The sequence below is a fragment of the Gymnogyps californianus genome, chromosome 1, assembly GCF_018139145.2.
Source record: "Gymnogyps californianus isolate 813 chromosome 1, ASM1813914v2, whole genome shotgun sequence".
In the NCBI taxonomy this organism is placed as follows: Eukaryota; Metazoa; Chordata; class Aves; order Accipitriformes; family Cathartidae; genus Gymnogyps; species Gymnogyps californianus.
The window spans coordinates 218,804,472-218,864,370 of NC_059471.1; the positions used below are offsets into that span (position 1 = coordinate 218,804,472).

Genomic DNA, 59,899 nt, shown 5'->3' on the forward strand with positions numbered 1-59,899 from the left:
CGGGAAGAGCCGGCGGGCGGGGGGCGTGGGCGGGGGCAGTGCTAGCCCCCAGCGCACCCCCGCGTGGGGCACCCCACAGCCGCGCAGGCGGGCCCCGTGCTCCCACGGCCGGGCCGTGTCAGCGGGACACCCCGAGAGCAGAGCAGGACTCCTCACCCGGGGGTCCCGGCCCAGCCCCACGGCCCAGCCCCACGGCCCAGCCCCACGGCCCAGCCCCACGGCCCAGCCCCACGGCCCCCCCACGGCCCAGCCCCACGGCCCTACCTCAACTGTCCCACAGCCACAGCCAAGACCCATGGCCCAGCCCTGAGCCCACAGCAAAGCACTGGGGCCGGCCCACCCTGCTGACCCCAGGGCAAGGTACCAGAACTGCCCCAGCCCTGCTAGCCTCGCCAGGGGTACCGGGCTGCCCTTCCCAGGGCTGTCCCAGCTGCACGGCCCTGGCAGGGAGCAGAGGAGCCCCAGCCCCATGCTGCTCGGGGCAGCCAGGCTCCCCCAGCCCAGCCCGGGTGCCGTTACCTGGCACAGGCCCGCGTGCTCCTGCACAGGCTGCTCTAGCTGCTGGCGCCTGCAGAGCTCGAGCCTACAGGAAACCCATGGCCGCCAGCTCAGCCCCTTTCCTGCCAGGAAGGGGACACCCCTGGCCCCCGCCAGGCTACCGCCCCCCTCTGCGCCCTGCATCCTGCTGCAGCAAGGCTGAGGCAGCGGCCCGGGACGCACAGACGTCCTGGGTCAGGGCCTGGCCACGGGGTCCCGCGTGCACACACATGGCTGCATGTGCATGTGTTTGGGGTGCTGCGGGGTGCTGTGCATCACAGGGAGTCTGTGGCATGCACAGCTCTGGGGTCTGTGCGCATCCGTGGGGGTCAGGATGTGCCTCCGCATCCTATCTGGGGAGCCAGGAAACACCTTGCCAGAGCAGAGATTCTCCCTTCCTGTGGGAGCACCGCAGGCCGGGAGGAAACCCTGCCGCGAGGCCGAGAGAGGAGCGCCGGCAGCGCTGCCCGCAGCAGTGCTGGATGGATAGATGGACAGACAGACGGACAGACGGCGCCCTGGCCTGGGGCGCTTGCTGGGGCACACAGTCTGCCCTGGCCAGGCGTGGGTGGGATGAGCTTGGGCAGGGCCAGAGCAGCCGAGGCACGGTGCAGGGCCGAGCCAGTGAGCACGGGCGCAGGTCACAGCGGTGCATTACTCCACAGCAGCACCCTTGGCGTGGCTGTGGCGGGAAGGAGGGACCCTGCCCTGCCCAGCTGCATCTGCGCACCCAGTGGGGAGACTCCCTCCCACCCCGCTGCCCTCCCTGGCGTGCCCCCATAACCCCTCCGCCTGCCCAGCCTGGCATGCCCCCATACCCCCTCTGGCTGCCTCGCCTGGCGTGCCCCTGGCCCCTGCTCCGCTTGGTAGTCTCCACGCACGCAGCAGCAGCATGCAGCCGCAGTGCAGCGCGTGAACACGTGCCTGAGTGGGCTCGGCTGGAAGGAGGTCAGGCGCAACTTCAACGGCCTGACTGAGCCGCACAGGGACCCACGCCCGGCAGCTGCAGGGCCCCATGTGCCAGCTCTCCTGAATGCCATGTCCCCCTCCAGGAACAGGCTGCTGCCTCATCCCAGGCAGCAGCTCTGTCCTGCCCGACAATTGTCCCACCTTTGGGCAGTGGGAGTCACCCTGCAGCAGTCACACCTGGCTCAGGGGAGCCGCAGGAGGGATGGCCCCATCCAGCCAGCTGCAGGACCTCGTGAGGCTCTTCTCCCCATCCATGGGACAGCTTTCGAGCATCCCCTGGGACCTGCTCTGGCCATAGCTCCTACGCATCCCTCCTCCACTCTCCAAGGGTAGCTGCAGCCACCAAGGGATGTCTTCCTGCTACTTTCCAAGTCAGTGTTGCCGCCTCAGAGGCTTGGAAATAGCGTCCATGCTTGCTCTGCGCCTTTGGCCTGGTTTTGATCATGAGCTGTTTAGTTGTGATTATTTGGGTATTTTTTAGCTCATGGAGGCAAACTTCCCGGATTTCCTTCACGAGCCTGGAGAGCCGAGAACGCACTGTTCCCATAAAGCTGACACGTTCCCCCAGTCCCATGACTCCGAGTGTTTTCTGAGTACTGCAGCGCTCACACCAGCAGTTCAGAGCTGGTGCTGTGATAATGTTTGCAGCCCCACAGTGTTAGGAACAAGTCCCAGCCGCACAGGAGGGAAAAAGGTCCTGGGGTCATAGGAACGGGACCAGACCCTCGACACAGGAGTGGGATGGGTACTGGGCTCACAGCCCTAAGAACCCCTCCTAGGCAAAACAACACATGAACAGGTCCTGGCGGAGGTCAAGCAAGCAGATCCTGACTGCACAGCACAGGGAGCAATTAAACTGCGAGTGACGGGCCTCGGTGGGGGGGGGGGGGCAGAACCTCTTCCTTCTGGCCAGCAGCCCCCAGGGAGGGCAGAGTGGGAGACCGTTCCCAGGTGTCCCTGAGCTGTGGTGGGGCAGCCCACTCCTTCGCTCCGTCGCATCACAGCCCAGGCACAGGGCAGGTCGATACGAGCAGCACCTGACATATTGAATGCGACAGCTCCCCTTGAGACCAACCAAGTGTGAAATAGAGCCGGTATGAGCTGGGAGAAGAGACAGTGCTCAGGGGAGAACAGCCAAAAGTATGCTCAGCTTAGGGGATCTCTGCAGCAGTCAGCACGTGTGGTGCGGACAATGACGAACCCCATGCCAATGTCTGTACATGCGACTAACCCACAACATGCACACAGCTGAAGGAGGTGAGCACCTCCAAGCCAGGGAAAGCCCAAGGAATGGGAAGCCATCCCTCCTTCTGCCCCTTAGGGAAGTCCCAGCGCAGTCCTGTGGAGTGGACCTATGTTTGTGTCTATGCAGACATGAGAAGCTTATGACCACAACCCTGAACGACCACAGGCCGTGCCGGTCCTGGCTGAGCCTCAGCCTCCGAAGAGATACATAGGTATGATACCATGTGTGCAAGCACATTAGGCAGGTCAGTCTGTTGGCGTGCAGTCCGGGAGGTTGAACCAGCACACAGACAGGCTCTGGCTCAGGGAAGAGGGAGTCCCAAATGGGGGGCTCTGCAATGGGGCCGGTCGACGGTGGTGCACACACTCCTGGGGGATATGGGCACACCAGCCCCAGGGAGCAGGCAGCAGGCTCAACAGGGCTGTGGGGGTCCCCACCTGGGGTTGGCACGGAGCAGGAACTGCACACAAGTGCTGTTCCTTGGAGCACGGGGCCCCAGTGTGCAGAACGGAGCTTGCCGCCTGCGTTGCTTTCTCCAAAGGTCAGAGAACAAGTGCAATGTAAATGCTGGCGAGTGGGAAGCAGCAGGAAGCCGTGTCTCCCAGACAGGAGTGCAGAGCCAGGCGGAGGCAGGGCCCATCTGGTCCCTCCAGTCTGGCAGCCAGGCGGATAGCAGACACCACGCAGGGGACCCAGGGGAGGCAGGGGAAGGGGGCAGACATGGAGGGCAGCCGGAGCTGCCCAGCTCTGGCAGAGTTTGCTCCCAGGCATGCCAGGGCACCCCACAGTGCAGGGCTGGGAAACCAAGTCCAGCAAAGGAGCCAAAGAGACTCCGCAGGCACGCATCCTCTGGGTGGTGACATACACCCCATGAGGAAGGAGCTCGGATGATGACCATGGAAAGGCCAGAGGACCAGAGAGCCAGGCGGACCTCGGGGGCTGTGGCGGGGATCCAGGTGGCTCAGCTTCCTGCCCGCTGTTGAGCAGACACGGCTGCTGTGGCTTCACATGGGGATGCTACGCAATGCCCAAGGTACAGGTCTCACTGCAGGGAAGCAGAGGCAGGTGGTATCTCTGAATCTCACACTCGGTGCATGAGCTGTGCTGCATCTGGAGCAGGGAACTGCCCTCCCCACATCCAGACTTCTGTAAGTGCACTTTGCTGAGATCCTGCAGGCCCTGACAGGGGCAAGTAACAGGGCAGCAGGGCGCAGCATCAGAGGGACAGTTCAGCTCCCCCTCTTCCTTTGAGCCTCCCTACTTCACACTTGCTCTTCCCATCACTAATTGGCCCAAGGCACAGCATGGGATGGCAGGGAGGTGGGAGGCTGGCTGAAGCCCCCTCTGTTGTTGCCCTTTGGAGGGAGGGACGCGGCAGCAGAGGCTGCTCCCACGCTCCAGTGCACTGCACAGTGAAAGAGATCTGCACACAAACGCAGAGGGGCTGGGCTGGAGCCCGCTGGGGTCAGAGCTGGGCTGGCAGTTGCCGCGGGGCCGGCAGCGTGCCCAGCACTCCTGGCGGCACAGAGGGGATCGTGCCTGGCCACGCCAGCTCCTTCAGCCTGCATCCAAGTCCAGTCTCCAGGAAGGCCAGGACATGGGCAGGGAACTTCTTGGGCAGCTCTGGAAGAGGCTTTCGCTCTGGCATTGGTTAGAGTGAAAACACAGCTGTGGATGCCCCATCCCTGGAAGTGTTCAAGACTAGGTTGGATGGGGCTTTGAGCAACCTGGTCTAGTGAAAGATGTCCCTGCCCATGGCAGGGGGGTTGGACTACATGATCTTTAAAGGTCCTTTCCAACCCAAATCATTCTACGGTTCTGTGTGCCAGCAAAATGCCTCTCTCACCGTATAGTGACACCACTTCTCCCGAGGCACTCTGAGTGCTTAGGGACTGGCTCCAAGGAGAGGAGCAATTGGCTCCAGCTGAGCACAGGCAAGGACAGGGCTAATGCTTTGGGCAGAGTGTGCCAACAAGCCTGTGCACTGGATGGCACTCCAGCTGCAAGTGCACCCCTGCTCTCTGCAGCCCTTAGTGAAGGTGATTCCTGCTGAACTCAGTGCTCAGAGCTTTGTTAGAGTCACGCTGCTGAAACCTCTGGCTGGAGATGATGCATCACCCACCACCTGTGACGATACAAAAACATCGCAGCGTGGCTCCTCAGCAGCACTGGCTACCTCAAGAAAAACCTCAGGGCTCTGCTGGGCTCCAAGTCCCACAGACTGGCGAGCCAAGTTCAAGGTCTGGGTCCTTATCTGCAGGGTGCACCACAGCCCTGTCCAGCACAAGGAGCCTGAAGCTCTGGGCTAAGGCCATGACTGACCGCGTTGCTCTCTGGGCACAGCAACACTGTCCCCAGCCAGAGTGAGCCATGTCGGTTTAGGGACAGCTTGCTGAGAGCTCGCCAGGCCCTCCCTCCTAGCCTCACTGCCTCCTGCTCCAAGCACCACTGCTCCTCGCTGGGCCACCTCTGCAACCATGGGTACAGAGCAGCCCAGACACCGACAGAAGGCATACAGCATTTATCCCCACATTGCCCTTCCCAAGGTAAGTGCCCAGCAGCTGCGCTTGCCCACCAGTACTGCTGGTGCACGTGCAATAGTTGCATTTGGGATCTGCTTGGACCCAGCATCTCTGGGCTGCGTTCTGCCTCTGCACTGAGTCCTACCTGGCTGCTCACAGAATAAACTGGATATTTTCCAGGACTCCTTCTCTGTGCCATGTCCCATATGCTGGATGCCATGCTGTCCTCTTCACGGCCATTCCTGGATGTTTGGTACAAAGCTGGTGGTGCAAGAACAGCTCTAAAAGGTGGACAAATGCAGGACGAGGTCTTGTGTTTTCCAACTCTTGATGATAGCAGAAGGTGCAGCTGTCTCTTTTCCCTGAGCTCATGGTGTAGGAGCAGCTGCTGTGGGACTCTGAAATGTCAGATCTTCCTAGCTGACACAGATAAGCCTTGGGCTCTGCCAGCAGCAGCCTCTGAGCGTGCCGTTAAGGGCACCCCATGCTCACCCCTCTGCTACCTGCAGCAGAGGCTTTGATGAGTGCATGTATCCCACTGTGCATCTGCCTGATTCGGGCTGTAATCTACCTGGGCAGACAGCACAGGCATATGGTGAGGGGGAGTGAGGTGGCAGTCCTAGGCCACTGGCTGCAGCCCATGCTTTCTCAAAAACTATGTCATGCAGCACTACTGCGTCGTAGTCGCATATAAGGCATCTCGTATCTTACCACATCTCCTGCCCTCGCCACTTGTGCTGTGCTGGGAGGCAGCTCCAGAACATCACCACCTACAGCCTACGCACAGCTTTCGGCAGTATTATCCTGCTCTGGAAACCTCCCGTGCTGAGGTTTGGACACAGTCCCTGTAGTCCTGCTGCTGAAGAGTCTCTGGCTAACACTTGTTAGTGAAAATGCCTCTTCTGTACCAATGATGTCCTGTGTTACCAGCTCCTTCTCTAGCCCATCCTGCTGCATGGCAAACACCTTGTCTCTTGGGCACCTGACTGTGTCGCAGTGGGCTGCTCTCAGCACCCACCTGTTGAATGTGAAGTCTTGGCATGTGCCTCAGATAACCCTCAACACAAGACAAATGTTATTGCAAGAGTTAAGAATGCTTTTACTAGGATGCAACCATCAACAATGCTGTGCCTAGGATCAGGCAGGTAGGTGATATAAAGAGCTTTACTTACAGCTCCCTGTGCTGTAAGGCAGAGTTCTCTCTCTCCCTCTAACCAGATCACACCCATCAGGATGCTGATACAGCCTTTGGCCACAGTCCTTACTCCAAACCTCCACCCCAGCTTTTGTTTTCCTGTAGAGGAGTTTGCTTTGGTGCTACGGACACCTTGGCGTACTGAACTCTCCCTTGGCCTCTTTTCCAATTCACACTTTGACTCTTTCTCTGAATGCCAATCTTTGTGCTTCTCCCAAGAATTGCAGACCACCTTACCTAGTGTGCAGAAATGCTGCAGGCCCCTGAGCACGGCAACGTGCAGCTGTCTTGTGCCCAGAGTTTATGTGGAGCCTCTCAGCTTCCCTGCTGCTTCACAAAGTACAGTTAACCTCCCATGGTAGAAGACTTTATTCCACCCCACTGAGCATGGCCCAGCCCTTTACGTGCTCAGCCTGCTGAGCCTATTTTTCATATAAACATATTTTCAAAGTATTCTCTCTACCAGCTTGCAAAGAACCCCAAATGCAAGTCCTGACCAGCCTCACACCAAGAAACAACCGTATCTCCTCTGGGGTGGCATCACGAGCACCAAGGCATACAATTTGTGTACTCCCAGCATTCACAAAGCCAAACTCTTGAAGTCCCCACTGGGAAAACAGATGCTGGTCTCCCAGATCATACCAGCCAGCTTCTCTGCCTACAGACTGGGGCCACGTGAAACTGAGCCCTGTCTACACACCGCCTGCAGCTGGCAGCACCCACTCCATCTGGTGCAGACCAGCGAGGCTGGGCTGAGGCAGAGCTTAGCCTGAACGAAGTACAGACACCTGGTACCTGCCCGTGGTCCTTCTGCGGGTGGCTCCAAGCCCTCTTGGTTGCTCCTGATCCTGAGGCTGGATGTGCCACTGTGCCGTGTATGGGCAGCGAGGCACACTGACCTTCTGCAGCCAGACCACCAGCCAGCCTAAGCACCATCTGCACTTGACCCTGCATCATATTCGAAAAGTCATGGCAGTCAGGCAAAGTCCTCAGTGACTGGAAAAAAAGGAAACATCATGCCCGTTTTTAAAAAGGGTAAAAAGGAGGACCCTGGGAACTACTGACCAGTCAGCCTCACCTCTGTGCCTGGTAAAATCATGGAGCAGATCCTCCTGGAAGACATGTTGAAACGTACAGAAGACAGGGAGGTGATTAGGGACAGCCAACATGGCTTCACCAAGGGCAAATCATGCCTGATGAATCTAGTGGCCTTCTACGATGGAGCAACTGCATCAGTGGACAAGGGAAGAGCTACGGATGTCATCTACCTAGACTTCTGTAAGGCCGTTGATGTGGTCCCTCACAACATTCTTGCCGCTAAATTGGAGAGATATGGGTTTGACGGATGGACTGTCAGATGGATCAGGAATTGTCTGGATGGCTGCATCCAAAGAGTTACAGTCAATGGCCAGCAGGTTGAGGGAGGTGATTCTCCTCCTCTACTCCACTCTCTTGAGACCCCACCTGAAGTACTGCATCCAACTCTGGTATCCCCAATACAAGAAAGACATGGACCTGTTAGAGCAGGTCCAGAGGAGGCCACAGAAATGATCATGGGGCTGGAACACCTCTCCCGTGAAGAAAGGCTGAGAGAGTTGGGGTTGTTCAGTCTGGAGAAGAGAAGGCTCTGGGCAGACCTTATTGCAGCCTTTCAATATATAAAGGGGGCTTGTAAGAAAGATGGAGAAAGACTTTTTACCAAGTGCTGTAGTGACAGGAGAAGGGGCAACAGTTTTAAACTGAAAGAGGGTAGTTTTAGATTGGAAGAAATGGAATTGGAAGAAATGTTTTACACTGAAGGTGGTGAGACACTGGCACAGGTTGCCCAGAGAAGTTGTAGATGCCCCATCCCTGGAAGTGTTCAAGTTCAGGTTGGACGGGGCTTTGAGCAACCTGACCTAGGGGAAGATGTCCCTGCCCATGGCAGGGGGGTTGGACTAAATGATCTTTAAAGGTCTCTTCCAACCCAAACCATTCTGTGATTTTATGATTCTCTGATTTTATGACCAGCCTCCTCCAGCCCAGCCCTGCTCCAGACAGGCTGGCACGCTCTGCACCCAGCCCAGCTGCCCTGAGGTGGCCAGGAGCTGTGTCCAGATGGGAGACATGCTGCAGCCCCTCAGTCTAGAAAGCGGACATGACTGCAGGAAGAGGTGTCAGGCTAGCTCAGTGTGATCTTGCTTTGGTGAGCATGCGCCCTGGTTTCTGTACACCTCCATGGCCTCTGGTTTTTTTCCTATGTGGCTTGTTGCAAGGCATTGCTCTCTGTCATGGTCACCCTAGGAAGTCTGCTGCCTCCTGAAAGCCCTCTCCCCTTGCTGAGGGGTGCAGCAGCACCAGGCCAGCAAGGCCCAGGCACTTTGACCTTCATCCCCTCCCTGCAGGCCCCACTGCACAGGCTGGAGTGGCCACAGTCCCCATGGGGGGTACCCATTCCTGCACCTGACCAGGCCACCCTCTGCTGAAGGGTGTTGCTCAGGGGCTGGCATTTGATTGCATCCCCACTTGTGTCCGCAGTCAGGTCCTGGGCAGAGCCTCGCTGGAGTAGGTTGTCCTGGCTCTGGCAGCTCTGGGCTGGAGGCCACTATGTCCTGCCAGATCCCCAGAAGAGCCTATGTCAGCCTTGGGGAAGGGGAAGGGGAAAGGGAGCCTAGCAGCACCTGGCTACACACGCTGCAGTGGTCTGGCCTCCCCAGAGAATTAATTTCTGCAGGGAGCGTGTGGCACGGGCCCTTCTGGACATTTAGTTAACCAAGTCTCACAGGGGCCAGCATCTGTCCTGGATATTGTCTGAGATGCCATTGTGCATGCTTGGTCCTGTTTGAGCACCACGAATTCCCTGGGCTCTTCTCACAGCAGCATCCCCCACCAGCGCTGCAGGGTGGGTGAGCCATCCTCCACATGCCATGCCACAGTCCCTGTGGGGAGCTACCCTGTCCCCCACATGCCATGCCATGGGCCTCTTCCAGCCCAACATCACCGAGCTAGCAAATCCTCCTGAGGACAGGCTTGCAAATGGAAACCATCTGCCCTTGGAAGGGGGAGCTTGTAGGGAGACAACTGAGCTGGGTAGAGCGAGATGTTCAGGGCAGGACTGGCTTGCGGTGGAGAGATGAGGAGGCTGGCAGAGGAGGATGGTGTCAGACCTGGATGTGTTGGACACTCCCTGCCCTGCGACAGGAATGAGCGCTTGCTGCCTGCCTCCCGGAGGTTCTGCTGGCAGCACCTGCCCCTTCCTGCTGCTTAATCACCATTCTCTATGATAATGAGGCGACAGCTACTTAAGGGAAACACGCCTGCTAATTAAGCTCTTAATTTGGTGACACTGCACATTTCCAGAGGCTGCCTCTCTGCCTGCCTGCCTGCAAGGACATCCCGTCCTGGCCCAGCCATGGCACAGCCATGTGCCCTTGTGCCCTGGCCCTGCTAGAGCCACAGGCCCCCACTGCCCCAAGCTCTTGCCACAGAGGGTGGTGAAAAGCAGCCACTTCCACACCCCCCCACCTCAGCCATCATGATGCTGGAGAGCAGGATGCACTGTCTGCAGAGCAAGGACACGCAGGGCTGCATGCATGCACGCACAGGGAGGGAGGGCTCATCTGCGCTGTGCACACACGCAGGCAGTGCTCACTGCAGGCAGCGTTGACTGTGGGCAGCACTCACCATGGGCCACACACATGCCTGGGCAGTGCTCACCGCAGGCAGTACACACTCACATGGATGGTGCTCACTGCCAGCTGTGCACGCACACAGGCAGTGCTCACCACATGCCACATGCAATTGTGGACACTGCTCGTTTGGACAGTGTGTCTTTTCACTGTTCACTCTGGTACATGTGTCGCTGGTTCATGTGACGTCTTGCTCTGCTTGGCAAGGACTGGCTGATGTCTCCAGTATGTGTCACATTAGCCTCAGGGCTGTGGTGGCTGGGGCCAGGTAAGGGAAGAGCTGGCTGGCCAGCAGAGAGTGGATCAGTGCCACAACATACCGTGAGGGCTGCCTGCGAGTGGTGAGAAGAGGCAGCAGCTTCGGACCCACTGCAGCTAGGCCATCACTTTACGGCAGGTCTGTGGGAATGATAGGAGCGCTGAGGTCTACGGGCTGAGCTGGTGGGGGTCTCTGCCCCCTCGGATGGCGGGGTTAACAGATGCAGGCAGTGGTGGTTCATTGCACCCCACGAGGGTTTTGCACAGGCAGCACTCTCAGCCTGTCCCTCTTGGCTCTCAGGAAGGAGTACTTTGGATGGCACAGGCACAGATCGTGGCAGAGGTTTCTACGCCCAGGTCCTTGTTCTGTCACACTCAGCCACGGCAGAAGAGCCTGCTGCTCCCTTTGGGTCCATGAAACTGAATGCAGTGAGGCTGGGGAGGCACCATCTCTGCCACCTGGCGCTGATGGTACCAGGAGATATTTCTGCAGGGACTGGCTTTGGCCAGGATAACCATGGTTTGTCACCTCCGTGCTGCACCAAAGCACTCTGCCTCACTGGTGCAGGCTGGAAGAGACCAGCAGGTAGAGAAGGGGCTGCATGTGAGGCAGCAGCTTTGCCAACCAAGGGACCAGGAGCATCTCCCTTGGGTGCCCACCTGCATGTCAGCACAGCACAGCATGGCATGGCCTGGTGTGTCCATGCTGCACAGGCATCCCACAGCCGTCATGGGGGACACTGGGCTCAGGGAATGGTGCCCTGCCACCGCATCCTCTGGGAGCACACAGGGCCAAGTGGGTCACGGCTGCTGCCCGGAGTACAGGCAGCTGGGGACCTCACAGCAGAACAGGAGTCACTGCATGATGGGGGACAATTTCCCAGCCACAGCTGGGCTGTGAGGTACGAGAGTCCCTGCTGGGGTGGCAGGTCATGGACTACAGGCGTGCTGTCTGGCAGCATGTGTGGGGCCTCTGGAGCAGGGGCCGTTGGTAACTCCACTCATGTCCTGACAGGACGAGGGTCGTTGCCCCTCCCCACAGCAGAGGCCGGCCCCGGAGAGGGATGGGACCTGCTGCATAAAGCTGACAGCAGCCTCTCCCCTCCCGACAGCGTGCTAATTAGTGAGGTGCTAAGGCCTGAATATTATTCATTGCTGTGATTACACATTCAGATAAGCACGAGTCGTGCAGTTATTGCCATGTGATTACAGCTCACTCTGGGATTAATCAGGTATCTCTCTCCCTCAAAAACCCTGGAAGTCAGTCGCAGCAATCTGCAGGAGTAGCCAGTGGGTGGGGAGAGAGCTGCCAGGATGGAGACAGAGATGGACAGGGGTGCGGATAGGTGTAGGGACCATGCTGGTGACGGGGATGGGAACAGCGATCAGGATGGGGACAAGGATGGTGCTGGGGTGGGGATGGCGATGGGACTGGGAATCGGTCTTGGGCTGGGGACAGGGATAAAGATGGTAATTTTGGAAAGGGCAGGTGAGTGGGACAGGCAGGGAGATAAATCAGGGGAGGCCAAGCACAGTTTGGCTGCAGGGTGTGATATCACAGGGGCACATTAACACAGCAGGCTGCTATGAGACCACAGCAGGGTTTGCTCAGCGTGCTAGTGCTCAGTTCAGGGCACAGCTCTGTAGCTCTGGGGCTCCCAGAGCAGGGCAGGCACCTTTCCTGGACGCGGAGGAGCCCTTCTGAGCCAGCAGAGAGTGACCCTCTGCAGACCGCACCAGAGAGAGCAGTTTTCCCACAGCCAAGGGAGGAGCATGCCGTGGGTGCTCAGGACATGCTTGGAGGCAGCTGCCTGGAGCGGGGCGGGGGCTGCATCTCACCCATGCGAGCACTTGGGAAGTGACGTACCTGGGCACACCAGTGCTGCGGACACGAGAGGCAGGATCCTCGGCATCCCTCCCCGGGGGCCAGAGGACCCTGCCTACTGGGGTGCGCTGCCAAGGGGCAGCAGGGCACAAGGCAGGCAGCTAGGAAGCAGGCATGGCTCATGCCAGAAGACAAGCAGTTGCCCCAGACCCTGCTGGCGCAAAGGCACTGCCTTGCATCTGTAGGCCTGTCCGGGGAGGATGTAGCTGCTGCAGTCATAAGCGCAGGGCATGAAATGCCCCAGGAACCAAAGGTTTTCTGGGCTGTGGGGCAAGGGCCACAGCTGTCTACCTCAGGGTAACAGCCACGGAGAGAATGTGTGCAAGGGAGGTGCTCAGTTTCCCCAAGAAACGGAGACTGCAAAAAAGGGGCAACATGCCACAGCATTGCTGAACATGATGTAACTGCCCAAGATCTGCTTGGACTGAGTTCCAGGGACAGCGTGCACACCAGAGTCTCCTGTACATACATCAGATTGCATCTGGGCACAGTGTTCCCCTCCTCACCATCTCTGGTGTAGGCACATCCTGGCATGCTCACATGGATACCAAGTACAAAAGAGACGCAGACGGGGCACGCTGCCAAGCCTGCCTGCCCGGCTTCCTAATCCAGCAGTGCTGGGCAATCATGCCTCTCCCAGTCTCTGCCACAACTAAAGCTCTACATGGCACCTGCTTCCAGTAAGACATAGGCAGACCCATGGCACCACCAGGCAGAGCAGCCAGTGAGCACAACCCTGTGCCACGGGACCATCCTGGGCACAGGCTGTGGCATACAAACCCATGAAACAATCAGGAACACTATCCTAATGCACAGCACTCACAGATGGAGCCGGACCCTGAGCCCAAGGCACCAGGAGTGCACACTGTGCACTCATACCAGCCCAACCCTGGCATCATGACACAGTGACAATGTTACGATACCCAGAAAGCATGCACTACCACAGCCAGCTCACACCAGTCTTCCTTGTCCCCATCCCCATAAACTGGTTCCTCAGGAACTACTCCGGTAACTTCAAGGTCTCATGCTTGTCTCACGTACAATCTGTTACATGGGCCAAAAGCCTGGTTGTGATAACTCTTGTCAACATCCTTGTCCTCAAGGACAACCAACCTCATGGACTGTGCCCCGGGGAGCCTCACAGGAGCAAGTCGCACAGGGCAGCACTTTGAAGCACACCTGCCGTCACCTTTGGCACCAAGGGCATCTGTTCAGCAATAAAGCTTATAGGCAAGGCTGTCCCAGGGCAGTTGTGCCCATTCCTCTGGGAGCTGAGGTCACTCCACAGTACATTGCTGCCTGCTCCAGGCACAAGCACATCTATAAACTGCCTATGCAGTAATGTGCACAGAAGGGCAGGAACATGAGGAGAAAAACAGACCCTGGAAAAGTCACACACCGCTGCACTGCAGAGAGAGCCACCCCCACGGCAGGCACAAGGGCACGAGCTGCACACAGTGGTCCTGACACCCAGCTCCTGGCCAGTGGGTCTCAGTCACCACAGAGGGTGGCATGGGACCAGTGCTGAGCGAAGGGAGAGGCTTGGACATGGAAGCTAGTCTGTTGAGCACCTCATGGACTGTGCCCCAGGGAGCCTCACAGGAGCAAGTCGCACAGGACGGCACTTTGAAGTATACTCCAGCTGCACACTTGCTCTTGCTGTTTTCGTACCTGCTTGTTCCTAAACAATACATAAACAGTCACTTTCTTCTTCTGGCTACCAGTCTTTCACCGAGTGACGGGGTAAATCAGGCTGCAGCCACTGGCTGTGGAGATCTGTCTCCGCAGAACACTGACCAGGGTGAAGGGATACCTGCCACCCGTCACGGGACGGCAGCCAGCGCACACGCGGGAAGCCCCACAGCCGCTGATCTGCATTGCAGCTAGTACCCACGCGCTGAGCACAGCAAAGCAGCCCTGGTGCCCCACAGCCCCCACGCCACCGCACACGCCAGTCCCAGCACAGAGGCGGACCACCCCACCACAGCCACTCTCATCCCACACCGTCCGTCGTGGGCATGGCTCAGTGTGGGAGATGCAGGACTTCTGCTGTGGTCGCAGCTATTCCTTGCCCATCCAGGATGGCTGAGCAAGATTAAATCCCCAGCCCTCTGATTCTGCTCATTGTGGGGCTCTGAGACTGCAGCACTGGGTATGCTGGGCTGCTCCTGCAGGTCTGGGAAACAACGGGAGAGCAAAGAGGATCTTAGGGCTCAGCAGCAGCAGATGCCTGCAGCTGAGGCCCATGGAGGAAGAGGGACTTTGCACCTCAGAAGGAAAAGACTTGCATGCATGGGGCTGGTTCCCATTGCAGTTCAGCGTGCAGATGAGAAATGTGGGTCTTTCACACCTCAGACACTTCTTGCATGGGGCCATGTTCTCAGGAACTGAATCATCTGGACAGAACTACTGAAACTGCTCCCAAACAAAGGCCTTGGGGTTCAGCTTTTCTGCAAAAGAGGGCAGAGGCCCCAGGAACCAGAACAAGCCCCATGGTGACTGAAAGCCTTTGCAGCACCACTAGCTAGCACATGCAAACTTACTGAACTGCGCACACAACTACAGTGCAGGGGGAAATGTGCACCTAAACAGGGAGAGGAGTGTCTGGAGAGCAGCCCTGCAGAAAGGGACCTGGGGGTGCTGGTCAGCAGCAGCTCAACAGGAGTCAGCAGTGTGCCCTGGCAGCCAGGAGGGCAAACCGCATCCTGGGGGCATCAAACACAGCATGACCAGCCGGTCAAGAGAGGCGATTACCCCGCTGTAGTCAGCGTTGGTGCGGCCTCACCTTGAACACTGTGTGCAGTTCTGGGCCCCACCATTTGAGAAGGATGGGAAGGTCCTGGAATGCATCCAGAGGAGGGCAACAAAGCTGGTGAAGGGCCGCAAGGCATGTCCTGTGAGGAGCGGCCAAGGACTTTGGGCTTGTCTGGTTTGGAGAGAGGGAGGCTGAGGGGCGACCTCATTGCTCTCTGCAGCGTCCTGAGGAGGGGACGTGGAGAGGGAGGTGCTGAGCTCTTCTCCCTGGGATCCAGGGACAGGACGCGTGGGAATGGTTCAAAGCTGTGCCAGGGGAGGTTCAGACTTGACATTAGGAAGCATTTCTTTACCGAGAGGGTGGTCAAACCCTGGAAGAGCCCTTCCTGGAGAGGTGGTCGATGCCCCAAGCCTGTCAGTGTTTAAGAGGCATTTGGACAATGCACTTAATAACATGCTTTAACTTTCGGTCAGCCCTGAAGTGTTCAGGCAGTTGGACTAGATGATCATTGTGGGTCCCTTCCAACTGAAATACTCTGTTCTGTTCTGTTCTGTTCTGTTCTATTCTATTCTATTCTATTCCATTTTGTTCTGTTCTACCTGCACACGGGGCAGCGCAGCCACGTGGTTCTGGGGGGAGAGGGCTGCGGGAGAGGGCAGGGGGTGCCAGATGAAGGCTGTCCTGCTCTGCCTGCCCCTGCTGGGTCTGTGCTCTTCACCAGTCCCCTGTGGCCTGTCCCTGCCACCCCACAGTTCATCTCCCAGTGCTCTCAGGGATACATGGCTCATGGCGTTGCTCTCCTGGCTCCTGTCTGTGCTGGCTGCAGCCCTTGGGGAGGCAGCAGTGGGGACAGCAGGGACGGAGGCAGGCCCTGCAGTCACATCCGAGCGTCCAGAGGTCTTGATGCAGCCTCTGTGGTGTGACAGCCACGGTGGGGCTGCCTAGTCAGGAGCCAACTGGTGGGCTCCAAACCAGCTCAGCAGCTGTGGGCAGACACTCAGTGCGGGACGGCATCGTGGGCCGAGGACAGGGTGTCACTGCGCAGCGAGTGTCACAGGCTGCCCGGAGCTGCTCCCAGCCCACAGCTCGCCACCCTGCCAGTGCAAGCCCAGCAGCAGGATGCCAGGCCCTCATTCCCAGCCAGCAGAGACAAGCTCCAGCATCTACTGCACCACTGAGAAGAGTCAGACATCAAAGAGAGGCAGAAAGAGCTCATGGTGCAGAGATAACCTGCCATCCATGCAAAAGGTGTCATGGAGCAGATCCCCTGCCTCCCTTGCCCTGTGCTAAATCCTCTCCCACAGCATGCCTCTCCCCATGCCCAGGGTGATGGACCAGCACTCACTGTGATACATGGGATTATTACACTGAACACCGAGGCATTAAATATTGAGCAGCAGTTAAATGCTCATTAGATAGATTTAAACATTGAGACCCAAAGAGCCATTAAATATGCAGTGTGCAGGGTGGGGGGGATCTGATGATTGACTGCACGCCACCTCCTTTGTGCAGAGCTGCTACAAGCTTCCCAGCCCATTTGAAGTCTCTCTGCTGTAGAGGTGTCTGCTCCATCTTCTGAAATGTTATCTCACAGCAGCCTCTCACAGCTGCAAGAGGTGGGGGAGAGACAAGCTCTGGGAAGCAGCAGGGTGTGGAAGAGCAGCTCAGCGCAATGAAGAAAAGAGCGTAGCTCCAGCACAGGCTGGCCCCAAGCAGAGAGCAACCTCCCGGCATACGGCTGGCCTCACTGCAGCCAGTTGTGGCGGCCTCAGCAGCAGTGCTGGAGCTCTGCAGGCAGCTGTGGGGCTGTGCAGGGCCAGAGCCTTCCCCTTGGGCCAGGAAGTACTGGGGGCACAACATGGCACAGGGTAGGTGGAATTCTGGGCTCCAGGGCACCCTGCAAGTTTTCCTCTCTCACCACCTCACCTTGCTCTGCCCTTACGAGCACCCTGCCCTCCCCACTCCCAGTGCCCCCCGCACAATCCTCGGCACCCCAAACGCACTCCAACACTAATACAAGCTCTGCCCCTGCTCCACGGCCACTGCCTTAGCACCCAGGTCCAAGCATCAATTGCCCCAGCCCTGACCCCCAAGGACACAGGGGCTCCCACAGCCTGTTCCCTGGGAGCCTGCCTGCTCCAGGGAGCAATGCAGAGGGCTTTCTGGGTGCCCCTGACTGCAGCCCTGGAGCTGTTTGAGGCCTTACATGTCCCCAAACCCACTGCAGGATGCACTGTCTGGGGGCACAGCTCACCTTCTGGCTCCAGGCAGAGCAACAAGCAGCATCAAACAGCATCCCCAGTCCTACCACCAAGCCTGGAGAGTGGCTAGGAGAGGGCCTTGCATGGCCTGGCCAGCTTGGGGGCTGGCTGCAGATGCGGGGGCACCAGTGGGTTTTGGAGAGGGTGGTTAGCAAAGGAGAAAAGCTGGGCTGCCAGGTGCAGTTTCGTCCCCTGTAACACCTTTCCCTGAATGCATTGTCCTTCAGCCTGCTATCTCCAAGGCATTCTCAGTCTGCCACACTTCCCAAGCCCATTCCTCTCTCCTCAGTCTGTTCTCTCCCCTCCTCGCTGCTTGGATCGCCCGCTGGGCATAACCTCAGCCCTCAGCCCAGAGGGCCCCAATTGCCTCCTGCAGCACAAAACTGCATTTGGCTCCCATTTGGGAAAAATACCAATTTCCCATGTTACTTTGGCTGGCAGTGAGAATATCCTGCTCTGTTCCTGATAGGCCATGGCACAGCATGGGTGCTGTGAACAGCCAGCATTATCCTGCGGTCTGCTTCCTCCCTCTGCTCCTACTCACTCAGCTGCACTCCCAGTCTGCTTTGCAGGAAAAGTATCTTCTTGCATGACATGCAACCTGCTTTATTTAAGGACCAGTCACAAATTATTTCTGCCAGAGCCCTAGTCCCAGCCCGTGCCTGCACTTTGTGTTCAAAGGCCTGCCTGCGGCACATCTTCCCCATCGCCTGGCAATGGGGCCGCTTATTCCAGGGAGCAACTGGCAGCACAGAGCCGCATGGGTGCAGGCAGGGTGGCAGGACAGGGTAAGGAGGGATCGTGGGACAGCAGCTGAGCTTGGTTTGCACAGCCACAAGAATGCAAATTATGGAGGTAGGAACAAAACGGGGGGGGCTGAGGGACCTCTTGAGATTGCAGAAGGGTAGTGTCCCTTCAGTGCTGTGACTTTACAGGGGAAAGGGGGGCAGCTCTCAGGCAATGGGACTGTTTTGCCTGGGGAAGGTGACCAGCTAATCCTGTCCTATCCTGTGGTCCAGGAAGGGCCCTGGTTGCTCTCTGCTGTGGCAACAGCCCTCTAGGAGTGTAGCTGCAGCCCATGGCTGAGCATCCGTGGCCCTTCAGCCACTCACTTCCCAGCTCCCTGCCAGCAAGGACCATGCAGGGACGAGTGTCTGTCACCCTCCTTAAGGCAGCTCAGAGGGGTGGTGGGGCAGGGCTGATGCTGCAGCACCCGGGGGCAGAGGCAACATCACCTACCTGCCTGTGAGCTGGCAGGCAGGCAGGCCAGCTGCAGCCCCGCTTGGTGCCAAGTTGCAGTCCAGGCACAGGACAAACAGATGCTCCAAGTGGCTCTTGGGGGCCCTGGTCCCTTCAGATGTGGCAGTGCCCACCCGGGCAGCTGTGGTGGGAGGAGGCAGGTAACCGTACACTGGGACGGGCACTGCTGCCCTGTGTTGGGAAGGGAGAGGCCAGGAATGTGGCCAGCGCCTCCTGCTGCTCCCCAGCTCCTGACTGGCATGTCTGCGCTGCTGCAGCGCAGCCGCCTCTGAGGACAGGGGGAGGCATGGGTCCAGGGAGCACAGCCTGGCCTCTGGCAAGCCCCATGGCAGCCAGCCTCAGCCTCCCCCTCACCGCACCCGGCCGGGCCCAGTCGCAGTGCCACAGGACCGGCAGCACCTCAGCTTCCCAGCCCAGAGCTGGAGGAACAGCAGAGGAAGCAATTCTGAGCAGGGCTGCAAGAGCCGTGACAGCCTGGGTGGCCTGCTGTGAGCCAGTCCCTGCCACACTCTGTCCTGCACCATCCCCTCAGACTACACGGCCCCAACTCGCACGTCCAGGTCAGCATCTGCACAACCTAGGAAGTCTCTGAACGTCGAGGGAGAAACTTGCCCCCAAAGCCAGGACAGCCCAATGCCTGGTTCTGGGCACCACCCTGCCTGTCCCGCAGTGCCAGGTGGCTTGCTCTCTCTCATCCACACCAGAGGCACAGGCACAGTGTGTGCAGTGAGACAGTATGAGCAAAGTGTGAGGCCCAATGCCATCTGTGTGCTCTCTGGGGTGGAGAGGGAAGTGCGTGTGTGAAGATGGCGAAGTGGGAGCAGCTAGCCAGCTCTGCATGGGAAGGCAGGCCAGGGAGGCTTGCAGCAGGGGCACAGCGCAGGACCCCGGGGTGGCAGGATGCTCTGTGGGCAGTGTCCATACACAGCTTGAGGCTGAGACACATGGATTGACTTGGGCTGGGAGAGGAGCTTTCTCTTGTGCTCAAACAGAACCACACTGTAAGCTCATTTCAATTTAACCTTTCATTTTCAGGCCGCTGTGTGGGTGAGATGACGACCCAGGCACTAGTTTTGTGGAGCAAAGTGGGCATTCAGTGAGACCCACACAGACACGAGGGGTGCCAAAGGCTGCATCCATCAGTGTGTGCTTATGGAGGAGGGCAGGGCTGCTCTGTGAAAGCTGTGAAAGCTTTGAGGAAAGAAAACCTCTCCTGCAGGGAGCAAGTGTACCTGCCACAGCCCTGGCTCTAGGCAGGAAAGACACCAGATCCTTCTCTGAGTCCCAGCAGCAAGAGGCATCACCCCATTCCCATGCTGCAGCCAGCCCCAGGGTTAGGCTCCTCCACAGCTCCAGCACCCTGGTCCTCCTCTTTGCCCAGGTCTGCCCTTTGGACACCACCCAGCATTGCTGGAGAAGACAACCCAGCCTAGCAGGGTCTGGGCAGGGTTTGCGCAGGCTGCTACACAGCCATGCAGGGCTCAGGCTGCCTCCACACAGCATGGTCTGCACCAGGTGATGCACACGTGATGGCAGACCCCTTCACCTTCTCATAGCCGTCCCCACGTTGCTCTGCAGCCCGGGATAACTGCAGCCAGCTGCATCCCGCTTGTCAGCTGTGGCAGGCACCGGCTCCCCTGCCATAGCTTATGCGCAAACTCAGCCGTGAAATGGGTGCAGGTGGCAGATGAGGGTGCCAGGTGGCAGGGCAGGATGGGACAGCATGGGTTTATGAAGGGGAAATTGTGCTTAACCAGCCTGATAGCCTAGTAGGATAAGATGACTGGCTTGGTGGATGAGGGGGGAGCAGCGGATGCTCTTTACTTCAACTTTAGTAATGCTTTTCATACTGTCTCCTGTAACATCCTCATAGGCAAGCTGATAAGCTATGGATTAGGTAAGTGAACAGTGAGGCGGACTGAAAATTTGCTGAATGGCCAGATTCAGAGGGTTGTGACCAGTGGTACAAAGTCCAGATGGAGGCCAGTCACTAGTGGAGTACCCCAGGGGTCAATACTGGGGCCAATATTGTTCAACATCATTAATAACATCTTCATTAATAACTTGGATGATGTGGCAGAGCGCACCACCAGCAAGTTTGTGGATGACTCAAAACTGGGAGGAGCGGCTGATACACCAGATGGGTGTGCTGCCATCCAGAGAGGAGAAATGAGCTGGAGTCTCATGAAGTTCAACCAAAGGAATGCAAAGTCCTCCACCTGGGGAAGAATAACCTCATAGCACCAGTATATGCTGTGTTTGTCTGGCCAGAAGGCAGCTCTGCCAAGAAGGACCTGAGGGTTCAGGTTGACACCAAGCTCACCATACGCAAGCAATGTGCCCTTGTGGCAAAGCAAGCCAACAGCATCCTGGGCTGCGTTAGGGGTGTTGCCAGGAGGGAGGTGATCCTTCCTCTCGACTCAGCACTGGTGAGACCACATCTGGAGTGCTGTGTCCAGTTCTGGGCTCCCCTATACAAGGAAGACATGGACATACTGGAGAGAGTCCACCAAAGGGCCATGCTGATGATGAAGTGACTGGAGCATCCCTCCCATGAGGAGAAGCTGAGCTGGGACTATTTAGTCTACAGAAGAGAAGGCTCAGGGAGGATGTCATCAATGTGTATCAATATCTGATGGGAGGGAATGAAGAGGGAGCCAGATTCTTCCCAGTGCTCTCCAGTGACAGGACAAGAGGCAATGGGCACAAATTAAAAAAACATGAAATGCCACCTGAGCACAAGAAAACACTTTTGTTACTGTGAGGGCGACTGAGCACTGGAACAGGTTGCCCAGAGAGGTTGTGGAGTCTCCATTCTCGGAGATATTCGAAATCCGACTGGTCATGGTCCTGGGCAGCCTGCTGTAGCTGACCCTGCTTGAGCAGGGGATTGGACCAGATGACCTCCAGAGGTCCGTTCCAACCTCAGCCACCTTGTGATTCTGTGACAGTTCCTCACAGCACACTTGGCCAGCACTGCCTTCCTGTACAAGCTGAGCCAGCCACTCGCTGACTCTTGCTGTCTCACATGCCCATGCAGCATCCTCCACTACACAGACCATCTCTGCCATCCCCTGGCACCCAGCCTACAGCCTAAGCATGCAGATGGAAAGCAGCAGACACGGCCTATGGAAAATAATGTCAGGAATAGGATTGGAGAGAGCCCATCAGGAGACTCCAGCTGGCATGTGAGGGGTGGTACTGGGCTGCAGGGGGACATCCCAGATCCATCTGCCACCTGGGAGGTGCGGGATGTCTGCCCAGAACCGCCCCCAGCCCAGGAACACCAAGGCCTTCTGTGGGGGGTAATCCCCTGCTGTACCTCCTCACACTGCGATGGCAGGGCCTTGGTCTGGGACCAGGTCTCCCCACGTCAGGAAGCAGCAGTGACTCTGACCCTTCTCGTGGAAGGGAGACAGACTCTCTCCTTCACTTGAGCCCCCTTTCTGTGCCCCCTGCCGATAGCCCCTCTGTACCTGCACCTCCCTGGTGCCATCCTGCATCACCACTGCTCAGGCAGCCATTGTCCACATGCCCTGGTCTTGCACGCCAGGCTATGGCTGCATGTGCTGCTGGCACATGGGACCCCTTCTGGGGACACCTCTAAGCTTCACACTTATCTCCGGGGCCTGGCCCCCTGGGGACAGAGACCTTTGCTTGCTTCTAGCTCTGCCTATCCTCACTGGGTTGCTGCAGTGCTCTCTATAACCAGCTCCCCAAGACAACACATACGAGCTCTCCAAGCACCCAGAGCTAGCCGCTGTCCCTGGCGAAGCTGCCGGCAGGTCCGCGGGCCCGGAGCGCGGTGCCGGCCAAGCGGCGAAGCGGCGGCCCGGGACCGCCGCTCGGACCTCGCCACTCCCGCGAGTGCTGCCGCCTCTCCCGGCGTCCCGGGCCGCGGCCAGCCCAGCAATCGCGACCCGCGCTGGCCGCTCCCCGCCCCGCCTGCACGGCTCCCCGCCGAGCTCCGCACCCCCGGAGCGCCGGGGGCGGCCCCAGCCCGGCCGCTCGGCAGCCCCGGGACACCCCGCCTCGCCCGGCCGCGGGTGCCGGCTCCCCGCCCGACGGGACCCAGCGGGGCAGGGGGCTCCCGGGAGGACAGACCGCCCCGGCCGGGCCCGCAGCGTGCGGGGGACCGGGGCCGGGGCCGGGGCCGGGGCCGGGGCCGGGGCCGGGGCCGGGGCCGGGGCCGGGGCCGGGGCGGGCCCCCGGGCGACGGGCGGCGGCGTCTCCTGGCGGCGGCGGCGGGGAACGGCACGGGGCGTCCGGGGCGGACAGGGCTGCGCACAGAGACACCGACACACTGACGGCACACCAGCACACACACACTGACGGCACACCAACGCACACCAGCACACACCAACACACACACACACAGACAGCACACCAACACACACTGACGCACACCAACACACACCTACACACACACTGACGGCACACCAACACACACCTACACACACCAACACAGACAGCACACCAACACACACCAAAAGACACACTAACACACGCACACTGACGGCACACCAACACACACCAGCACACACCAACACACACCAACATACACACACTGACTACACACCAACACACACACACACTCACTCTAACTGCACACCAACACACACACTGCACACCAACACACCCCGACACACACACACACACACAGACTGCACACCAACACGCACACACATGCTGCACAGCAACGCACATGCATGCACGCGCACAGACTACACACAAACACTGCATACCAACACACACATGTACACACATGCACACACACTACACATGTAATGCACACACAGCACACATGCATGTCATGCACAGAGTGGAAGGCATGCACACTCAGCGTGCACACACACTCACACAAAGTGCATGCACACACAGCCTGCCTGCATAAACACAAAATGCCCACGCACACTGCACACACTCTACCCTGTGAACGCATACGTATGGTCTGCACATTCACAGGCTCACCTCTACCACATTGCACGTGTACAGTGTGCATCCACGGTGTGTGTACATAGATGTGGAGGGCACCCAGACACTGAGAGCACCCACACATGGCGCATGCACACACAGAGTGCACCACACAAACCAATATGCCAGCATGTATGCACCCAGACGTGCACATACACACAGCGTGCGCCACGTGGGTATGCTGGACTCATCCCACTCGCACATCACTGCTTGCCTGCCGCGGCTGTAACCAGATTGGCTCTTCAACACCCAAACACATGCATACTGCCTGTCGTAGTTATGTTCTCTGGTGTATGTTTTTTGGGAAGGACCTGGTGGCAAATGGCTGCAGAGAGCAGGGTGGCAGTGAACTTCCCAAAGAGGCTGTGATGCCACACTTGGTTTTTTCCTGCTAGCTGTTAGCAGGCAGTGCTCGGAGCCAGGTGCTGCTGCCTGCCACGGGGCCTGCGCACCCTCATCCCACAAACAGAGCATTCAGCGGGGGTCTGTCGGGGGTGTCTGATCCCAGCTTCTGCCTCCCCCCCTGCTTGGAACCCCCCGTGTTGCCCCAAGCCCCCCCACCCTGAGAGGCCACTGTGCCCAGCACCCGGAACCAGCGACTCTGTGACATCAGCCCTGGGGCCAAGGGTACCGCGGGCAACGTGAGCGCTGCGAGCATTACGTCGGCTGCTGCGCTGGTGGCGACGAGCCCTCGGTTCTTGCAGCTGCCACGTGCCGCTGGCAGCGATGGATTTGCTCCCTCTCCTCGTCCTGCTGGCCGTGTGCTCGCCTGCACATGGCACGTGGGACAACTGTGGGTAAGTGGGCCGAGGCTCTGGGAGGGAGGGAGCTTGGGCAACCCTTATGGGGTTCACCGGAGGGTGCCCGCTTGTCCCCCGTGGCCACAACACAGCTTCCCGAACCCCAGGTGGGAGCCTCAGTTCCTTGCCAGCACCCAGGCTGCTGGCACAACTCGTCTACGGGGCTAAAGCAGAAACAGGGGCGGACGGACACACGCCCCACGGGGGTCCCTGGCCCTGCTGTCCGTGCAACGCCTTGTGGGGAGGGAAGATGGCTGACCTTCAGCCTGGACAGCAGCAAGCCATCGAGCAGGACAGTAATGAGTTTCTGGTTACAGAGGGACCTGCGGGCTCCGGCCCATGGCTTCTTACTACGGCATGTCGCGCGTCGTGGGTGGCACAGATGCCCAGCCAGGGCCTGGCCCTGGATCGTCAGCATCCAGGATCCCTGGAAAATAGGCACGGGGCATATATGCGGAGGGTCCCTCATCAGTGCACAGTGGGTCCTCACAGCAGCCCACTGCTTCATTCAGGCCAGGTAAGGAGGACCAGGGAATGGGGATATCCCCACCACACTAGCAGGTGCCCTGGCCGCAGCACCACGTGCTACTCCCGTCCTGTTTCCTTGCAGTACGCCCAGTGCCCAGCTGAGAGACTGCTCAGGAGAAGGCTGCGCTCGTGCCACTGCTTCCTAGCAGCCTCCAGCCCGACATTCCTTGTGCCTGAGGCATGCTAGGGCAGGCGCACCCTCCATAGCGCTGCTTTCCTCTCTCCCTTGTGCAGCAGAAGGCAGGGAACTGGTGGGCTGCTGCAGCACACAGCTCCGCTCCCTCTGACCCCTCTCTCCATCTGCCTTCCAGGCACATCACGATGTGGCGTGTGGTGATCGGGCCACCCAGTTGACCCAGCTGGCCCTGAGGCCCAAGTGCGCAACATCAGGCGGCTACTGGTTCACGAACACTATAGTAATATCTCGGAGAGGAATGACATTGCGTTGCTGGAATTGGACCAGCCTGTCCAGTGCAGCTACTACATACAGCTTGCCTGTGTGCCCGACGCCTCGCTGAGAGTGTCAGAGCTGACAACCTGCTACATCAGCGGCTGGGGTTCCACAGCTGCAAGATGTGAGTTCCCAAAAAGTATTTGTGTCCTGAGCGCAAGCTTGGCACACGGGGAGACGGGTCGGGCTTCCTGACAGCAGAGGCGAACACCAGAGTCAGGCTGCGGGGACACGTGCCTATGGAGAGATGGGCCTGACCCATTACCCAAAGCAAGACGGAAGGGAATACCGGTACAATGTCTTCCAGATGCAAAGCCAAGCCCTAGGGAAGGGGTTCACCCAGACAGGGGAGGAGAACTGGCAACAAGCGGCTGGGTGTTAATTCCTTTCTGTGCTCACAGCTGGAGGATCAACTGATGTCCTGCAGGAGGCCAAGGTCCACCTCATTGATGTCAACCTCTGTAACAGCAGCCGGTGGTACAGAGGGGCCATCCACACCCACAACCTGTGTGCTGGCTATCCGCAGGGTGGCATCGACACCTGCCAGGTAGGACTGTGCTACAAGTCAACCCCCAGCAGCACAGGCAGCCCTGTCACAACCGCCCACGCATACCCCGGCCCGTGCTTTGCCTGGCAAGTCACCCTCCCACCGCTGGTTCCCCACCGCTGCTGGGGCGTACCTCCCCTTCCCCATCTGCAGGTCCTCGCCCAGTGCCCCCCTTCTCCCAGAGGCCTGGGACTCTGCTCTTGGCAGCCCATAGGTCCAGATCCCAATCCTGGAACATCCCTCTTCCACACATCCAGGATCACTGTGCAGAGATGAGAGAGCCCTACCTTACAAGCCCATGACCCCCTCCCAGACAAGGTTCTGTAGGCTCCAGCACCTGAGCAGAGCCTTTCTGTGCAGTGAATACAGCTCTGGCAGGTGCTGTGAGAGAGGAGCCAGCCATAGTGCTGACAGTGGCCACCCAACACCACCGTAATCCTCTCTCCTCCACTGCAGGGTGACAGCGGCGGTCCTCTCGTGTGCAAAGATAACACCTACGACTACTTCTGGCTTGTTGGAGTGACCAGCTGGGGGAAGGGCTGTGCGAGAGCAAAACAGCCTGGAGTCTACACCTCCACTCAGCACTTTTACGACTGGATCCTGGTACAGATGGGACTGCGCCCAGCAGTAAGGGCTTCTCCAACATCACGGGCATGGAGTCATTTTCTCACCACCTCAACCCCCTTTCAGAGGCCAACACAATCGGGCAGGTTTAGCTCCTGCCCATTTCCACGCCAGAAGCTGGTGGAATTCTTTACTCGCCTGCAGGAGCTCCTGCAGGTCCTAAGGGGAAAAAAGGCTTGAGCAGCAGGTTGAACAGGATCCAGTGTAGGCTGTCGTGTACCACAACTGTTTCCTTCTGGGGCAATGCCTGATGATCCAAAGGCAGCCTCAGTGTCAAAGGCCTGCTCTGTCCTGCCCACGCTCCTCTGAATGCACACAAATGCTGAAGTTGACTTAGTTCTTGAAATAAAGTTGCCAATTTTCACAGCTAGCCATGCTTCAGTCCAATTCAGTCTCCTGTGCAAGGCAAGGACTTCCATGCCTGGCACCTGCAAAATGAGGCTGCAGGCAGACAAGTAGGGCACAAAGGCAAAGCGTCACTCAAAAGGGCTGAAACCGTGCCTAAGAGGAGGGTGCTCAGAGCCACCATGGGATGGAGAAGAATGGCACATTGAGGCTAGAAAGAGGATAGGAAAAAATGATGTGACATGCAGACAGCTTTGGGAGCCTGCATTAAGGCACACAAGCTGATGATTAGGGCCTGGCGTAAACTTTAGCTATCTGAACAGACTGTGGGAAACTCACATGACAAGAGAAATTGCTGACCATAGCAAACAGAGTGAGAAGCTAACAGGAGTTAGAGTGCCATAAGGAACAGCCATATTTCACAGGTAGTTAAGGGGCACTGATGTGAGAGGTGGCCACACTTCACAGATAATTGAAGGAAGAGCTGGAGTCATTCTGGGGAGACGAATCTGGCAGGGACAGCAGTACCCAGGAAACCGCATCAGTAATGCCATGGAAGTCCAAGGTGACCTAGCTAACAGCACCTGAAACACCAAATCTGTTCACAGATGCAGCAAACCTGGGAGCAAGGGGGAAAAAATAACCAGGGGTAGGTCCCTTGTTTGGGAGGAGACAAGGGTGGAGAAAGGGAGGCGTCAGGGAAGATGAGGGGGATGTATAGGCATGGAAAATGGAGAGAAGCGGGGATCAAGGAGCCAGCCACACAGAAGCAAACGGCTGGTTGGTTTGCTTGTTTCACTGAGCCCTGCACCTCATCACCACAGCACATCCCACCTTCTTGTTGAGAGCGATTCCAAATCCTTTTCTGTGTGGCCCCACTCTGTACCCGGTGCGGGGGTGGGTCCAGAGGCCTGGCTGCTAGCAATGGCAGAAGGGAACACAGGTCATGGGGACTCAGGGGTTGGAAACGCCGAGTGTCTAGGGCCAGCTACTGGTGGGAGCGCTGTGTGCGTGTGCAATTCACTGGTGAACTTGAAGCTGGACTAGCTCATGAGCAAGAAGAGATACAGATGTGGAAAGACCCAAGGTCTGTGCCAATTACTGGGTAAGTGGCTTGACATCCAGCCACAGATTTTAATTGAACTTAATTACCATGCTAATATTTAAGGGACCCATGAACATGCTGTGCTTGCGAATCTAGGGAGTGATATGTGTGTATGTTTGTCGTGGTTTAACCCCGGCCAGCAACTCAGCACCACGCAGCCACTTCCCCCTCCCCCCTCCCAGTGGGGTGAGGAGGAGGAAAGGAAAAAAAAGTAAAACTCATGGGCTGAGATAAGAACAGTTTAATAACTAAAGTTAAAATAAAAATACACTACTAACTAATAATAATAATAATAATTGTAATGAAAAAGAATACAACAACAACAACAAAAGAAATAAGAAAAAGACAAGTGATGCAAAATGCAATCGCTCACCACCCGCTGACCGATGCCCCAGCAGCAATCTGCCCCTCCCGGCCAACTCCCCCCTCTTTCTCTACTGGGCATGACGTTCCATGGTATGGAATAGCCCTTTGGCTAGTTGGGGTCAGCTGCCCTGGCTATGCTCCCTCCCAGCTTCTTGCACACCTGCTTGCTGGCAGAGCATGGGAAACTGAAAAGTCCTTGGCTTAAGATAAGCGCTACTTAGCAACAACTAAACCATCAGTGTGTTATCAACAGTATTCTCACACTAAATCCAAAACACAGCACTGTACCAGCTACTAAGAAGAGAGTTAACTCTGTCCCAGCTGAAACCAGGACCATGTTTCACTACTGAATATCAGTCCTGATCAGCTGGAGAGGAAGACAAGGCCCGGGTTGTTCTTTTTGTGTTAAGTGGGTGCTGGTAAAGGTACTGCTCTACCTCTGTTAATCTGTTTTGCTATTCATGCCAGTGAAGTATGTGTGCATGTTCTTGAATGTGATCTGGCTCTTTGGAAGACAAACTAAGTCTCTTGTACCTGCACATGGGAACAGCAGTCACGTCCATTGGACTGAGACAGGAGAAACCTCCTGGGAATGAGAGTCCTCCCAGTTCAGCTCCAGCTCTTCTGCAAGGAGGCATTCTCCGGGAGGTACATGGGCTGGATACAGCGTGCACAGAGTGCACACACGGCATGCACAGAGTACATGCACAAAAATGCTGTGCGCACACACACTGCACGCACACACACAGTGGAGATGCACATGGGTCACAAACAGAAGGTGCAATGCACACCCAGAGTGTGTGCACACCCATACTCCTAAACACACATCTTGAACACAGAGTGCAATGCACAGTGTTCACATACACACGGAGTGCATGCATATGCATAACTGGCTGGTGCACGCACGCAAACACACACAGAGTGTGCACACGCCCAAACAAAACATACACACACAGGCAGTGCATGCACACCCTACAGTATGCATAGATGCAGAATGCACCCACCCCCACAGCCCACATGCACGCACACAGTGTGCACCCACCCATCTGCCCACATGCATTCTCACAGCATACACCCAGTGATGCACGCACACTTAGAAGGCACCTCCCACGGGTGCACATGCAAACTCACTTGTCCATGCATGCACACATGCATGTCCGTGCACACATACACATATGCAGGCATGCACACATGCACACACGTGTGCGCACACACACACACAGTGTTGCACCCACACAAACATATAGCCCGCTAACACCCCAAATGCTCATGAGCTGCTCACGTGGACACAGCCCATCACATCCACCCCTGCCTGTTCCGACCTGTGCCTGGCCCATACATGTCTTTCAGCGTGCGCTCCCACAGCACTGCAGCAGTCACTTGGGCCTCTCCTTCCACGCCCAGCCGCGTGGACACTGTTCATCTGCGTGTCCTACCTGTGCCCGCTGGCGCCTGTGCAGGTTGGGGCAGTCACGCCGTGCCTTGCTCAGTTTCCTGCAGCCGAGTTACCTGCACACAGCGCACGTGGTCCCACACCTCCTGCCCTGTTCCTTGTCTCGTCTCTGAAACTCTGTCCCCACACCGTGCCCCCCTCAGAGCCCCAGCTGCTCTCCTCTCAGTGTCCTCACTGCCAGCCCCCAGCGCCCTGATCCCTGTGGCCAGGCACTGCACAGCAAGCGCTGCCATGCCCTATGAGCAAACTGGGCTCCATGAATTATGCAGCAGTTTCGCCTCCTGCTGCAGCACCAGCCTCCTCGCTCTGCCTCTTGGCCCTGAATAATTGATGGCAGGAGCAGCAGCCCCAGCATTCTTCTTGTGCCAGGGGCCAGGCCATTAGGAGGCACGGGGCTAGACACGCAGGAAGGCCAGGGGCTAGAAGGACAGTCTGAACTATGGAGCACAGGGAACAATGGAAAGCAGAGTTCACTGGCACATTAGAAAGTGGTTGTGAAAGTGGGATCATAGAATCATAGAATCGTTTAGGTTGGAAAAGACCTTTAAGATCATCAAGTCCAACCATTAACCTAGCACTGCCAAGTCCACCACCAAGCCATGTCCCTAAGCACCACATCTACATGTCTTGTAAATACCTCCAGGGATGGTGACTCAACCACTTCCCTGGGCAGCCTGTCCCAGTGCTTGATAACCCTTTCGGTGAAGAAATTTTTTGTAATATCCAATCTAAACCTCCCCTGGTGCAACTTGAGGCCGTTTCCTCTTGTCCTATCGCTTGTTACTTGGGAGAAGAGACCGACCCCCACCTCGCTACAACCTCCTTTCAGGTAGTTGTAGAGAGCGATAAGGTCTCCCCTTAGCCTCCTTTTCTCCAGGCTAAACAACCCTAGTTCCCTCAGCTGCTCCTCATAAGACTTGTTCTCCAGACCCTTCACCAGCTTTGTTGCTCTTCTTTGGACACGCTCCAGCACCTCAATGTCTGTCTTGTAGTGAGGGGCCCAAAACTGAACAGAGTATTCAAGGTGCGGCCTCACCAGTGCTGAGTACAGGGGGACGATCACTTCCCTAGTCCTGCTGGCCACACTATTTCTGATACAAGCCAGGATGCTGTTGGCCTTCTTGGCCACCCTGGCATACTGCCGGCTCATATTCAGCCGGCTGTCAACCAACACCCCCAGGTCCTTCTCTGCTGGGCAGCTTTCCGGCCACTCTTCCCCAAGCCTGTGGTGTTCCATGGGGTTGTTATGACCCAAGTGCAGGACCTGGCACTTAGCCTTGTTGAACCTCATACAATTGGCCTCGGCCCATCGATCCAGCCTGTCCAGATCCCTCTGTAGAGCCTTTCTACCCTCAAGCAGATCAATGCTCCACCCAACTTGGTGTCATCTGCAAACTTACTGAGGGTGCATTTCATCCCCTCATCCAGATCATTGATAAAGATAGTTAACAGAGCTGACCCCAATACTGAGCCCTGGGGAACACCACTTGTGACCGGCTGCCAACTGGATTTAACTCCATTCACCACAACTCTTTGGGCTCGGCCATCCAGCCAGTTTTTTACCCAGCAAACAGTACACCTGTCCAAGCCATGAGCAGCCAGTTTCTCCAGGAGAATGCTGTGGGAAACGGTGTCAAAGCTTTACTAAAGTCTAGGTAGACAACATCCACAGCCTTTCCCTCATCCACTAAGTGGGTCACCTTGTCATAGGAGGAGATCAGGTTAGTCAAGCAGGGCCTGCTTTTCATAAACCCATGCTGACTGGGCCTGATCACCCGGTTGTCCCCTACATGTCATGTGATGGCACTCAAGATGATCTGCTCCATAACCTTCCCTGGCACCGAGGTCAGGCTGACAGGCCTGTAGTTCCCCAGATCCTCCTTCTGGCCCTTCTTGTAGATGGGCGTCTCATTTGCTAGCCTCCAGTGAACTGGGACCTCCCTGGTTAGCCAGGACTACTGACAAATGACTGAAAGTGGCTTGGTGAAATGGGTCTTAAGAAATGCTGACTAGTAATAATAGGAATATCTAGAACAGACTGATCACACAGGCTGGATACAAAACACAGGCGCATCTACATGAGAACATCCAGACTAGGACATCAGCCAGTCTTACACCTGCGTTGTCTTTGGGCTGAAACTCCTCACCTCTGCCTGCTGTGTGGTTAATCCTAGACCACCACTGCTGTGCCTGTGCTTGTACACCATCTCTGGTCTTGCCTTACTCTTATTTTGGATAAACTGAACAGATGGAGGTCTTCAGGACATTCAACCTCAATTCCTTTCTGTGCCTGTCTTCCGAGCTTTCTCTGGTTTTCAAAAGCAGGCACAGCAATAGGGTACAGCCTTCCCAGGGTGCAGAACCTCCCCTTTTCCTCCTTGTTCCCCTTATCACTCCCTTCCACCAGAGAATTGCTGTTGCTCTTTGCACTGTCCCTTCCTCGCACTGATTACAAGTCATTGATCTGCAGGATATGGGCTCCTACGTTGAGGCACAACCATCAGTCCTTGAGCCTGAACGTGAAACTCCGTCATTGCCGTATGAAAACATACTTTGCTTGAAAAGTGCCCAGGCTCCCATAGGGCCCAGCCTGCCCCAAACAATGCCATGCTCTCTGCCTGTCCCAGGGGATTTTGCACCCTGCATGCATCTGGAGAAAAGCAGCTTCATTTGCTTTTCCAGAAGGTGGGAAGCAGGGAGCAGTGGCCTGGGCCAGCCAGGCCGGCGGCTGGCACCATCCACAGCAGGGGGGCAGAGGACGTCCGCTCGGGCCACCCAGCCCCAGCAGAGAGGACGTTGCTCGCTGCCACATGCCGAGGTGCCTGTCTCCTCCCAGGACAGCCTCACAGTTTCCCGGCCTCAGCCCCGGTGGGGCTGGGAGCGGGCTGGGAGCAGGCTGGGCTGCCAGCGGCCGCGAGGCCTTTTCCCCCAGAGACCAGGGGCTGGACACACGGGCTGAGCCCGCAGCCCCCAAACCTGGGCAAGGCTGAGGGCGGTTCTGTGGGAAACCCCTGTTGTTAATAAACCACCCTCGACCGCAGCACCCGGGGGCAGGCCCGGGTCCCGGGAGGCCGCCTGCACCGGGCACGGCGGTGCAGGAGGCGGCTGACGAGGGACCGGCATCGCCGGGAGGTACGACCCGGCGCGGACCCGTTCAAGTGCTGTCCCGCGGCGGACTACAATTCCCGGCATGCCCCGCGGCGGTGCCGGGTCACGTGGCTGCCCGCGCGGTCAGGTGGTCGCCGGTGGCGGCGCGGCGCGGTTCGGCTCCGCCGGTCGGGGAGTGCCCTGCTCTGCCCTGCCCTGCCGTGCCCGGCCCGCCTGGTCCCGTGACGGGGCTGCGGCTCTTGCGGAGGTGCCGCTGCCGCGCCGGGCCCGGACCCAGACCCGGACCCGGACCCGGACCCAGACCCGGAACCGGACCCGGACCCGACCGGACCGCGGGAGAGCAGCGCTGTACCCCGTGCTGCGTGCGCGTACCGGCGGGCCGCGGGGCCTCCCCGGGCGGCAGCGCCATGGGGCCGCGGGGTCGGGGCCTGCCGTGGGCCCTGGTGCTGCTGGCCTTGCGCGGAGCGGCCGGCGCCCCCCCCAGCTTCGTCCTGTTGCTGGCGGACGACTTGGGCTTCGGGGACCTGGGGAGCTACGGGCACCCGTCTTCTGCCACGCCCAACCTGGACCGGATGGCTTCCCGAGGGCTGCGGTTCACCAACTTCTACAGCAGCTCCCCAGTGTGCAGCCCATCCCGGTACGTTCCCCGCTGCTCCCACCCCCGCTGGCTGGCGACTGGGGCAGGGCCCTGAGGAAGCATTGAGACAGGGCTCGGCACCCAGCTAGGGAGCTGCAGTGCTGGGAGGAACCGGTGGTTGGTAAACCTGCCGTGTCCCAGGAGGCCCAAAGGTCTGGCTGCTCTGTGATGGGACCGATCGAACGTCCCAGCAGACGGGGGAGGTGGCAGTGGCAGCCGCGAGACTGGGGAGCCAAGCTGCCGGGTCCTGAGGAATGGGGCACCCTCTGCGGAGGCTGAGCACTGCGACCTGCGCTGTGTCCAGTGTGATGCCTGTCTCCTCTCTCTCTTTCAACTCCCACCTGTAGGGCAGCCCTGCTGACAGGCCGGTTCCAGATGCGCTCTGGGGTTTACCCTGGTGTGTTCAACCCAGACTCACGGGGAGGCCTGCCGCTGTCTGAGGTCACGATTGCAGAGGTGCTGAAGGCTGAAGGCTATGCCACAGCCGTGGTTGGCAAGTGGCACCTTGGCCTGGGGATTAATGGCTCCTTCCTGCCGATCCACCAGGGCTTTGACCACTTCTTGGGGGTGCCCTACTCCCATGACCAGGTGAGAGGCTTGTCAAGCCCTGAAGGGTGTCCTGGGGCTGGCTGGGGAGAGCGCCTAAAAGACAAAGCTTGCTTGAGAGCACAAGAGCACAAAGGCCGGGTTAGTGCTTGCCTGGGCAGATGGGTGTGGGTGGCTGCAGGCTGGGGAGATAGATGCTGGTAGGGAAAGCCCATCTCTGAGGTGCTCGTACGATAGGGCAGTTTTGCAGAACGTGGGTGGCAGTTGTGCATGGGGACATACGCCCTTTGTCAAGGGAGGGAGGGTCAGCTTCTGGGCTACAAAGAAACATCTGAATTGCTGCCAGGAGAAAATGATGTTGGGGCAGCATGGTCCTTGGACAGTTCTAGGGTGGGCACAGACCCCTGGGCTTCTGGGAGTGCCTGCCCAAAGGGTGCCTGTAGGAGCCGGTGGTGGGCCGCTGTGAGACTCTTTGCTCCCCTCCCCTCACTGTCCTGCAACACAGGTAATAGACAAAGTGTTATTTGTTCTCTCCAGGGCCCCTGCCAGAATCTCACCTGCTTCCCACCCGACATCAAGTGTTTTGGCACTTGTGACCAAGGCTTAGTGCCAGTCCCGCTGCTCTGGAACCAGAGCATTGTGCAGCAGCCGGTCTCTTTCCCTGATCTGGTGCCACTCTACAACAAATTCTCCCGGAACTTCATCGCTGACTGTGCCCGAAGAGGCCTCCCCTTCCTGCTCTACTATGCCTCCCACGTAGGAGAGGGGGAGGGCTGCTCTGGGCCCAAGGGTGGGGAAGGGAGTCTTTGTCCTGTGGGGAGAGCAGGGAAGCATCTCAGCTCCTGCAGCCCCAGGACTGTGCTGAGCAGTCAATACCTGCCCCTGGATGACCTGGGGTTGCTGTTCCCATGCCCAGGTCTTGTGGCAGCACCATTCTGATAATGTTCTTGGGCTGCTTCTTTCTGGAGCTTTGCCCACTTCTCTCGGATGGGAGTCCACCTGGGAAAACTTCCCACTCTGGGGCTCCACATCCTCTCCTGGGGCTCAGCTCCTTTGTGCCATTTCTGAGAGATGCTTCTGAAGCTTGGGGACAAGCCTCCTCTCATCTCATGGGTATTGTCATATATCTCCATGTCCTAGCTGGGGTGCTCACTGTCCCCGGGTGAACTGGGAACCAGATGCAGCTCTGGGGGAGTTTGCGCAGCAGTCTTCTCTGCCCTTTCTCCAGCATACACACTACCCCCAATTTGCAAGCCAGGAGTATGCGGGGCAGTCACGGCGTGGGCCGTTTGGTGATGCACTCTTGGAGTTTGATGGCTCGGTGGGACAGCTGCTGCAGGCACTGCAGGAAAATGGTCTTGAAAACACGACCTTTGTGTTTTTCACCTCTGACAATGGGTGAGTGGGCTCAGCAGGGGGGAGTTCGTCACTGATAAGGTTCTGCTGCCATGGTACGGGGGACTCAGAATGAGGCATTGGTTGGCTGGGGCAAAAGGGACGTAGTGTGAGATTGCCAGGCGAGACCCCAGTGACCTGAAGTGAGACAAGAGGTGGACCCTGCTCTGGAGAGGACCCAGTGCAGTCCTTGTTCCTGTAACTCAGCTGTGCCGCTCCTCATGAGCAGAAACCTCCCAGGGTTCAGGCCAGGATCGTACAGCCCGAATATATCCTGATTCCCTTTGTGCGTGAGTGGCATTGGTCTCTGGTGCCCTGCTTAGGTGTCTTGTATACCTTGGCTTCTTCACCTGCCCCATGCCTCCTGCCTCACAAGGCTGAGAAGGATGGCAGTGTCACTCGCTGGCACCATGTCTCTCGTGTCATGGCCCCGTTGGCAGCATCAGGGAAGGGGTAGTGTGAACCTGTGAAACTGATGGTAGGTGGTTCTTCTCTCTCACAGCCCTTCCACCATGCGGATGGCACGTGGAGGCAGCTCTGGCCTTCTGAAGTGTGGGAAGGGCACAACATATGAAGGTGGCATGCGGGAACCAGCAGTGGCTTATTGGCCAGGCCATATCACTCCAGGTGAGACTTGGCACTGCTTGTGCCTTTTGCGTGCTGATGCCAGCCAAGGCAGGGGTGTCATGGCAGCTCGGCTGCCCCGGGACAAGCAGAGGATGGGAGAGAAGTGAGGATGGCAGGGATGGGAGTGGGATCAGGTGCTTGAACCTTTCCTCGTGCCTTGCTGTGGTGGGTGACAGGAGTGACGCATGAGCTGGCAAGCACCCTGGACATCCTGCCAACACTGACTACCCTGGCTGGAGCACCTCTTCCCAAAGTTGCCCTGGATGGCTATGACCTGAGTCCAGTGCTGTTTGGGTCAGGGAAGGTGAGTCCTGCGGGCTGGTTCGGCGGGCATTGTGCCTGAAGGCTGGGTGTGGGGCTGGAGCTGTGTGCCTGATGAGTAGAACCATCTGAGTGTCAGGGGAGATTCATGAGCTGGGACGTTTTGTCTGGCCTGCGTCATGCCATGCAGTTCCTGGGCTTCCCCAAGCTGCTCCGCTCTAACAACTGCAACGTGTTGCCAAGCCAGACCCCCAAGGCTGCAGTGGGTGGACGGAGCCCCAGTAGCTTTGAGTAGGGAGCAAACAGGATGCTGCTGCTCGTCAGCTTCCCCCCTCTCTTGCCATGTTCGGCTGTAGTGTCGGGGCTCCTGTGTGACTCCCTGGAGTCTCTGCCTGGTCCTGTTCCAGGCTCTTCTTCAGCCCCGTGGCTGCACAGGTGAGCTTAGCTCTGCTGCTTCCCACAGAGTCCCCGTCAGACGATGTTCTTCTACCCGCCGTCCCCCGATCCACTGCACGGCCCCTTTGCTGTCAGGCTTGGGAAGTACAAGGCCCATTACTTCACACAAGGTTAGTGCTGCCTCCTCTCCTCTGCACAGGCAGCTTTGTTTTGCTGTCCAAAGCTCAAAGAGAAGAAACGGAGCTACACCTGGGGGTTTCTTTTGCAGGTTCCTTTCACAGTGATACGACCCCAGACCAGGCCTGCCATGGGCTGACCCCGCTGACCCCTCACTTGCCCCCACTGCTCTTTGACCTGGAGTCAGACCCAGCCGAGAACTATGACCTGCTGCAGAGCGGTGCAGGGCCAGAGGTTCTGCAAGTCCTGAAGGAGATCAAACTGCAGAAAGTGCTTTTTGAACAGCGCATGGAGTTTGGGGAAAGCCAGATCAGGAAGGGCGGGGATCCTGCCCTGCAGCCCTGCTGCGTACCAAACTGCACTCCTAAGCCTTCCTGCTGCCGCTGCTCCTAGCCTCTTGGTGCTCCATCCCCTTCAGTTGCTCCACACTGGAACCCTGTCCCAAACCCACCAGACCCCAACCCGCCCCCAACTAACCAAGCTCAGCCTTAGAGCTACCCTGCAGCTTTGGCTCAGTGACACCTCTGACTAATGGAGTGCTGCGGTAGCAAACTGTGGGTTGGGGAGATTACCAACCCTGCTAGGAGTGCAGGTCAGTGGACCCTGTGCTCTGTGTTGGACGTTCAAGCTGAGGCCTCTTGACAGAAACCCTGACTTGTTCAGGGAGGGACCATGATACAGCATCATCTCCAGAGCCAGAACAGCTCCTTTCAAACCATGATCAAATGAAGCAAAGGGCATGCCCCAGTGTCCAGAGATCCCAACTCAGCTGGAGGCATGCTGTGCACTCCTGGGTAGGAACAGAGCTGGGAGCTGCAGCACCATCACTTGCCAGGGGCCAAGAGCACAGCAAGAAGAGGATGGGATGGATGGTCCTGGCAGCTTCAGAGGCAGGACCTTGTGCAGCCAGTGCAGAGGGGCCATGCCTAGGTGGGAAGCAGCTCAGGGTATGCATGCTCAACTACCGCCAAGTCCTTTATGACTCCAGGAGGTGGAGATGCGGCCAGTGGTTGGCAGGCCTGGTCCTCTTGTAAGGTTTGTGGATGCTGGGGCTGATCAATCAGGTGGGCCATCCACATGGCTGAAAGGGTCTCTCTCCTCTTGCTCGTGAGCTAGTCCAGCTTCAAGTTCACCAGTGAATTGCACACGCACACAGCGCTCCCACCAGTAGCTGGCCCTAGACACTCGGCGTTTCCAACCCCTGAGTCCCCATGACCTGTGTTCCCTTCTGCCATTGCTAGCAGCCAGGCCTCTGGACCCACCCCCGCACCGGGTACAGAGTGGGGCCACACAGAAAAGGATTTGGAATCGCTCTCAACAAGAAGGTGGGATGTACTGTGGTGATGAGGTGCAGGGCTCAGTGAAACAAGCAAACCAACCAGCCGTTTGCTTCTGTGTGGCTGGCTCCTTGATCCCCGCTTCTCTCCATTTTCCATGCCTATACATCCCCCTCATCTTCCCTGACACCTCCCTTTCTCCACCTTTGTCTCCTCCCAAACAAGGGACCTACCCCTGGTTATTTTTTCCCCCTTGCTCCCAGGTTTGCTGCATCTGTGAACAGATTTGGTGTTTCAGGTGCTGTTAGCTAGGTCACCTTGGACTTCCATGGCATTACTGATGCGGTTTCCTGGGTACTGCTGTCCCTGCCAGATTCGTCTCCCCAGAATGACCCCAGCTCTTCCTTCAATTATCTGTGAAGTGTGGCCACCTCTCACATCAATCCCCCTTAACCACCTGCAAAATCTGGTGCTGGAATGGCAGAGTATCCACAGAACACAAGTTGTCTTCTGTAAGGCCGCCTTCTGTCTGCTCTAAGCAGATACGGCACACCACCTTCAGGTCAATTTTCAAAAAACAAAGCAGCCTTGAGTCCGGTTTGTTTGGGGCCCAGTTCTGGTGCCTATGAAGCCATGCTCTGCCTCGAGCGCCTTGAGAGCAGCTATTCCACTTTCAGACAGCCTGCCCTGTCATCCTAGGGACCAGGTTGCACACTCAGCTGTGTGCCTTACGTCTATCCACACAAGCCAGAATGGCATCAGGAAGCTCCTGCACCTTTCACGAGCTTTGAGGCTGCCATTCTTTAAGACACTGCTCTCTACCCTCCAGGGACCTAGCCCTGCTCAGCAAATGCAACGCACATGGCTTGCTTCTGCTTTTCTCCCATGACAGCCCTGCACTCCAGCATGTGAGCCAGGCTCCGCTATACAGCTGTAGAAGGCAGACTGATGAGATGAGGCTGATACAGGATTTACCAAAGCCATGAAGAATCGCAAGTGGGGCTGAGAGCAGGAGCACCCTTCTCTGCCTAGAGCTTAAAATTGCATGTCCTTGGCCATGCATACCAGGTGCCACAACTGCCCTTGTCAGTGTTGGCCTAGAACAGCAATATAACTCCTAGACAGCAAGGATGTGAAGCCTGCCAGAGGGTGTTGCTGTGGCTGACGTAGCCAGTGTGGACTGTGCTGCATCTGTGTTTCACTGTGCTTTGTGCAGGAAGGTTGACACTGCTTGGATATGCTTGGATTTTTTGGCTTGCACATCACTGCTTGCCTGCCGCGGCTGTAACCAGATTGGCTCTTCAACACCCAAACACATGCATACTGCCTGTCGTAGTTATGTTCTCTGGTGTATGTTTTTTGGGAAGGACCTGGTGGCAAATGGCTGCAGAGAGCAGGGTGGCAGTGAACTTCCCAAAGAGGCTGTGATGCCACACTTGGTTTTTTCCTGCTAGCTGTTAGCAGGCAGTGCTCGGAGCCAGGTGCTGCTGCCTGCCACGGGGCCTGCGCACCCTCATCCCACAAACAGAGCATTCAGCGGGGGTCTGTCGGGGGTGTCTGATCCCAGCTTCTGCCTCCCCCCTGCTTGGAACCCCCCGTGTTGCCCCAAGCCCCCCCCACCCTGAGAGGCCACTGTGCCCAGCACCCGGAACCAGCGACTCTGTGACATCAGCCCTGGGGCCAAGGGTACCGCGGGCAACGTGAGCGCTGCGAGCATTACGTCGGCTGCTGCGCTGGTGGCGACGAGCCCTCGGTTCTTGCAGCTGCCACGTGCCGCTGGCAGCGATGGATTTGCTCCCTCTCCTCGTCCTGCTGGCCGTGTGCTCGCCTGCACATGGCACGTGGGACAACTGTGGGTAAGTGGGCCGAGGCTCTGGGAGGGAGGGAGCTTGGGCAACCCTTATGGGGTTCACCGGAGGGTGCCCGCTTGTCCCCCGTGGCCACAACACAGCTTCCCGAACCCCAGGTGGGAGCCTCAGTTCCTTGCCAGCACCCAGGCTGCTGGCACAACTCGTCTACGGGGCTAAAGCAGAAACAGGGGCGGACGGACACACGCCCCACGGGGGTCCCTGGCCCTGCTGTCCGTGCAACGCCTTGTGGGGAGGGAAGATGGCTGACCTTCAGCCTGGACAGCAGCAAGCCATCGAGCAGGACAGTAATGAGTTTCTGGTTACAGAGGGACCTGCGGGCTCCGGCCCATGGCTTCTTACTACGGCATGTCGCGCGTCGTGGGTGGCACAGATGCCCAGCCAGGGGCCTGGCCCTGGATCGTCAGCATCCAGGATCCCTGGAAAATAGGCACGGGGCATATATGCGGAGGGTCCCTCATCAGTGCACAGTGGGTCCTCACAGCAGCCCACTGCTTCATTCAGGCCAGGTAAGGAGGACCAGGGAATGGGGATATCCCCACCACACTAGCAGGTGCCCTGGCCGCAGCACCACGTGCTACTCCCGTCCTGTTTCCTTGCAGTACGCCCAGTGCCCAGCTGAGAGACTGCTCAGGAGAAGGCTGCGCTCGTGCCACTGCTTCCTAGCAGCCTCCAGCCCGACATTCCTTGTGCCTGAGGCATGCTAGGGCAGGCGCACCCTCCATAGCGCTGCTTTCCTCTCTCCCTTGTGCAGCAGAAGGCAGGGAACTGGTGGGCTGCTGCAGCACACAGCTCCGCTCCCTCTGACCCCTCTCTCCATCTGCCTTCCAGGCACATCACGATGTGGCGTGTGGTGATCGGGGCCACCCAGTTGACCCAGCTGGGCCCTGAGGCCCAAGTGCGCAACATCAGGCGGCTACTGGTTCACGAACACTATAGTAATATCTCGGAGAGGAATGACATTGCGTTGCTGGAATTGGACCAGCCTGTCCAGTGCAGCTACTACATACAGCTTGCCTGTGTGCCCGACGCCTCGCTGAGAGTGTCAGAGCTGACAACCTGCTACATCAGCGGCTGGGGTTCCACAGCTGCAAGATGTGAGTTCCCAAAAAGTATTTGTGTCCTGAGCGCAAGCTTGGCACACCGGGGAGACGGGTCGGGCTTCCTGACAGCAGAGGCGAACACCAGAGTCAGGCTGCGGGGACACGTGCCTATGGAGAGATGGGCCTGACCCATTACCCAAAGCAAGACGGAAGGGAATACCGGTACAATGTCTTCCAGATGCAAAGCCAAGCCCTAGGGAAGGGGTTCACCCAGACAGGGGAGGAGAACTGGCAACAAGCGGCTGGGTGTTAATTCCTTTCTGTGCTCACAGCTGGAGGATCAACTGATGTCCTGCAGGAGGCCAAGGTCCACCTCATTGATGTCAACCTCTGTAACAGCAGCCGGTGGTACAGAGGGGCCATCCACACCCACAACCTGTGTGCTGGCTATCCGCAGGGTGGCATCGACACCTGCCAGGTAGGACTGTGCTACAAGTCAACCCCCAGCAGCACAGGCAGCCCTGTCACAACCGCCCACGCATACCCCGGCCCGTGCTTTGCCTGGCAAGTCACCCTCCCACCGCTGGTTCCCCACCGCTGCTGGGGCGTACCTCCCCTTCCCCATCTGCAGGTCCTCGCCCAGTGCCCCCCTTCTCCCAGAGGCCTGGGACTCTGCTCTTGGCAGCCCATAGGTCCAGATCCCAATCCTGGAACATCCCTCTTCCACACATCCAGGATCACTGTGCAGAGATGAGAGAGCCCTACCTTACAAGCCCATGACCCCCTCCCAGACAAGGTTCTGTAGGCTCCAGCACCTGAGCAGAGCCTTTCTGTGCAGTGAATACAGCTCTGGCAGGTGCTGTGAGAGAGGAGCCAGCCATAGTGCTGACAGTGGCCACCCAACACCACCGTAATCCTCTCTCCTCCACTGCAGGGTGACAGCGGCGGTCCTCTCGTGTGCAAAGATAACACCTACGACTACTTCTGGCTTGTTGGAGTGACCAGCTGGGGGAAGGGCTGTGCGAGAGCAAAACAGCCTGGAGTCTACACCTCCACTCAGCACTTTCACGACTGGATCTTGGCACAGATGGGACTGCGCCCAGCAGTAACAACGGCCACTCCAACGCCACAGCCAGTCTTCACCTCAACCCCCTTTCAGAGGCCAAGGCCAATACCAACGCAATCGGGCAGGTTTACGCCCTGCCCATTTCCACGCCAGAAGCTGGTGGAATTCTTTAATCTGCTGCAGGAGCTCCTGCAGGTCCTAAGGGGAAAAAAGGCTTGAGCAGCAGGTTGAACAGGATCCAGTGTAGGCTGTCGTGTACACAACCGTTTCCTTCTGGGGCAATGCCTGATGATCCAAAGGCAGCCTCAGTGTCAAAGGCCTGCTCTGTCCTGCCCACGCTCCTCTGAATGTACACAAATGCTGAAGCTGACTTAGTTCTTGAAATAAAGTTGCCAATTTTCACAGCTAGCCATGCTTCAGTCCAATTCAGTCTCCTGTGCAAGGCAAGGACTTCCATGCCTGGCACCTGCAAAATGAGGCTGCAGGCAGACAAGTAGGGCACAAAGGCGAAGCGTCACTCAAAAGGGCTGAAACCGTGCCTGGTCAGAGAGGAGGGTGAGGGTGCAGTGGAAGAAGGGAACACAGGTCATAGGTGGCTAGCGGTCTTGGGAACAGCAGTTGGAAACACAAAGTGTCTTAGGCCGGCTATTTGTGGGATCCCTCTGAGTGTGTACAATGCACCAATGAACTTGAAACTGGACTTTCTCATGACCCAGGAGACACAGATCTGGAAAGACCCAAGGTTTGCACCAGTGACTGGGTAAGGGGCTTGACATCCAGCCACGGATATTACATGGACTTAATTTCCATACTGTTATTTGAGGAATCTATGAACATGCTGTACTTATGAATCTAGGGGGTGAAGGTGTGTTTATGTTTCACTAGTAAACATCCAATCTGGATCATCTGGAAAGGCAGAAAAGGACTGGGCTGTGTTCATGTTTATGTAAGTGGTGGTTACGTATACATCGGTGTTGGTAAAGGCATTGCTCTGTCTATGTCAAACTGTTTTGCTGTTCACATTAATTGTGTAAGTCTGTGTGTGTGTGTTTGTGTATCTGCCTCTTTGGAATGCAGCATAAGTCTCTCGAACACACACATGGGAACAACAGCAGCCACATCCATCAGGCTGGGATAGGACAAGCCTCCTGGGAGTGAGAGTCCACCTGATTCGGCTCTAGCGGACCTGAAAGGAGATATCCCCCGAGTTCAGACATCTACTGCATCTGGCTGCTCCATAACAGAATGGGGAAGGAAACCCAAATAAACTCTGCAGCAGACATCACGAGGTGGACAGAGAGGCAGCACTGGCTAGGCTGTGAAAGCAATGGGGAGGGCTGGCAGTTGCACTTGCACTGTATAGTAACTGGACTGCCTTATAACAAAAGTGCAGGAAGGATGCAAGCTCAAAGCTTTATAAAAAAAATTCTTTAGTGTTTGTTTTCTCCAGTAGGTACCATTAAAGCATCTGGGGAGGACCCTTCCCTGCAGGTCCAAGAGTGGCTTAGCTCTCCTGGCAAGCTTTGCCTTGAAGAAGCGTGCAGTAACGAGCAATCATGGATACTCTCGCCCTTTCCTTGACCATGATGTGCAGTGGCTAGGGCCGAGTCAAGGAAGGTCATGCCCAGACAGTCTCCCACAAGAAGGGGAGAGGCCCAGCTGCCCATCACCAGACCTCTCAGAGCATGAGAAAAATCACTTTCCTCTGTGAAGGCCAGCTCTAACTAGCCCCAGAAATCTAGAGCAAAGGGAAAAACAGACTCAGGGTCCAGGGCTTAGGCAGATGGGGGCTTCTCTTCAGGGCAGCTCTCCTCTTTATCCGACAAATCCTCACTCTTCTTCTGCAGGTCAAAGTTCTGGAAAGGAGCAGGACAAGGAACTGCTGAGAAGCATGAGAACAAAAGCTACACTCTGCTGTAGTTCTTTCAAATTTGGTCTAGTGCAGCATGGGCTCTTCAGAGGGTCACCATCTCACCCCTTCCAACCTAGACATGAGCAGCACACAAACCCCATGGTGTCACCAGCATAAGGCAAATCCTTCCATGCCTGCAAAGTTTCACCCTTTGCCACAGGCTCTGCTTTCCCTGAGGGAAAAAAGAGCAGAACTGCTAATCACTTAGGAGAAGTGCAGTAAGTAGAGCCTTTCTTACCTCCAGTTCTCGCATGACCTCGTCCATGAAATCTCCTGAATTCTGTTTGTAAGCAACTGCCAGTTTGATAGCATCATTGAAGAGCTGATGAGAAGGAGAATCCTTGTCACTCAAAGTAAGGGGCACTGGGTTTCTGTAACATACGGAAACTGTTCCCACACCCCAAGAAAAAAAAAAACCTCTGCAACTACCTATAGCTACCAGGACCTGACAAGTAGCCAAACAGATGTACTAGCCCATTTTCTGCTCTCTGTGCCTACAGCAGTCTCCATGTCCTTGGGCTGTATAGGGGTCTCATGGATACTGAGTCAAATAGCTATGTTTTACCTTCACTACATTGGTGCCATCTGCAGCAGACACAAAGTAAAAGGGCAAACTGAACTTCCGGGCAAAGTTGAAGCTTTTCTGGGTCACCTTCATATCCGCTGGGGGCAAAAAAAGGAGAAGTGGTCAGTCAGACGTCACTCTAGGCAGAATGCCAACATATGCAGGAGTGGTGGAACAAATAGGACCAGAGCCTGATTTAGCTGTCAAGGCCTCCTCACTGTAGTACAAGGCTAGGAGAGTCCTCCCCAAAAGCTATAGGGTTTTAAAAGCAACAGCATCAGCAAACCGTTGACAAGAAGACACAAAAAGAAAAGCGTTCTTGTTGATTTATCCATGGTGCTTGACTAAATTATAGGTGGATTCTGATGTGCTATAAATGAATAATGCTTTGAAGCTTAGAACATATCAGTTCATTTGCTGTGCGGCAGCTATGAATGTTTTCCAGGCACATCCCTATGATTTTTGCTGTGTGTCCACATGACCTGGACACCATTGCCAATACTAGCCATGCCTCTCCCTCCAGTTTGGCCTTTTTAACCAGAACTCCCCACTGCCCTTATACCATGTTACCTATATTCCTGTCAGTCAAGGGCACGCTCACAGTATACAAATGACTCAACTGTTACATACTTTTACTTAACAGGCAGTTAGGTCCAGCTACCCCAACCTCAGTAGGCCAGAGGCTTTATTTCAATTTTGGAACAAATCTACTGCATATTTACAGGACGTGCTGACACAGCAGTAACAGCTCAAAGTTTTGATAGATAGATAGACAGCCTGTATGCCAGCACAGGAGGATAACTCCCTTTTCATAAACGCCCTTTCTCATAGCAGCAACAGCTGAAGTAGTTCAGACTCCAAATGCTTGCCAGTGAGCACTGCCCAGGCAGCCGCTCCCTACCTCTTTGCAGAAAGCTGGATCAACTGTTCTGCAGACTGGGCCTGTGTTAAGAGCTGTGAGCTGATCATTTCCTAGTCCGGGTGGAATACAGCAGACGAAGGCAAGGCAGGGGACTCTCTTGGAGCAGTGTCCACTCACACATAGAACACTAAGAGCAGGATTCATCTACACAGAGGTTCTGTCTATAATATGGCTGTCAACACCGCGTCCATTTGCCTCGGACTTCCTGTATAGTCCATGCAATCAGTGGATTCAAGGCTGGCTTGGCACATCCTATAGGAAAGGCTTCTATTAGGTAAGATCAATCATGCCCTAAACCACACCACTGAACAAAAATGAACTTCCATAGACCATAGCAGGAGCCCAGACACCTTTTTCAGATGGACGCACCTATTCACAGCTGCGATGATTTCTACCATGAATGTCAGCAAGGAAGCCTGTGTCTGACACTGTGCTTAATAGAGAATAGCAGGAGACTGCGCTCCTGAGGGTATGTGTTCTCTTGTTGATGCTGAGCAGAAAGCTGATGCATTATGTGCTCTCACAGGATGCAGGAGACAGATCACAACCCAAATGATAGCAATAATGAATGCCTAGCTGGCATTCCTAAGAGGAGGGAATCATCCAGTCATCTGCAGGGGAAGGTGAACAATTTTGCCAGCAGGTATATTTAGATACTTTAGCACAGAGGAGTCCTACAGAAACCTGCAGGCTGAATTAGCAATACAAAGGCAGTTACTGACTGTATCAGGGGAAGCACATGATAGGTTATGCTCCTTTTCCAGCAAGGCATCCTGCAATTTTTGACTAGGTACTGCTCCAATCAGCTTTCGGGTTCTTGCTGGATGAAATGGGCAGCGTGGTAAGAATTGGAAGGACATCACTTGAATAAACTTTAAATGGATCAAATTTGTATTTTTAATTGCTAGTAAAACAAGGACAAGAGCCTACAAGACAGCATGCAAGGTCCCAGTAGAGGACCCAGCTATTCGTTTGGTAAAATACAGCCCTGAGGGACTAATACTCAAGAACTCATCCGGACCTAACAGATGAATGACATTCTTTCTCAGCCAGGTCAGAAGAGGATCACATCACAATCCTGGGAGGTTGAAAGAAGAAGATATACTCACCATCAATTTTGTTGGCCACCACAATGCAAGGAATCTCTGGGCGGAATTCTCTCAGCTCCTTGTACCAGCTGTTTAAGTTCTTGTAGGTGACTTTCCGCTGCACATCAAACACCTTCCGAAAAAGAATCAGCTATCATGGGGCCAACAGCAGGACAGCTCCTGATCAACCCACTGCACCAAACACAAGTACAGAATCCAGAATTTTCCCAGGAGGACATCAACAAAGGAAACTGGCCTTTGTTAGAAAGGATGAAAGAGAAAAGGGAGAATATCCAGCAAGCCTTGAAACATGCAACAAGCCCGTTTCTTTGCATGATGCAGGAGACAGTCCCTCATTTTCCTTTACATTCTTACTTTGTACTATGACAAGCACTCTATCACCCACGACAGTGAACAAGCACTGGGAAAGATCTGTTCTGCTAAGCAGGGTCAGATGTGAGGCTTCTCTATTTTAACAATTAAAATATCAATGAAGTTGACTGATGCTCACAAGTGATGAGAAATAGTGGAAAGTTAGAGCAACAGTACAAACCAAGAGACCTAAGCGGGTTAGGAGTCCGGAAACAAGACTGATTTGAACTAATAAATGGGAAGCGCAAAGTATAGGAAAATAGAAAGGGCAGAAGACCAGAGAAGAATGTCTTATGTAGTACCCCTGCAGAACATGTCAGAACAGTTTTGTACTACATAATCCAATAGTCACATCACAGAACAAGAAAGGAATGCCCTCTCCCTCACATCACCTCTGACAGGACTGCTTCTAAATAAGTACATTCAGTTGTACATACCACCTTACTGGAAACACAGTGACAAAAGTAAGGAAATTTAGAAGACAGCAAAGCCAGGGAATATAGTAAGAGTGTTATCAGGAAAGGCAGAAGAGAGCTAAACATACCCAACTACACTGGTTTTATCTGGCGAGAGAAGAAAGAACAATATAGGAAAGTTTTTTAAACCACTGGAAGAGACAAGAAATATAAGGCAGAGTAATCATAAAAAGTAACATACAGGCCACGTGTCAACTGAGACTGTCATTAGTCAAAATTCCATGAGATCACAGCTGAGACACTACCCTTACCATGATACAAGCATGAGCCTTATGGTAATAGGATGCATGCATGCTCTGGAATCTCTCCTGTCCAGCTGTGTCCCAGAAGTCTGTAAGACACAAAACACAAGCTTAGAATGACACAACTTTCCAAGTTCTGTTTTCCTCACAACTTAAACCCAGGACGCAAAGCCCAGTCCATCTACTCAGGGTCACAAATTAGGTTTCACCTCACTAATCTGAAACATTCCAGGGCTAAGAGATTATGCAAAACTAGGACCTTTTCTTAGCTAGGCTTAGCTATGAGTTGTGCTGACACTGAACATTGCTATAAACATATTAGCAAAAGAGAAGTCATCAGTAGACATGACTTATAAAGGACAGTAAGACAAAGCTAGTCAAAAGTGCAAACAGTGATAACAATGTATGGTACTTCATCACTAGAGATGACAACAGGAAACAAAATCTAAACATCTTGAAACAGCTTGATTTCTGACACAGTGATAAATAGCCAGGTGCCTGCCATAGGAAATGTTCTGTCTCCTTTCGCAGACAGTCTAACTCTGCTCTTCCCAGGGGCACGACTCATTCTGAAATTATGAAGGGTAAGTAAATTAGCCTGAGACAGACAGGTCCCAATTCATTAAGTAGGTATCATGAAGCATACCTGAAGAGTCATCAACATTATAATGCCTTTTTCTGTTTGTGCGTCTCAGGTATAGATCTCCCCCACCTCTTCTTACTGGATTTGTAGACTAATATTTTTATCTTATTTGTTGTATAAATTTACACAGCTTCAACTAAGAACTGTCAGATGTAGTTATACTTCTGTCAGCTAGACTGAAGCATGCCACTCCACCTAAAGCCAAATAAGCCGCTTTCCTTAGTGTTTACGTTGCATTGAAATTAGTTTCTGACTGGATAGTGTATCAGACTCACAGGATGGTAACTTCTTAAACTGCCCAAACTATACACAAGTACTCATCAGACCACATTTGCATTCATTTTGGGTAGTTTTGCTTAGCTTCTAAAATTGCCTGATCCTTTTAATGTGCCATTTCAGAATCCTCACTTAAAAGAAAAAAGAGGTGCCAGTGACCACAACCTACTGAATGTCCCTAAGTTAACCTCCCAAACAATGCAGCAGCTGTCATGAAAGAACTTGCCATAGCTTATTGAAAAACACTGCTGCTTTTATTACTAAATCCTGCAGATCTTGCCTGTCATACCCCATGTCACACCAGAACATAAGAATTTATCAACCTTAAAATCCTTGGGGAAAAATAAGATTCATTGAGTAAAGAAATACACCACATTTTAATTCAATCCTAACTACCACATGGAATTTGGCGATGACCACTAAGAATAGCCCAGCAGAGTGAAAATTAACCTAGCAAGGGAAGTGGTAATTCTGCACAATTTAAGGTCTTCAGATCAAACTACCTGCCTTTACAAATCACACTTCATGACAGGTCTTCTCTGCAGGGTAGCTTGGATGATCAGCATTATGTTCATAAAAGGTGAAGACAGAAGACACTGTGAACTCTTGTATAACGTAGGCCAGATGAACTACTTAAACTAGAGCAAGTTACTTAATAAAGTACTAAATCCATGTTAAAAATAAGTCCCTGACATATGAATCCATACTTTTGCAAGTTGCCTTAATAGTAATTTCACTTACTGGTTTAAAAAAAACCCCACCTTATCTTTTATTTGAGTTTACCTAACATCAACTAGAGTCTGTTAAATATTTCTTGCTATGCTGAAGCCTCCTTTTGTACCAAGTTCCTGTTCTCTGATATTTTACCTTCTCCCTGAGAAGCTAACCAGACTGACTGTTTCATCATTAGGCCCCTTTTTACCATCTTTCAATTTTCTCAGGGCTCTTCTCTGAAACCTTGTATTGGATTTAAGTGGCAAGGTTTTTGTAAGGGGGGGGACGACACGGACACTGCAGGGGTGGCTTCTGTGAGGAGACACCAGAAGCTGACCCCATGTCAGGCAGAGCCAGTTTCAGTCAGCTCCAAGACAGACCCACCTCTGGCCAAATCACACCCAGTCAGCAACATTGGTGATAACATATTTAAGAAGGGGTAAAAAACGCTGCACAGCAGCTGTAGAGAGGGGAGTGAGCAAATGTGAGAGAAACAACTCTGCAGACACCAAGGTCAGTGAAGAAGGAGGGGGAGGAGGTGCTCCAGGCACCAGAGCAGAGATTCCCCTGCAGCCCGTGGGGAAGACCATGGTGAGGCAGGCTGTCCCCCTGTGTCCGGGTGTCCTCCACCTGGAGGACCACAGTGGAGCAGATGTCCACACTGCAGCCCGTGGAGGACCCCACGCCACGGCAGGTGGATGTGCCCTGAAAGAAGCTGCAGCCCATGGAGAGCCCACACTGGAGCGGGCTCCTGGCAAGAACTGTGGCCTGTGGAGAGTAGCCCATGCAGGAGCAGGTTTTCTGGCAGGACCTGTGGCCCATGGGAAACCCACGCTGGAGCAGTCTGTTCCTGAAGGACTGTACCCTGTGGAAAGGACCCACGCTGGAGCAGTTCTTGAAGAACTGCAGCCTGTGAGAAGGACCCAAGTTGGAGAAGTTTGTGAAGGACTGTATCCCATGTGATGGACCCCATGCTGGAGCAGAGGAAGAGTGCGAGGAGGAAGGAGCAGCAGAGGCAAAGTGTTATGAACTGAGTGCAATCCCCATTCCCTGTTCCCCTGCACCGCTCGGGGGGAGTAGGAGGTAGAAGATTTAGGAGTGAAGTTGAGCCTGGGAATAAAGGAAGGATGATGGAGGGACGGTGGTTTTAGTTTTGTTTTACTTCTCAGTAGCCTACTCTGTTACAATTAACTGTCAATAAATTAAATTAATTTCCCCAAGTCAAGTCTGTTTTGCCCATGATGGTAACTGGTAAGTAACCTCCCTGTCCTTACGTCAACCCACAAGCTTTTTCATTCTATTTTCTCCCGCTGTCCTGTTGAGAAGGGGGAGTGATAGAGTGGCTTGGTGGGCACCTGGTGGTCAGCCAAGGTCAACCCACCACAAACCTCAACCATTTTTCAATATTTTTACTGAATCACAGAAATAAGAATTAGACACAGTCTTGCTGTAGTGGTTTCAAAAAGGAGTCTTAGTGTAATGTTTCAAATTTGGGATAGCTATAAAATCTCTCAAATTAATATTCTGGTTTTATATCCAAAGATCACCTTAGCTGTTTGGAATACAGCCCTCTTCTGAAGCTCATATTCAGCTAAGAACAGTTCATCATCTTTCTTGCCTCCCAGGATAGTTTCTAATTCTCCCTATGAACTTATATGGAACCTTACTATAAACCATCCCAGTTTACCTGCATTACTTTATTATTGAAACCATTGTTACTAACCAGGTTAGGAACAATGCAACTGGCAAAATAGGTGGGGGACGCTTCGCTGTATTACAGATATTAGTTGTTTAAGAATTGCAGCATTTCCTCACTCAAAGTGATGACGTACACTGATAAGACACCGATGAAGAACCACCTCTATCTTTGTAAAATGTATTTCAAACATGAACCAACAGAACAGAATTCAGAAGAACCATAAAGAATGACAAGAGATCTAGAAATATGCCCTATGAGAAAAGGCAGAATAGAGTGAGGTTGTTTACCCTAAAAGAGAGAAGAAATAGAATCACAGAATCACAGAATCACGGAATGGGTTGGGTTGGAAGGGACCTTTAAAGGCCATCTAGTCCAACCCCCCTGCCACGGGCAGGGACATCTTCCACTAGGTCAGGTTGCTCAAAGCCCCATGCAACCTGGCCTTGAACACTTCCAGGGAGGGGGCATCCACAACTTCTCTGGGCAACCTGTTCCAGTGGTTCCTGAGTGTCACCACCCTCAGCGTAAAACATTTCTTCCTTATCCAATCTAAAACTACCCTTTTTCAGTTTAAAACCGTTGCCCCTTGTCCTGTCATTACAGGCCCTGGTAAAAAGTCTTTCTCCATCTTTCTTATAAGCTGCCTTTATATATTGAAAGGCTGCAATAAGGTGTCCCCAGAGCCTTTTCTTCTCCAGACTGAACAACCCCAACTCTCTCAGCCTCTCGCCATAGCAGAGGTGTTCCAGCCCTCTGATAATCTTTGTGAATCTGCTCTCAACAGGTCCATGTCTTTCTTGTACTAGGGATCCCGGAGCTGGATGCAGTACTCCAGGTGGGGTCTTGAGCAGAACAGAGGGGGAGAATTGCCTCCCTTGACCTGCTGGCCATGCTTCTTTTTATGCAGCCCAGGATCAATTGGCTTTCTGGGCTGCAAGTGCACATTGCCGGCTCATGTCCAGTTTTTCATTCACCAATAAAGGGGAAAGGTACAGTGTTCAAACATGTAGAAAGCTGGTGCAAACAGGAAGGGGAAAAAACTTGTTCAGTGTCCAGGAAACACAGGAAATAACTGGTTTACCTTGAATAAAGAAGATTTGTATTAAGTATCAAGAAAGAAAGACTTTCTAGCAGTAAGAACCCTGATATGTTGGAATAGATGGCCTAAGCAGTCTTTGTCATTGGAAGTCTTTAAGTACATAAAATATATATATATCAGTGTGAAGAGTATCATTAAGTAAAGAGTTTCTCCTGTGCAGAGATGTGCAAGAGGACCTCTCACAGTCCCTTCCAGAGCTGAAAACATAGAAATTGTAGTGATAGAGGCAGCAGTACAGAATATCAACTCAAACCACAGAATAAGATAATGTTTTTCTTGAACTTCCATCTGTAACACACAGTGAACAATATTGTGCTGTCAGAGGCAAATTCACATAGGTTAAAGCAATGCTCCATTGGCATAAAAAAATAGAAAGTTAGCACTTGTGGTAAAACTGAAGTTATGGTATATTTGAGAGTATGACTGATAAACAGATGACTGATAAAGCTAGGATGCTTGTAGTCTATCAAAAAAACTAACAAAGGTTGAGATAAAACAGGTGGTATTTTATGATAAGATCATACAGGTGAGACATATTCAGAGAAATAATTTAAATATTCTATAAACTTGAAATATAGCAACTGGTACATACACCCAAAGTAATTAATCAATCAAAAATACCCAACAAAAGGATGACCAATAATAGGAATATTGTGTTAAAATGTATTAAAAAACCAGCAACTAAAATAGTAGATCTACTAAAGTAATCTACGGCATGGATTTTTAGAATTGGTGTTGATAGGCAGCTAAATCCCACTGTAGACTATTTTGTAATTAGCATATGGCATATTTCTTCTCACTTATTTACTATATTGACAGAGTAAAGGAGTCTGAAGACAGTTTCATACTGCAGCTAAACTGATATAATACCTAGCTCACAAGAAAGAGCAAGCCCACTCTCTACTCTTCCTTCCTTTGCCTGTGCATTCCCACCTGCCCCTTTCACCAGCACTGGTGTGTATAAGCCTCCATGGTGAAATGTTTCAGGAAGCCAAATGAGTAGAGACCCATTCACTGATTTTTTGAGTGGTTAATATGCATGGTTAGCTTCCTGAACTGGCTTGACAATGGACAGGACTAGGCCTATAAGTGAACACTGGGGGTACATAGGGGAAAAGGACTGCAACTTTCATGGGCAGCTAGCTTAGCTTCATGACAAAATTTAAATCTTAGTTAGCTTAGTTCCATCATGACACTGCATCCTGAGCAACAAGCACTTTGACTAACAGTGACTAACACAGCTAAATCAGGATTCTTGCCGCAATTACTTTGACAGGTATTCAATTCCTTGAAAAAAACCAAAGATAATCTTTGACTTAGATATCCCCTTGCCTGGAAGTCAAACGTAAAAGATTACTGGCATAGCTGAAGAACCTAATAACTGAACAGTGATCTGGCCTGGTAGATGAGGGGAGAGTAGTAGCTATTGTCTACCTAGACTACAGTAAGGCTTTTGGCACTGTCTCCCATAAAAGCCTCATAGAGAAGCTGTTGATGTATGGGCTGGATGAGCAGACAGTGAGGTGGATTGAAAACTGGCTGAATGGCCAGCCAAGGGGGTGCTGATCAGTGGCATGAAGTCTAGTTGGAGGCCAGTAACTTAGCAGTGTACCCCAGGGGTCAATACTGGGTCCAATCCTGTTCAACATCTTCATTAATGATCTGGATGATGGGGCAGACTGCACCCTTGGCAAGCTTGCAGATGACACAAAACTGGGAGAAGTCGCTGATACACCAGAGGGTTGTGCTGCCATCCAGAGGGACCTGGACAGGCTGGAGAAATGGGCTGACAGGAACCTCATGAAGTTCAACAAGGAGAAGTGTAAAGTCCTCCACCTGGGGAGGAACAACCTCCCAGTTTATGCTGGGGACCACTCAGCTGGAAAGCAGCTTCGCAGTAAAGGCCCTGGGGGTCCTGGCTGACACCAAGCTGACTGGGAGCCAGCAGTGTGCCGTTGTCACAAAGAAGGCTAATGGTATCCTGGGCTGCATTAGGCAAAGTATTCCTTCACCTCTACTCAGCACTGGTGAGGCCACACCTGGAGTATTGTGTGCAGTTCTGGGCTCCTGAGTACAGGAGAGACATGGACATACTGGAGAGAGTCCAACGAAGAGCCACGAAGATGATGAAGGGACACGAGCGTCTCTCCTGTGAGGGAAGGCTGAGAGGGCTGGCACTCTTTAGCCTAGCGAAGAGAAGGCTCAGGGGTGATCTCATCAATGAGTATAAATACCTGAAGGAAGAGTGTAAAGAAGATGGAGCCAGGTGCTTTTCAGTGGTGCCCAGTGACAGGACCCGAGGCAACAGGCACAAACTGAAACACAGGAGGTTCCCTCTGAACATCAGGAAACACTTTTTCCACTGTGAGGGTGACTGAGCACGGGCACAGGCTGCCCGGAGAGGTTGTGGAGTCTCCTCCTTGGAGATATTGAAAAGCCATCTAGACATTGTCCCGGGCAACTGGCTCTAGGTGTCCCTGCTTGAGCAGGGATTTGGACAGGATGACCTCCAGAGGTCCCTTCAGATCTCAAGCATTCTGTGATTCTCTGATCCCTTCACTCCCCCATTTCCCTGCCTACAAACCACTCTTTGGCATCCCTTTGCCCGCTGCAAGGAACTCCCCTGCCATGTTTTTGGGTCCGTATACTGCTGCATACGCCAACAGCACCGTCGCTGTTTCCCTCTCTGCACATAGCCGGCATCACCCTCTCCCCGGGGCCCACGGAACACCTAGCAGGGCACTCCCCACTTACCCACGAGGACTGCCTGCCCGTCCACCCGAGCACGGTGCTTGTAGAGCGTCAGGGCGAAGGTGGAGAGCTGCTGGGGGCGGCTGCACCCGTGTTAAGGAGCAGACGGCGGAGCACGTCGCCGCAGCGACCGCCGGCGCCGGGCCGGCACCCGCTCCCCGGCCGGGCCCGCCGCAGTTCCCCGGGCCGGGCCGCCCGCCGCCCGCTCGCCCCGGCCGCGCCTCCCGCCGCGCTCCGCCGGGCCGGGCCGCCCCCTGCGCAGCGGCGCGGGGCTGCTGAGGGCGCAGGCCCGGCGATACGGACGGGAACGAAGGGGCCGCCCCGCAAGGATACAAGCCGTCGAGCAGGAACCTCTCCAGCAGCCTGCGGAAAGAGCACCACACAGCCGTTAGGCCGCGGGACCGAGCCGCCCCGCCCTGCCCCGCCCCGCCCTCCCCGCGGGAACCGGCCGGGCGGCGGCACGCCCGCGCGGCCACGCACTTGGACTTGCCCACGGCGCTGTCGCCCAGGCAGATGATCTTCACGGTCTCCTCAGCGCCGGCCGCGGCCTCGTCCCGGGCCTGCCCCGCCGCCGCCGCGTCCGCCATGGCGCCGCCTCCGCGTCCCCGCTGCTACGCGACACGGCAGGCCCCGCCCCGGGCCTCGCCTCAGGCCCCGCCTCCCCCCAGGCCCCGCCCCGCGGCCCCTCCGTGCGTCACCGGGCGCTCTGCCCCGCCCTTCTCCCCCTCGGTAGCGCGTCACGCGCGCGGCGCTCCGCCCCCTCTGCCGTCACCCGCGCGACGCCGCCCGGCGAGGCGGGCGCCATGGCGGCCGCGGGGCGCTCGGGGCGGCCGCTGCAGCTGACGCTGGCGCTGCTGAAGCCGGACGCCGTGGCCCACCCGCTGGTGCTGGAGGTGAGGGCTGGGCGGACTGGAGCGCTCCGTCGGCGCCGCCCGGCCCGGCCCGGCCCGGCCTGGCCGGCCTGGTCTGGTCTGTCGGTCCGGCCCGGCGCGTCCTGGCGGTGCGCGTCGCCCGCCCAGCCGCTGCGCCTCTGCCCGCAGGCCGTGCACGAAACCATCCTCAGCAACCGGTTCCTCATCGTGCGCGCCAAGAAGCTGCGCTGCGGGCGGGAGGAGAGCCGCCGCTTCTACCGGGAGCACGCGGGTAGGCGGGCCGGGGCTCCCGGGCGGGCGAGGCCGCCGCTGCCGCCAGGAGCACGGGGGCAGGCGCTGCGGGCGGACGAGCTTGGCCGCCGGACGGGGCCGGGGCCGGGGCCGGCGGAGCTGGGCTGTGTGACTCGGGCCGTCTTTCTCCCGCAGGGCGGTTCTTCTACCAGCGGCTGGTGGAGTTCATGGCCAGGTACCTGCCGTGCCCGCAGCCGGGCTGCGCGGGGCGCAGGGAGGAAGCTCACTTTGCTTTGCAGGTGGACCCTTGTCTTGCCCGAGCAATGCTTCTGCATCTGGAGGGGTCCACCTCGGCGTGGGAGGCATCTCATCAGGAGTCGGTGCTTGTGGTGTACCGAGGTGGAAGGCTCTGGGCTCGGGGGTGGAGCAATGTCAGGAACCAACTCTGCTGTGACAACAGCAGTACTTGGTGGGGTGGCATGCCCGAAGGTTGTGGGTACCATCATGTAGGAGGAGGTCATTCATGCAAATGCTTTGCTTCTGAGCCATGATCTCAGTGTCTAGTGTCCTGGTAGGTCTGTGTCCCCTCCCAGAAAGCACTGCATGGCAGTTGCGCTTCTTTGCCCTTGCTGTATTTAGAAGAATGAAGGAGCTATGCCCTTTTGTAATCTTATCTACTTCTGCTCTTCCCTGGTCCTTTTCTCAGTGGCCCCATGTGGGCTTATATCTTGGCCCATGAGAATGCTGTCCCCCTCTGGAGATCCCTGATGGGACCCACCAAAGTATTCCGAGCCCGAAACATCGTCCCGGACTCCATCCGAGGAGCTTATGGCCTCACTGACACCAGGAATACCACTCATGGCTCAGGTAGACCTGTCCTTCTTGGCTGAGTGTTGGGCAAAGACTGGAGCTCAGGGAGGCATGAATGACGGTATTTTGTCTGCCTTTGCTTGCTTTCCATTCTGGGAGTGAAGGTTAATGATTTGCTCACTTCTGCAGACTCCAGTCACACCTGGCCTGGTGTGACCGAGCCTGGTGCTTTTCTTTACGGCTTCTGCCCTTCCCTTTGGAACATAGCACATATTTGCAGTGCCGGACTGGCATCTCTCATCTTCTTTTCCTCTGTTTTCTAACAGATTCACCAGCATCAGCCAGCAGAGAAATTGCCTTTTTCTTCCCGAGTTCAATGAACAGCTCTGGTACCAGCAGGAAGAGCCACGTCTGCGCTGTGGGCAGGTGTATTACAATGCAGAGGAGCGTGTCCACTGTGTGTTCAGGGATGAAGAAACAGAGTTGACCTGAGTTACCCAGGGGTATGGTTTGCTGAGCTGCAAGTAGCTGCTAGGCACATTGTTTGGGTCAGCCCCATGACAAGACAGGCATGGCGTGTTTTGAGGAGTGTGTGGGAGGGAAAGACCTAATGCACATTATGTTGTGCTACCTGGGATTATGTTGTTCATGCAGCATACAGGTGCTGGTGCATTTTAGGAAAAACTGCTCAAGTAGCAGTACTCCAGCTTGATAGAGAGGTCTAGCCATGCAGTTCACTGGTCCCTCGTGTTTATTTGGATATGAGCAGTACAGGTGAGTTCATCAAAGGGCTAGGTGGAAAGGTGGTTGCTAGTTCCAGTTAGGATATGATTGGTTTTGTTGATGGTAGGCCTCAGATTCTTCATATTTGCTCTGTTCCCACAGTCCCTTAAGGAGAAAAGAGGAGGAAAAAGAATATGAAAAAATGCAGTGGTAAGCAGGGCAATATTAACTCTCCACTCCTTGCTTTCTTGGATCCAAGCTGAGAAACAAGATTATCTTCAGTTTTGTATCATGATTCATATCGTAAGCATCTGGTGGAGGGCACAGTTAGAAGCCATTCTCAAGAGGAAAGCAGCATATCCTATTGGTTCAGTTTGATCTGGGCTGACAAGCCTGCAACAGAAGTTCTAGGGGAAGTTGCAGAAAGGTGTGGAGTAGTCCGGTGCCTGTGAAGGATCTTCTGTGTTGTGCTTTTAGATTCCCTGGGGCATGAGATCAGTAGTTCCGATGAAACTTGATAGTGGCTATTAGAGCTATGGATTTCTTGAATCCCTAATAAAATGCCAGAGAAGTTAATTTGAATGCTGGTACACAGAGGCTGTAGAATTGCTGCCAGGAGCTCTTTACATTAAGCCTTGTAACAAAATGCCTAATGGCGACTCAAAGACTTCATTGCCTGTAGACTTACTGGGCATTGAAGCACTGAGTTCCATATCCTTTGTAAATTACATGGACGGTCATTTAATTATCCAGATAATTAATAAAATTATTATATGGTGGTGCATGAGGACTTGGTTTTGAGGTATAATGCAAGGTTCTGACATGCTTATTTATGTTTTCCTCTTTTATGCGTTTTGAGATCTGTTTCTGTATGAGTTTTTAATCCATTTAAACTGTCCCCCTAATAGCTTCTTACAATGCTAATTTCTTTAATTAAGGTGCCATGTTGTACTGAGTGAATTTCTTTCGGATAATTTAAAATGCACTGTATTGGTGAAGGTACCTTTGTGATGTACTCGGGACAAGAAGTTTATTAGCTTGACTCTACTTTCTGAAGTTATGTGTGACTAGCATTTAGTGACTAGTCACTAAAGCTGTTGACTGAGCTGTTGACCGAGTCCCAAATTTACTAGTGCATTATTGTGTCACAGATCAAAGGCAAGTTACTCTTTGGCTAGTTTAAGACAACTATGTGAAACGTTGGGCATTTGATTGAAAAATGTTTAATTGTAGGAAGTGCTGCCGTAGAGCTTCCTTGATTAAATACATCAACATTTTTGTTCCTTCCTTACTATTATATGAGATTAAATGCAGTCGTTGTTTTGTTCCAGGTACAGATCAAAAGGATCTGCGGAATATTTCTGCATTTTTGCATTGCTGCTTTTATTTTCACCAGCAGTATCCAATGGTGGATCTGCTCATGATCGAGTATGCATTTATACAGGTCTGAAATGTTGCTGTCCTTAATGCTACTGTCAATTGATGTTTTATTGACTCCCTGAGTTTCTGTTATGTGTGTTTTTCTTGTAACTATTAACCCTTACTATTTTTTTCACCTTTCTTCTTTATATTGTACTTTCTTTTTTGGGTATTAATTTGGGATGTCATTAAATGATAATTCCTCGCTTACACTTCTCATTTAAATGTTTATTTTTTTCTAGTCACTTATTACATTTGGGGAAACTGACCCTTTTAAAATTTCAAGTACAAATAACACTGGCTTAGTGGCACAGTGTTTTCACAGAATAATTATCAGATCACAATCACCATTGCTTAGATAGCTGCCAGTTGTTATGTCCATATTAACATTTCTTTGGTCCACCAAGACTGTACCTGAGTAGAGGCTGTCAAAACTGTGCAGTCCCATTTCCCTAGACAGAGTGCGTTTGCAAATCTAAAGATGTTCCGCGAACTTTATCAGATCTAATAGTGAAATATTTGGTGTTAGATGCACGAGATAGTGTCAAAAGTTATTTTTAATATCAAAGGAAGCCTTTGGATTTATGAGATGACAGCAGATACTCTCTGTTTTGAGGACTCTTATGAAAGTCTTTTTTTTCTTTTTCTTTTTTTCCCCCTCCTTGTAAGTGCTCAAGAAATGTTTTTTAACTTCTCCAGTGACACTTAGCATCTGTTTTGTATACAAAATTGGTCCCGTGGTGAATCACCTTTGGTTTTGTAACTTCCAATGGCTTTAATTTAAAACAATTTCTTGTATCCTTTCTCACTTTTCTTGCTGCCCTCTTCCCTGTCCCTAATCTGTCTTTACAGAACAAGTTGAAACCTCTGATTATTCTTTTATTTTTTTTACACCTGAGTCAAAACATTCTTATGAAATCTTAGTAATGCCTAGC

General features: G+C 54.7%; 4 protein-coding genes across 4 annotated transcripts; 3 read left to right on the forward strand and 1 right to left on the reverse strand.

Moving 5' to 3' along the window:
- Positions 1 to 23,734: 23,734 nt before the first annotated feature.
- Positions 23,735 to 43,165, forward strand: LOC127023498 (uncharacterized). Its single transcript, XM_050907651.1, is given in 20 exon segments — positions 23,735 to 24,327; positions 24,648 to 24,724; positions 24,727 to 24,912; positions 25,218 to 25,433; positions 25,711 to 25,856; positions 26,313 to 26,654; positions 33,202 to 33,494; positions 33,842 to 34,082; positions 34,578 to 34,796; positions 35,269 to 35,438; positions 35,938 to 36,062; positions 36,239 to 36,366; positions 36,787 to 36,889; positions 36,988 to 37,244; positions 37,885 to 37,960; positions 39,888 to 40,029; positions 40,350 to 40,550; positions 40,873 to 41,138; positions 41,417 to 41,562; positions 42,019 to 43,165. Coding segments are annotated over 20 exon segments (3,756 nt in total). The 5' UTR covers positions 23,735 to 24,256; the 3' UTR covers positions 42,370 to 43,165.
- ARSA (arylsulfatase A) lies at positions 33,082 to 39,927 on the forward strand. Its single transcript, XM_050891675.1, has 8 exons — positions 33,082 to 33,494; positions 33,842 to 34,082; positions 34,578 to 34,796; positions 35,269 to 35,438; positions 35,938 to 36,062; positions 36,239 to 36,366; positions 36,787 to 36,889; positions 36,988 to 39,927. The coding sequence occupies exons 1-8, from the start codon at positions 33,265 to 33,267 to the stop codon at positions 37,287 to 37,289; spliced, it is 1,518 nt and encodes a 505-aa protein (XP_050747632.1). The 5' UTR covers positions 33,082 to 33,264; the 3' UTR covers positions 37,290 to 39,927.
- Positions 43,166 to 43,563: 398 nt separating the features above from the next.
- Positions 43,564 to 55,496, reverse strand: LOC127023569 (rab-like protein 2A). Its single transcript, XM_050907776.1, has 8 exons — positions 55,390 to 55,496; positions 55,243 to 55,272; positions 54,913 to 54,992; positions 47,737 to 47,816; positions 46,659 to 46,770; positions 44,628 to 44,725; positions 44,301 to 44,384; positions 43,564 to 44,006 (listed from the first exon to the last, which is right to left on the reverse strand). Exons 1-8 carry the CDS (start codon positions 55,494 to 55,496, stop codon positions 43,926 to 43,928), a joined length of 672 nt encoding a protein of 223 aa, XP_050763733.1. The 3' UTR covers positions 43,564 to 43,925.
- Positions 55,497 to 55,712: 216 nt separating this feature from the next.
- Positions 55,713 to 59,176, forward strand: LOC127023009 (nucleoside diphosphate kinase 6-like). Its single transcript, XM_050906900.1, is given in 6 exon segments — positions 55,713 to 55,802; positions 55,950 to 56,052; positions 56,208 to 56,247; positions 56,719 to 56,879; positions 57,149 to 57,190; positions 57,193 to 59,176. Coding segments are annotated over 6 exon segments (558 nt in total). The 3' UTR covers positions 57,315 to 59,176.
- The last annotated feature ends 723 nt before the right edge of the window (positions 59,177 to 59,899 follow it).

Coding starts and splice junctions, on each gene's coding strand:
- ARSA (XM_050891675.1), top strand. CDS start 33,265: ATGGGGCCGCGGGGTCGGGGCCTGCCGTGGGCCCTGGTGCTGCTGGCC. Junction 34,083..34,577: donor TGCCCTACTCCCATGACCAG/GTGAGAGGCTTG, acceptor TGTTCTCTCCAG/GGCCCCTGCCAGAATCTCAC. Junction 36,367..36,786: donor TGCTGTTTGGGTCAGGGAAG/GTGAGTCCTGCG, acceptor TGCTTCCCACAG/AGTCCCCGTCAGACGATGTT.
- LOC127023569 (XM_050907776.1), bottom strand. CDS start 55,496: ATGGCGGACGCGGCGGCGGCGGGGCAGGCCCGGGACGAGGCCGCGGCC. Junction 54,993..55,242: donor AGGTTCCTGCTCGACGGCTT/GTATCCTTGCGG, acceptor ACACGGGTGCAG/CCGCCCCCAGCAGCTCTCCA. Junction 44,385..44,627: donor ATGGCACCAATGTAGTGAAG/GTAAAACATAGC, acceptor CCTTCTCATCAG/CTCTTCAATGATGCTATCAA.